We start from the raw sequence: 72089 nt of genomic DNA, 5'->3' as shown, positions 1-72089 counted from the left end.
CAACTACAAGCCCAGCCAGTCATCCAGATGCTAAGGCGTGGGAAATGTGCATGCAAAAAAAAAAAAAACTACCGCTTACCCAGGTCAAACAGGATTACTTTAGAAGCCATCCCAGAGTTATTAGATGATTATCCAACTACTCTAGAACCCATTTTCACATCATCAAGCACTTGAAGTCATCAGCAGACTTTAGATACTTGAGCTTGATGACTTGCGGATGACTTGAAAATGAGCATCTGATGACTTCACAAGGTGTGACTATTCCTGATGACTTCAGGAGGATTTAAGAATGAGTATGTGATTACTTCATGAGATCCAATTGTGCTTGATGATTTGAAAATAAACATTCAAATCTCCACAAGCATCATTTGTTTTTAACATTATGAAATTGCTCCTGATGTTTTGAGAATGATTATACTTCTAGTGCAGGTGGGTAATTGAAGAAAAATGTAACACACAAAAGCCAAAAGTGACTGCAGTGATCAAATATGAGATGGGGCACTGCGAATAAATATGCAGCTGCACAAGCAAAGTTCTTAACTGACCTTAGGTGAAATTTCAGCTAGTCTTTGATTTGTCGCCCAAAACATTGAGCAGGAAAATTATAAAATTGAAACTACAAGTTCCAGATTACCTAGTGGTATTGACTACTTAATCGTGGATCTTATGTAATAAGTCAGGATGGCAACAACGTACCAGGTTTGGGTCTCAGCATGTCCATGTAATCTTTGTTACAAGTATCATAGCTGCCAGTTCCCCAGGTCCCTGCTACACTAGTTACTCCAGTCATGTTATTCTTAGAATTCTGGGACTTGAGTCCTGGTTTTATACTGGGTTAAATAAAACTACAAATTCCAGATTTATATGAAGAAAAAAAGGGAATTGATAAGAGTAAAAAGCTGCCCCCCCCCAAAAAAAAAGGTAAAAGCAAACACTCATAGGGAATGCAAGATTAAGTAAAGCATGTGAAATGTAAGCAGAAACAACATGGTTACCTTAACGATCTCTCACTCACTATTCAGAAATCAGCAAGTGATTTTACCAGAAAAGTGAAGGACATGACTACAGGGCCCTGAAGTGAACTGTTTCAATGTCCATTGCTTATATCCTTACAAAACATATGCAGTATGGTTTAAAGACCACATCCTTAAACACAGAGCCATGGTACACTTTTTGTTTTTCAATCCACCCATGAACAGGGTATTGCAATACATCCAGGAATGGTGAACTTCCCCAACTGGGGACAACAATGCTGTTCAAAGAAAGACGAGAAAACAAAGGTAGCGCTTCACTGCAAAGTCTATAAAGTGAGGCTGATGTGTTTGGATGTGAATGAAACCAATCTGGCCACTTTGCAACCACTCTGTCTTGCTTTATTTAGTTATGTATGTATTTTTCATATTTAAAACCTTTTATTTCTCTCCATCCTGAGGCTGCACTTTGGAATAGAAAAATGTCAGAACAAGCATTGGCATAGCCAATAGGTCTCGCCTTTGGGACCTTATAAGTGTTTAACCACTGTTAGATCTGGGGGTCTCTAGTTGGCAATGGTTATCACCTTTGTCCAAATAGGGATCCTTACTTCTAAGTCAAGATAAGGGGATTACATTCCTTAATAACCCCTCCTCACCCCGTTGGCTTGGCACGAGCAGACAGGCTTATCTCAGGAGCAGTGTGCATTTGTGAATATACACAGTAATACAGTGATAACACTACAGATGGACAAAACACAGGTTTTGTAAAAATAAGTATTCTTTATATAGACTTAACACAAGACCACAAACGACAAAAAGTCCACAATACTACGCTTAAGGTTGCTTAAAAGATGATTAAAGTCTCTTAGTTCAAGTTGTTGGTAAATGCGACAAAGTTCTCAACAAAGTACCTGGATGCGTAATTCAAAGTGAACAAAAGGCTCGCAATAGGGGAGATGCGTCGGTTCCGTTACCCGGGGGGTGTTGAAAAAGGTACAGGCAGAAGACCTTTTCCGAAGTTGCCCGGCGTTAGCCGCCTCTATACCCACTTAAGTTTACCAAACAAAGAGGCAGGCGCTGGAGATTGGAAGGCAGGAAACAGAAGTTTATTCTTTCCGGAGGAGAAACACATCAGTTCGGACAGCAAGTATCGTCACGAGGTGCTCTAACTGCATCTCGGAGGCCTGGCCTCTTATACACAGGTTTATTACTTTATTGCATAAAACACATCTCTGTCAACCCTTTGATGTACGGAAAGACATCCTCGGAATCCCCGCTTCAGGCCCGTTCCCACACACATTTACAGTTGCAGTCCCCACCCCGGTCACAACGGATGATGATTATCGCGCAGCTGGACATTCCGCCGATTCACGGAATGTGTGAGGTTGATCGGATCTCATGGGGTGGGGGCTTTGATTAGCTCAAGGATCCTTTGATGGGGGGGGGGGTGTTTCCTACTGTACAGGAGGAAGGGGGCAATGACAGTACCCGCAGGGCCAGGTGGCGGCTTGGGAACGAGTGAGACAAACGGGCACAAAGGAAAGAGGGGTGTTATCAAGGGATCCGGGACCATGAAAGGGATGGAGGGAAGTGTCGCGCTGGGAACGGGATGGGGTTTCGAGGCAGAGCTGCGTGGAAGAGGGGTTTATGACCCAAGGCATGTGAGAGCGGGGGCTGGCAGCATGCGGGGGGGGTGTGCTTGTGAGGGTGAAGAGCCGTGCTAGGGGTCAGCGGCGTGCAGAGTGTGGTTCTGACCAAGGCACCTAAAATGGCGGGTGTGCACGACAAAAAGTGTGGCATTCGGGGGAAAAGAGCAAGATGACGCAGATAATGTTTACCAAACCGTATTAATTTTCCACAGTCCTCCCTTTAATATTCACAAGACATCTTGCTGGCCTATTTCCTATCCATGTCTACTGTGGCAGTCATAAGTAAAGAAGTAGGAACCCAGGTGCAAGAGCTGTGCATAAACATTACATTTAAAATCTTTCATCTTAGGAGGCGGGCCCATCGTTAAGCTCGTTGCAGGAAAATCATAGTAATGCAATATCGGACAGAAAGGATTCTGCAGTGAGAGCGTTGGGTACATTTCATTAGATGCTTATAGTCATTCGGAATATGAACTGATAGGTTATTACATACGTAAGTTCATTTTGTACTTGGTTGGAGCATAATCAATACAATGGTAGCTGGGAGAGAAATGAGACGCAGTAAAAACGATAATCAGGGGTGTCATTGTTCGAAGAGGAGGGGTGTTGCTTTTCCCAGTGTCTTATTGTCGTGGACCATTATTAGTGAGTTCTCAGCATTCTTTGTCGTCTTCTGTTGGTACTGTTGAGCACCGGCGGTGGAGCTATGCGTCCAGCTCTATTCCACGTCCTGCGTTGCAGGGCATGACCTTTTCTTCGTTTTTCTGGTCAAAAAGGTCCTTTTTTTCGCCCTGTGTCCTAACTATTCTTTCACGGGTACCTTAGACAGGGCACCCAAGTTTCATTTGAGTTCGCAACAAAAACCCTATTCTATCTGATTGCAGTTTTTCTTTCTCGAGTCGATTGTCAAAGAGTTCAGGTGGAAGAAGGGGGTGTGTGAGCGGTCCTTAGGGTAGGTCGGAGGAAGAGGGGATGGAGCAGGGCCAGATCGGGGACAGACCAGGGGGACGAAAAATTTCAGGTAGGTGGGCCCATGATCGGGCTCAGAGGGCGGGGACTTTCGGCATTTGTTGATCATCGAACAGGGGCATCAGGTCAGCCCTTTCCTTTCATTTGGTCGGAAACAATGCCTCGTCCTGCGACTCCTTACTGTTGCGGTCCCGCCTTGGTCAAAGTCGCAGATGTTCCACGATCAGCAGTCAGGCCCCGTGCTCCCACATCCGGTCTCTCTCTCCTCCGACGGTGGTACCCTTAAATGAGTTTGAAAAGACAGTCTTTAGAGAATTGGCATAGGAAGGTAATCACATAAGTCTATTTCAATCCCAACTCCAAGCAACTGGGGAAACATCCGTTACACGGGGGTTTACGACCAACGTATAAATAATTGTTGATAGGTTTGCTGGATTCCCTACAACTTTCCTTCGTATCTTATTTTCCTTGGCGCTTGATGGTATTACATTCATTGTCGTGGTACGAGGTCCGATACCTATTCATTGCATTTGTTTATTACAGTCACATTAGTTCTTCTGGCAGAGACCTACTTTTCTAGTACGAGTCTTACAAAGCTATAACGTTCTTCAGGGTTTTGTATTTTACGAAAAAGTGCAACGTGCTATCACCATGGTCTGATGGGTATCTTTCTGAGGAATGAACATAGGCTAAACAATTTTCCATTATAACAATGCATCTTATCTTTCAGCTAAACATTTTACTTTCTACAGGGCTTACTGCAACAATTTCTTCATTTCGATCTAATCTTAACTTCGCAAACATCATTCTAATTTCTACATAGTCTCTTACAACCTGGCTACTTCAAAAAAAAACGGGGGGCTTGCGATAACTATTCAACTCATCCTTGGGGTGACCGGGGTCTTATGGAAAACAACTAGGAACATAGCAAACTGGGGTGAGGGGCTATCGTCTTGCTTCGAGTCGCAAGGGCGTTATCTAGCAGGAGGCTACAGTTCAGTTGGTAAGCGTTCAGGGACATTTCTCAAATTCTAAACTTTGTAGCTTGTTCATCAACGAATCATTTCTAGGAACAACGGCTGGCCTGGGTCAGCCGTAAGTCGACCCATCTCTTACAACCAGGGGTGAGCCTCATTTTTCAATCTCTCGTTCGGGGCAGCTGATACAAAACTGGGGGCGTTCTGGGAAGACGGGGATGCTTCGGTCACTTTTACTGTTTGGGCATTGAGACAATTCGGGACGGGGAAGGTCGCGTTACCTGAGGCATTTTATCATAGAAGCCACTGACATGTAGTTCCCTGATTACGGGTCAGATTAGGGAACCTCAGTCGTCTTTACCTGTCCTTTCTCTTCTGGCCAATCTAGTTTTTATCAATATTTAGCAGAAAGGAGAGGTAGTAACATGGCATCAATGTGATTTTATTAAGACAAATTTGTGCAAATACTTGCGGTATTTGGAGCCAATTGGGTGGTGCACCGGGGATGGTGGTTCGCCAATTAGGTGCCAGTCGTTAGGAAGAGTGAGAGTGTGGAGGAGAGAGAGAGAGAGAGAGAGAGAGAGATAGAGAGAGAGGGAGAGAGAGAGAGAGAGAGAGAGAGAGAGAGAGAGAGAGAGAGAGAGAGAGAGAGAGAGATGCAACAATAGGCTAAATAGTACACGTGAGACATGGAGAGTGGTCGTGTACTAAGATAGGCTATTCGGCGCATTACACGACATGAGACATTACGGGTCTGGGTTAGGATTTAGAAAGCATGCAGTTTGACAAAGAGACATGCATCGAGTAAAAGGGCACCATTGTGTCGCACTCCTCGCACTCTCAGTCTTCTGCCTAGTTAAGTCAATGCTTCAGTCGCATAGAAAACATTTTCTCAGTTTCAGACATACGTGGTCCGTGCTCATTCACGCAACACGGGTTAGGGGTGATCGCGTCTCATCATATCATACAATGATTGGCTCTTTCGTTACAAGAGCAGTGTGTGTGGGTGTCTTTAGGTGCCACCTTGCCGCGTTCGTCTGCTTCATGTATCAGACACTTCGGATCTTCACTATACCCCAGTCGTGATTCCAATGTAACCTGTAGTGGGAGGAAAAAGAGGGGAAGGGAGGGGGGACAACATTCGAGCATACCAAATGTACGGGCACGAAAAATTCTTTACTTACCACATACTCGTCTTATCCCCCCCCCGGGATATAATCCCTAGGGTCTTGGTTTCTGAAGCCAGGGACGTGGGCAGTGTGGTAAGGGTGGCAAGCGATAGGTTGTTCATGAGGGAGACGGTCCGAGTGTGGCATTTATAGGTCATGTGTAGGGAAACGTTAAAAATCAGAGGCGCTTAGTGCGAGGTATGTAGTTTGTAGATGTATCCAGCTATCGGGATCCTTAAATCATTCCCCATGCGGTGATGTCCTAAGGCATATCGGCTCTTCGGCCAACCCTGTTCCTTAGTACCTGTGAGTACCATGCCTTTATAACATTTTATCATTTACACCGTGTCACTTTACCCGTTCTCAGAAGTCAAGGTCCTTCTTCATGCGTTTGTTCCTGGGTCAGTCGCACATTTGGAGGCAACGTAACGTGCCTTAGATTCGATCATTAATCCGGGGCTGAGCAACCATCTTCTAATAACCTTAAAAAGAGAACAAAACAGGTCGCACAGAGAAACCTTCCCGCTGATCCCACATTTACAGAAGTATGCGATACCTGTTCATAGTTTGAAAAACCTTTATTAACACGATTTGATCAACATGTAAAATATGAGAGTGCAATCGTATTTGGCCGGACACGGCGTTGGTTGAAGCACGTACAGTATGGGGCTATTTTGCAGCATTAATAAAACATTTAAAAAGGGTTTGTTTTGTCATTTTGCAGGAGAATAAAACGTCTATCAATAGTTGAGGGATCAGGGGGCATTCGTTTCATAATTGGAAGCATAGTTAGACTAGTTGCAATCAAATTTCCTAGATGCATACCGTGGGCGTGTGTCATAAGCGACGTTATGTATCAGTTACAATAATATCATAATAAATCGTACATTGAAACCAACATTTTAACGGGATCTTTTTACATGTTCGCCAAGTGAACCCTCCCTCTTTTTCGTCAAGTGTACAAAGGATCATATACATATTTCAGAACATCAAGTCTTATTAGCTAAAAACACCACGAGGTGTTCGTGAGTTCCTGTTGACACCGGCGCCATTTTGGGCGAGGCCGGGTTAGTCCGGAAGCAGCATCAGGGACAAAATGTCTCCAACAACCGGCGGTTGGACCAGAGTTCCTTTCGGTAGTTCAAAAGGACAGACCAGGGGGACGAAAAATTTCAGGTAGGTGGGCCCATGATCGGGCTCAGAGGGCGGGGACTTTCGGCATTTGTTGATCATCGAACAGGGGCATCAGGTCAGCCCTTTCCTTTCATTTGGTCGGAAACAATGCCTCGTCCTGCGACTCCTTACTGTTGCGGTCCCGCCTTGGTCAAAGTCGCAGATGTTCCACGATCAGCAGTCAGGCCGCGTGCTCCCACATCCGGTCTCTCTCTCCTCCGACGGTGGTACCCTTAAATGAGTTTGAAAAGACAGTCTTTAGAGAATTGGCATAGGAAGGTAATCACATAAGTCTATTTCAATCCCAACTCCAAGCAACTGGGGAAACATCCGTTACACGGGGGTTTACGACCAACGTATAAATAATTGTTGATAGGTTTGCTGGATTCCCTACAACTTTCCTTCGTATCTTATTTTCCTTGGCGCTTGATGGTATTACATTCATTGTCGTGGTACGAGGTCCGATACCTATTCATTGCATTTGTTTATTACAGTCACATTAGTTCTTCTGGCAGAGACCTACTTTTCTAGTACGAGTCTTACAAAGCTATAACGTTCTTCAGGGTTTTGTATTTTACGAAAAAGTGCAACGTGCTATCACCATGGTCTGATGGGTATCTTTCTGAGGAATGAACATAGGCTAAACAATTTTCCATTATAACAATGCATCTTATCTTTCAGCTAAACATTTTACTTTCTACAGGGCTTACTGCAACAATTTCTTCATTTCGATCTAATCTTAACTTCGCAAACATCATTCTAATTTCTACATAGTCTCTTACAACCTGGCTACTTCAAAAAAAAACGGGGGGCTTGCGATAACTATTCAACTCATCCTTGGCGTGACCGGGGTCTTATGGAAAACAACTAGGAACATAGCAAACTGGGGTGAGGGGCTATCGTCTTGCTTCGAGTCGCAAGGGCGTTATCTAGCAGGAGGCTACAGTTCAGTTGGTAAGCGTTCAGGGACATTTCTCAAATTCTAAACTTTGTAGCTTGTTTATCAACGAATCATTTCTAGGAACAACGGCTGGCCTGGGTCAGCCGTAAGTCGACCCATCTCTTACAACCAGGGGTGAGCCTCATTTTTCAATCTCTCGTTCGGGGCAGCTGATACAAAACTGGGGGCGTTCTGGGAAGACGGGGATGCTTCGGTCACTTTTACTGTTTGGGCATTGAGACAATTCGGGACGGGGAAGGTCGCGTTACCTGAGGCATTTTATCATAGAAGCCACTGACATGTAGTTCCCTGATTACGGGTCAGATTAGGGAACCTCAGTCGTCTTTACCTGTCCTTTCTCTTCTGGCCAATCTAGTTTTTATCAATATTTAGCAGAAAGGAGAGGTAGTAACATGGCATCAATGTGATTTTATTAAGACAAATTTGTGCAAATACTTGCGGTATTTGGAGCCAATTGGGTGGTGCACCGGGGATGGTGGTTCGCCAATTAGGTGCCAGTCGTTAGGAAGAGTGAGAGTGTGGAGGAGAGAGAGAGAGAGAGAGAGAGAGAGAGAGAGAGAGAGAGAGAGAGAGAGAGGGAGAGATGCAACAATAGGCTAAATAGTACACGTGAGACATGGAGAGTGGTCGTGTACTAAGATAGGCTATTCGGCGCATTACACGACATGAGACATTACGGGTCTGGGTTAGGATTTAGAAAGCATGCAGTTTGACAAAGAGACATGCATCGAGTAAAAGGGCACCATTGTGTCACACTCCTCGCACTCTCAGTCTTCTGCCTAGTTAAGTCAATGCTTCAGTCGCATAGAAAACATTTTCTCAGTTTCAGACATACGTGGTCCGTGCTCATTCACGCAACACGGGTTAGGGGTGATCGCGTCTCATCATATCATACAATGATTGGCTCTTTCGTTACAAGAGCAGTGTGTGTGGGTGTCTTTAGGTGCCACCTTGCCGCGTTCGTCTGCTTCATGTATCAGACACTTCGGATCTTCACTATACCCCAGTCGTGATTCCAATGTAACCTGTAGTGGGAGGAAAAAGAGGGGAAGGGAGGGGGGACAACATTCGAGCATACCAAATGTACGGGCACGAAAAATTCTTTACTTACCACATACTCGTCTTATCCCCCCCCCTGGGATATAATCCCTAGGGTCTTGGTTTCTGAAGCCAGGGACGCGGGCAGTGTGGTAAGGGTGGCAAGCGATAGGTTGTTCATGAGGGAGACGGTCCGAGTGTGGCATTTATAGGTCATGTGTAGGGAAACGTTAAAAATCAGAGGCGCTTAGTGCGAGGTATCTAGTTTGTAGATGTATCCAGCTATCGGGATCCTTAAATCATTCCCCATGCGGTGATGTCCTAAGGCATATCGGCTCTTCGGCCAACCCTGTTCCTTAGTACCTGTGAGTACCATGCCTTTATAACATTTTATCATTTACACCGTGTCACTTTACCCGTTCTCAGAAGTCAAGGTCCTTCTTCATGCGTTTGTTCCTGGGTCAGTCGCACATTTGGAGGCAACGTAACGTGCCTTAGATTCGATCATTAATCCGGGGCTGAGCAACCATCTTCTAATAACCTTAAAAAGAGAACAAAACAGGTCGCACAGAGAAACCTTCCCGCTGATCCCACATTTACAGAAGTATGCGATACCTGTTCATAGTTTGAAAAACCTTTATTAACACGATTTGATCAACATGTAAAATATGAGAGTGCAATCGTATTTGGCCGGACACGGCGTTGGTTGAAGCACGTACAGTATGGGGCTATTTTGCAGCATTAATAAAACATTTAAAAAGGGTTTGTTTTGTCATTTTGCAGGAGAATAAAACGTCTATCAATAGTTGAGGGATCAGGGGGCATTCGTTTCATAATTGGAAGCATAGTTAGACTAGTTGCAATCAAATTTCCTAGATGCATACCGTGGGCGTGTGTCATAAGCGACGTTATGTATCAGTTACAATAATATCATAATAAATCGTACATTGAAACCAACATTTTAACGGGATCTTTTTACATGTTCGCCAAGTGAACCCTCCCTCTTTTTCGTCAAGTGTACAAAGGATCATATACATATTTCAGAACATCAAGTCTTATTAGCTAAAAACACCACGAGGTGTTCGTGAGTTCCTGTTGACACCGGCACCATTTTGGGCGAGGCCGGGTTAGTCCGGAAGCAGCATCAGGGACAAAATGTCTCCAACAACCGGCGGTTGGACCAGAGTTCCTTTCGGTAGTTCAAAAAGACTTGTGCTAACAGAAGGGGCAGGCAATGTGGACCATCAATCAAAAAAGGGGGTGGGGAGGGAAGCAAAATTTCCCCTACCGGGTCACGTTGAGGTTCAGCCGGAACTTGCTCGAATTTGTTAGCCCACAATCTTTCTGGATGGTTCAGACTGAAGCTGGCGCTGACACGAGAGCACCACCATCTTGTGGCTACGTCGTTAGTGATCAAAGCAGTTGTTCCCCACCGGAAGCCTGTAGGAGCCGAGGGCTCCTGGGACTCTTGTAGAATCTTCAAGGTCGTGGAGATGCTGTCGGAGATGGGGACTCGTGCCCAGGGGGGCAAGCGTCCTAGTTACATAGACTTCTTAGGGCGAAAAAAACGGAACTGTGCTGTAGGAGCAGGACATTCGGCTTGGGGCGCTAGGGTGCAGCTGTGGTGCCTCCACCAGTACACTTGAGGGCCATCATATGTCTTGTGCTGCGCAAGTATGGTTGCGGGCCATTCTGTGTCCGGTGCTGCGCAAGTAGGGTGGCCAGCCATTCCATGTTCTGTGCTGCGCAAGTAGGGTGGCCAGCCATTCCATGTTCTGTGCTGCGCAAGTAGGGTCGTCGCCCGGCTGGAGGATTTCTGCGCCGGGCCGGGGCTGGGAAACCTCCACCTGGGGAGGCTAGGGAGGCTCGTTCGCGTCGCCTCCCTCTCCCAGCCCACCCTGCGCCAATTTTCAGCGGAGGTATTCGTGATGGCCGGACCAGAAGATACGAGGGAGGGGGTCATCTGCATCCGCCCCCTCCCTACTCGTGGCCCGGTCCGCGGCGGTGAAAACCAGGAATCCTAACCGCTAGACCATATGGGAGAAGAGGACGGGACATGCCGGGCCCATGGTGCCTTCTGGACATCCCACCGGCGACCTCCGTGATTGCTGGCTGTCGGCAGGACCCCGCCCCACACGTGCTGAGTGTTTCACCTTCCGGATGGGCGTGACCGGTGACCTGTTGCATTTTGGGAACTTCCGGAGTGGGTGTAATATGTATTATATTGCTCCTATTAGTATGGTTTTACTTTACTGGAATTAAATCTTAACTTGTATTGACAGAGACTTGGCTTCCTTGAATCTTTTTACTACGAGAACCTCACTGCAGTGGGGGTAGGTATTTATGCCTGGGTAATGGGGGGGTGGGGTGTCCACAAGAACAGTTTTCCTGAACGGGGGGGGGGGGTTGTCTATGCAGGCCTGTAATTGCTTTTGTCCACAGAGTGGGGGCAGCAGAGAGTAATCAGTCCCATTGCGCTCAAAGTTTGAGTTCATTAATGGAATGTGTACTAATCTGTCCGAAACTACTCTGTGTGTTGTTTCTGCATGTTATCCGAAAGGGTGGCTTTTGTGTTCGGGAATAGTAGCGGTAGTACGGGGTTCGTCACCGGGTAACCTAGAGCTCGACTGGGTTTCCCGTCTTAGCGCTGTTCGATCTATGAGAACTCAAACATGTCGCTGAAATCGGTCTGGCGAAATCTGTGCCATCGGGCGTAATCAAACGTGGTGGTTCTATCCGGCCTGTCTGTGTCAGTCTGATTCATCTTTGTCTCACGCTTTTTCCCTTTCTGCCGGCCTGTTATCTCTGTCGGCTCTCTGCTCTTACCCGTGTTCAGTAGAGTCGGGCATTGGGCTTTCCAGTGCCCGGAATATTTACAAAAAGCACATTGATTTTGTCCTAAGTCTGTTCGTCCTGCACGTAATGTCGGAGGATTACGTTCGGGTCGTCGTGTCTTGGGGTTGTCCTGTCGGTACATCCCTTTACACCGTTCCCTTCCTGTGTTTACTCCTTGGAACCGTGTCGCCGCTATCCCTTCCTTTGGCCTTTCAGATGCTTGGAAGGTTGTCTGTCGCGTTTCTTTACCTACTCTGACTTCGTCTCTTTCTTTTCGTAGCATTGCTTCTTTGCGCCACATACCGAGACTATCGAGCATAATAGGCGTTGTCTTACTACTACAAAGGGCTATTTCTAACGTTTCTATTTTGTCAAGGTCGAAGGATCCTATCAGTGGCCACTGTTTCTCTTGATTTTCTTTGGTATACTTGTGCCATAGCTTACTATAAGCTATGGTAACTAATCCATATTTTGTGAACATGTCTTTATTAGGGGTGCCTTCCAGCGGAGCTAGATGGTCCACCTCTAATAAACGGTCCGGGTTGAACCAGCTACCAATCAGTGAGGAGAAGATAGACATGACGGATCACAATGGGGTCAAAAGTCAGCACTACCTATCTTATCACTGCGTGCAAAGACTAGACAGAATATTTCTATTCTACGTTGTTTGCACGCGGTGAATACCTCAAGAACCAATATCAAACAGTCAATGTTCGGTCAATCAAACAATCAGTGGGGAGAATAAGTAGGCCCGCAAAGGTCTGCATCACCTACCCTTTCACTATCTGCAAAGAGGGAATCTGTTCTTTCCTGTTTGCAGACAGAGAATCTCCAGAAAACAATCCGCGAACAGTAGTTCGGGTTCAATCAATTAATCAGTGTGGGAGAGGGAAATCTCCCGAAAACAATCCACGAACCGTAGTTCGAGTTCAAACAATCAATCAGTGGGGGAGAAAGATAGGCACGATGGCTGCGTTACCTATCCTTCACTGCTTCCAAAGAGAGAGCCGGTTGTTTCTCCGTTTGCCGACAGCGAACCTCCAAACAAATCAACAAAGAGTAATACTAGTATTTTCCAAACAATCAAACAATCATTTCGCAATTTGTCGTGTTTACACGACCTTACCCGGACCGCATGGTCAGTTTCTTGTCTTCCAAATCCAGCGCCCGATCGTCCTCTTTTCTTCGTATTCCTCGCGGCACTCCTGATGGTTCCCAGTCAGGACCGTAGATCACTCGAGAGAGGTCTGTTCGGAACCAGTGAAGTTCGGATGATCGGCTGCCAGACGAGGGTCTATTGGGCAGGAGCTCTCCCGATCGTTGCAGTCGTTCACTCTGTCGTCAGGACCTCTCCCACTGGATCCACGTGTCGCTGATGGGCCCCACGTTTGGGACGCCAATTGTTGAAAAAGGTACAGGCAGAAGACCTTTTCCGAAGTTGCCCGGCGTTAGCCGCCTCTATACCCACTTAAGTTTACCAAACAAAGAGGCAGGCGCTGGAGATTGGAAGGCAGGAAACAGAAGTTTATTCTCTCCGGAGGAGAAACACATCAGTTCGGACAGCAAGTATCGTCACAAGGTGCTCTAACTGCATCTCGGAGGCCTGGCCTCTTATACACAGGTTTATTACTTTATTGTATAAAACACATCTCTGTCAACCCTTTGATGTACGGAAAGACATCCTCGGAATCCCCGCTTCAGGCCCGTTCCCACACACATTTACAGTTGCAGTCCCCACCCCGGTCACAACGGATGATGATTATCGCGCAGCTGGACATTCCGCCGATTCACGGAATGTGTGAGGTTGATCGGATCTCATGGGGTGGGGGCTTTGATTAGCTCAAGGATCCTTTGATGGGGGGGGGGGGTGTTTCCTACTGTACAGGAGGAAGGGGGCAATGACAGTACCCGCAGGGCCAGGTGGCGGCTTGGGAACGAGTGAGACAAACGGGCACAAAGGAAAGAGGGGTGTTATCAAGGGATCCGGGACCATGAAAGGGATGGAGGGAAGTGTCGCGCTGGGAACGGGATGGGGTTTCGAGGCAGAGCTGCGTGGAAGAGGGGTTTATGACCCAAGGCATGTGAGAGCGGGGGCTGGCAGCATGCGGGGGGGGTGTGCTTGTGAGGGTGAAGAGCCGTGCTAGGGGTCAGCGGCGTGCAGAGTGTGGTTCTGACCAAGGCACCTAAAATGGCGGGTGTGCACGACAAAAAGTGTGGCATTCGGGGGAAAAGGGCAAGATGACGCAGATAATGTTTACCAAACCGTATTAATTTTCCACAGGGGGGGCGGTTGCGTCCTTCCACAATGCTTGCGCACAGTAAGGGACTCGTCGTGAGCCTTACCGGTGCGGAGGTGATGCGTAGATTCTCGGCCTGCGGGCCCGTTCCGGTGCGCAAGATTGGGCCTTGATGCGATGCGATGATCCGGTTGCAATGCGAGAAGATGGCGCCCTTGATGTGGCGATGCGACGACACTGCGATGACGTCCTGGCAGCCTTGCGACGACTCTGTACTTTGGAGCCGTGACAGGCCCTACGACACGCTTCTCTGGTGATGCGATGGCAACTCTCACAATGGCATCATACTTCTCCGGTGATGCGACAGCAGAGAGCTTCAATGAACACACGCTTCCAGGGAGATGCGACGAGGCTCGCTTCTCCGGCATTGCGATGATTTCAGCTGCAGCGGTGACACACTCTTCTCGATGCATCGCGCTTCCAGCTCCCAGGGGCACGCAAGTGACTGGAGTCAGAATTCACTGCAAGGAAATTCAGGAGGGAGCTGGAGGTGAAGTCTTTTGTCCCTGAGACTTCAGCAGGCGGGAAGCACAGTTCAAGCCCTTGGAGAATATTCTGTAGATGAAAGTCCTTACTAAGTTCCTTCTCCTTTCCCTTGGCAATGAAGCAACCACTGCAGGCCAACCCAGCAAACAGCAAACTGGCAGAGGGGCAGTTCAAACTCCTGCAGCTTCCTCGGTTCTTCTCCTTGGCAGAAAGGTTTCTTGTTCCAGAAGTGTTCTAATTTCTTGGGATCAGGGTCCCAATATTTATACCCCAAAATCCTTTGTTCTCTAAAGGCAGAGAGACCTCTGCCTAGTCCAGACCAGTTCCTGAGCACTTTGTTTACATGACTCTTCTTCCTTTCACTGTGCAGGGCAGAGACATCAGCCACTCCACAGGAGGTGGAGCCAGCACAGGGGAGGGAAGATACAGCTCTGGAGCACTCTGTTGACACGATTCCTTCTCTCCTTTCATCGTGCAGGGCTGAGACATCAGACAAGCCACAGGGGGTGGAGCCAGCATTGTAGAGGGAAGGCCCAGCCCTATTCAGGTCCCAGGTGCACTCCTCCCTCTCATCTGGATGTAGATCTCTCTATTCACCACCGGGCTGCCCCAACCTGTCTCCTGGAATCTCTCAGCCCGGTCACTCACAAACCCAGACAAGGAACCCAGCAGAGGCAGGCTCAAATGGTTAGGCAAGCAAATAACCTGCTTTCTATAAGTGGTATTTGCAAACACAGAATATTAAAATAAACTTTACTAAAAGATGTATTTTATTATTCTGAGTTCAGGGATACTAAATTCGAATTTCTACCATGTTCCCTGAGTCAGTTAGGATTATAAACATGTAGTAATCTACCAGCTCATTCTGGCCTATGAGAATAGGTAGCCTTCAATAGTGAAAAACTAAAATGTCTGTAATTCACTATTAGAACATGCTACACACATCAGACCATGTCCTACCTTATACTTACAATGCACCCTGCCCTTGGGCCTACCATATGGTTGTCTAATATGAAGCAAAGGGAAGGTTTAGGGACTGGCAAGTGGGTGCACTTGGCCAAGTCGACATGGCAGTGCTAGACTGCACACAGGCCTTGCAATGGCAGGCCTGAGACACACTTTACAAGCTGCTTCTGTGGGTGGCACAACCAGTCCTGCAAGCCCACCAGCAGAATTTGATTTACAAGCCCTGAGGACACATGGTGCACTGTACTAGGGGCTGACAGATAAATCAAATAACCCAATTATGGAATCCAATCTGTATATCAATTTAACATGGGGAGCACTTGCACTGTGGCACAGTGCCCAAAGCATAAATCCAGCAAAAACATATCAAAACAGAGAAGGCAATCCGTCAAAAAATGGAAGGGAGACTCACGCCAATGATGACAGGTCTAACAGCCACGCAGCACATAATTCCCCAATGGAACTAGTGCTTATATAAAGCGCTTTGATAACTTAATTTGCACTATATAAAAATGCAAAAAATATAGAGGAATGAAAAAAGTTCTTGTGGGTTCTTGAGGTGGGAGTGTGAAAAGATGCACTCTAAACAGTGATTAAATTATTCATGATTGGATGTGAGGGCTATGATGCTTGGGTTATAGGGAGAGGAGAAAGAGGCACCAGAGGCATCCATGGCATGATGCTGCATGCCCCCTGAACTACTGTTTACCATTGGCCTAATGCTGGTATACATGCACTGTTCACTTCTGGTTACTGTTGGCCCTGACATAATGGTGGTAACTCTTTACTTATTTTTGCCATCCTTACCATAGGGGTGGCCAGCAAGACAATGTTGGACGTGGCATCAGTCATAGTGTTGGTCCTAGCATCACGGTATCATTTCTTGTCATACTGCACATAATATTCATTCAATCAATTAAGCAGGTGTAGGGGTATCTTGGCGCTGCATTGACAGCTACCGACAAGTCAAGCAGTGGTGGTTCATTTGCAAACGATATGGAATGCAAAATCTATAAACATGTTAAATGTGCATTTAAACTGGCCAAAAACCAATAAAGAAATCCTGCGCATTTTTCGCTTCATTATAGATTTGTTGCATGTGCCACATAATACATCAACTGAGGATAATTTCAAGATTTTTACCCAAAAAGTGTTGTTTCTAGCTGGAACTGATCAAATGTTACTCAAAATGCGAAAACACCTGTTGCTATGCAGAGAATACAGTTTGCAAAGATGGCCTGTACGCCTTTGAGTTGCATATTGCTGGTTTTAGGTTGAAATAAAACTAATAAGGTTAAACCTTTCTGCAGACAGTGTTAAAGTGTAAACATAACATAATAATTAACTGATGTGCCGAATCATGCTGCATAATTTGCATTCATCTCCCCCTTCTCCGTATGTAATATTCTGCCTGTCACCCACTGTCTCAGTATGACAATGATCCCATCCCTCCAAATAGACAAAGCTATATTGAGGCCCAAATTGATAGTGCTGACAGGCTAAGAACACGAGTCTTTAGCTGTCATTGGGTCTTACAGGGGAAGAGAACATATATGTGCAGACACCGTCATTGAAAATATATTTAACATTCCAATGTGATTTTTAACAAAACAAGTACCAGTGTGGCGCTTGGACTCGAACCTGGGTCCATGCAACTGAAATTGCAATGCTCTTGCAGTTCGGCAAAACAGCCTCCGTATGTATTGCATTTGATTTTTGCCAATCTTGCAGTTTTCATATACTGCACTCGTCACAAGCACGATTTGTAATGGTCTAAATGTTTTTTTTAGGTTTCGCCCTGGCCGTAGCACCTGCGAAGCAGTTGCTCCGCCCAGGGCGAAATCTTATGATCTACGAACGGGAATATTTATCTCGTTGCTTACACAATAAACAAAACATACTGTTTCATCATTTGTGAGGGCCCGACACAGAAATACAACTTTACCGACCACTTCCATAATGTAAACATGCCCAGTAATCTATTAGTCACGAGCTTGAAAGTACAGAATATAACGGCCATGCGGAGGGTTTGCCGTGTATGGAGGAACACGTAGGGAGCAGCAGGGCTTTAACTGGGACGAAAAACTGGAGGGTCTCTACAAGGGGCTTGGCCAGTGTAATTAAGGGCGTGGCTTAAAAACATATGCAATAAAAATCTGCCTTAACATAGTGTGCCACCCGACTTGTATGTTGCTGTTTCTGTCATTGCATCCTAGGTGTGTGTGGCTCTGGGTGTGTGTGGCTCTGGGTGTGTGGGTGTGGGTGGCTCTGGGTGTGTGTGGCTCTGGGTGTGTGTGGCTCTGGGTGTGTGGGTGTGTGTGGCTCTGGGTGTGTGTGGCTCTGGGTGTGTGGGTGTGTGTGGCTCTGGGTGTGTTGGTGTGTGTGTGGCTCTGGGTGTGTGGGTGTGTGTGGTTCTGGGTGTGTGGGTGTGTGTGGCTCTGGGTGTGTGGGTGTGTGTGGCTCTGGGTGTGTGGGTGTGTGGCTGGCTCTGGGTGGCTGGCTCTGGGTGTGTGTGTGTGTGTGGCTGGCTCTGGGTGTGTGTGTGTGTGGTAGTAATTGCTGTCTGCTGAGCTCGTCCAGTAGGGTACAATAGGTCTTACATTTGCGAGAGATTACGCTTTTAGCAATGTAAATGACAATGCCATTTATTTATGTTTTCAAATCCATCACATAAATAAAATTTTTGTCATTTACAATGCCAATAGCTCTAACCTTTGCAAAGGCGAAACCGTTGCATTGTAAATGCTTGTTTCCAAATTCACACCCACTCCTTCCCACTCACCTTTATTCAGGTAACTGAATAAATCACAGGTTGATTCGCAAAATCCCTACGCACATCCGGTAGCGCTGGAAGTGAAGTCATTGCACTGAAGCAGCAATGGAATTCCGTGAATGTGTAATGGCGTAACCTTGCTCGATTTTTATTATTTACTGGAGTTTTGCCCACATGCAACCATGAACACTGCATTGATTTCGTCATCGCAGGTAAGCTTGGGCATGTAAGACTGGTTTGGGGTAAACTGGGTGGGGTTCCTTCCCGTGTGCTTACTCACCCGATTTGTGTGTGTTTTATGTAAACTGCATACATCCCCCGAACTTCAGTAAATGTCTATAAGTGAGAGGGAACAGCACCCCCCTTGCTGACGTGAGGAGATGGCTCATCGCAGAGGACGTGAGCGAGCTGCTCGCATCCCTAGTTCAGTGGCTGCTATGGCCTTGTGCACTTCCCTGAGCTTGGGCAGCATGCTGTTCTTTGCAGAGGTAATAGGCCGCAAGCTCCAGACAGTCCTGCTTTACAGAATCTGGAAAATGTCTGTAAATGGATTTCCGATGCTGTGAGGCCCGTAGTGCCATATCAGCATTAATTGCTGTGCTGTAAGCCTGTGTCTTCTTTCCTTGAGGGGCACAAGTGCCCTCTCGCCGCCAGGCCTGTATTGAGGAGCACCTCGTTAATGCCTCATGAAAGCTCCAGAGCCCGTCCTGAAAATGCCGCTTTCCTACCCTGCGGCCGAGTTGGCAGTACCTCACACTTTTTTATCTTAATGAAAAGGTCTCTTCCGTTGACCTTATGACGTGGGGAGAGTCTCCGCAGTAACTGTTGACCTCAGAAAGCAAGCATTTGCAATGCAACAGGTCTAGAATTTATGCGAGTTTGAGCTATTGACATTGCAAATAACAATGCCTTTTATTTTTGTTTTCGTTATTAAAACATAAATACGAAAACAAAACTAAAAGCTATTGTCATTTACAATGCCAATAGCTCAAACTCGTGTAAATGCGAGACCTATTGGCTATGCTTGTTTTATTTCCTTCAAGAAAGATATTTTTTGTAAATTAAGAAAGAATAGACATAGATCAATTGTCAGCATTTTCCAACGTACTCCCGTAATGCAGCGTCCTGTCAAAGCCCTTCTACTTAAAGAAACAGCTCAACAAGTGCTTACCCCTTGGACTCGAGGCACAACACAGACATAGATCCAGATTTGCTTTAGGAATCAGGGTTAATTTACCTTAGATACCGGCACAGACGGGACTAATTTGATATTTTAGGTACAGAATGTTCCTAACTACCAAATGGATGTACATAAGTCATGCACTATTTACCCACCAGTGCTGACAGTAACATAGGAGGGATTTAACCTCTTTGGGGTTGGACTGAAAGAACTGCTTGAGTCCTCTATGCGCTGATGAGCACTGGAAACCACGTGTTCGAGAAATGACAGGCTTAGCAGAACTATAGTGTCATTACATGCTGAAAAACTCTTCAGAAGTAAAGCTAATTACAAAGACAAGGAAATGGGAATCAAAGCATAAGGTGCCAGCACTAGTCTTAGAGTCCCTATCAATTTTAGTGAAGAAAAAAAGGTGCAAACAACGGGCTGGAAGCACAATTCCCTATACTCCCTCAAATTAAAGGCTGATTCAAAGAACCTAACCTTCAACAATTTAATAGCACATAATAGCCCAGCACACTTTAAACACAACTTATAACAATCTTAGAAAATAGTTAAAAAAGGATCTAGTATTCTATTTGGTAAAGAAAATCCTCGGTCGTGTCCGCTTCACAGGGTTCACCACGTATCGTGGTGAACCCTGTGAAGCGGACACGACGAGGATTTTCTTTGCGGGACCCGAACTATTATATCCGGGGCACTGCTTTGTAAAAAAGACTTTCCACCTGCTAAATATTATGTCTAATACATGAAGAAATGCTCTAAAGTGAGATTATATCATCACCAGTTGCGAATAATTAAAAGGTTACCAAATAGAATACTCCTTTCTTTGAGATCCAATAATTACCAGTTGTGAACTAATGAGAAATTGTCAACCTGAATAGCCTATATTTACTTTTCAAGCCCTGAAGAAGTCCCTGGTTGGGACGAAACGCGTTGGCGGTTCCAAAAGTGATGCTTTCAAAAGTTTTTAAAGAATGAAGAATAAACTGAAATTGAACATCGACTCGCTCATGGAACTAGATCCTTTTTTAACTATTTTCTAAGATTGTTATAAGTTGTGTTCGAAGTAAAGCTAATTACCCTGTTCAGTGTTGTACTTTCTTGAACCATCAAAGCTTAGAATGTGTTTTAGATTTTTAAAGTTCCACAACCAAATGAATATGTGGCGAATTACATCAATATAAGAGACTCACTTGAGCCTCAGTAGTAGTAATCATTGCACTTTGACTGTGTCATTTAGAAGGTGTTGACATTTCTAACATTTTATATAAACTTTAGGACAAGCCCGGTTTACAGATATAGCTATACAATGGTGCAGGTAAAAAGGTGAGAAAAGAGCCATGTATCATAAATCAAAGACCTGGGGCAAGAGGGATGCTTTTGTCGTCATGTTGATGGATAGTGTAACTAATGAGGGGTGTAGCATGGTGCCCAATCAGAGGGAGTAAAGAGTTAAAAGAAGGAGATATGTGGATAAACATGGAGGACACCAGCAAGAGAATCCTTGAATGTTGGGCCCAGCAGAAGTGGTAGTACAGTAATATATGAAGTATTGGTAGGCGGGCGGAGGAGGTGGGTGGAGCTGAAGAGTAGGATGTGCAAGTTGAACATAGTAAAGTTATTGATTCTGGAGAAGTTTATCACGAAGAGTAGACATGAATAATGTGGTTGTATGACACAAATATCAAGGTCACACATATTAATTTACAAAAATATTCCATCCACAGCATCACCTACCACCACATCATCAACTTACATATATAATTATTACTATTATCATCACATCTACTGACTTTGACTTACTTTGCAATATACCCAGTAGATGGATGTAGCGGATGTGGCATTTTGGTCATGACTTTATCATATGCACTCAGATCAGAACCGGTTTAAACCCACTAGAAACACTCATATGAACTTATGCTGTGTTTTTCACATTTCAGACCGTTCTAATTGTCTGTCCAAAGTGATATCCTGGCCTCTCCAAATATAGAAAAGGCATTTGACACCCTCTTATGGCCTTACCAATTTGCAGTCCATAGGATGTCGGGTCTAGGGGATGGCTTCTTGCAGTGGGTGCTGATACTTTATTCAGACCCACAGGTTAGGGTCAAGACTGGATGTATAATATTGGAGCAATGGCCAGCTCAAAGAGGAATGAGGCAGGGGTGCTCCCTCTTGCCCTTGATATTGCTCTGGCAATTGAGCCACTGGAATGGTAATTTTCATTGGAAAGGTCCAGACTTTGTGGTGGTTGCACATACTTTGGAATCGCAGATAATCTTATCGCAGATAAGCAGGTCTGGTGGCTTACTGGACCAATGCATCCTCTGTAGGGGCCTGTGTTTGACACAGGTTCAAATTCCGGCGGGTCCACTCAGCCTTCCATCCTTCTGAGGTCGATAAAATCAGTACTATTGATTTGGGTAACAATAAACATCTGTTATTGAGCGCCAAGATGCCCACAGGTAAGTGTGATTTACAAATACACTTTATTGTATGCAGAAGACACATCAATATATCTTTGAGGCCCACACAGGGCATGACTGAACTTCTGCCACTGCAGGCTGACTTCAGGGCGGTTTCTGAACTATGAGCTAATTGGGATAAGTTGTTTCTATTTTCCATCTGCTCTGGGGGCTCTGATGGTCAGGTGTTGGGCTTGGATTTGCCAAAGCTTGTTGACCTGTTGGTGAGGCCAGTGGCGTTAATGCAAGCATCTCTGCCCTTCTTGCAGAAATTTCCATAATTCCCAATCAGCAGAGTGGCCATAACCACCATGTTAATATTGTTAGGGTTATTGTATTTCTTTCAGGCAATTCCCATGATTTGAAACGGGCCTTCTTTGGCGAGATACATAGTTTACTTTGTTGTCTGCTCTGATCTGGGAGGAACAAAGGAAAGACTGGCTGTGACAAAGATGAGACTTCCTTTGTGTGAGGGAGGGATGAGGCTGACAAACGTTGAAACATGTTATCTCGCTGGAATCTACCAAGGGCTGTTGAGTAATGAGGCTCTGCTGGCAAAAATATATGCAGGCCATGAGGGCATCTTGTGCGCATGTCCGTGAGATGCCATTGTGATGCTCACTGTGGTTCCGGTCTCTGACTAGATTTTATGTCAGACAGACATGATGGAAGGAAGTAAGCCTGTACGTTATCACCTTACTGTTCGCCTGCGGGGTCTTGAAACCCTTAGAGGAGATAAGTGTGGAACGTGAGCCTTCGCCGGGACAGTTTATGGCACATGCGGCTTTGCTCTAGCTGCAACTAGGGTGACTTCAGACTGCTGGGCCCATGAACCAGAGGTGCGCCGAGTCCTATCGCATATAATAACGGTCGGTAATTGTCGACACGCGCTTATGCTCCTTCATTCAACACTGCCACCGGGTTTTTCAAACTGGCGCACACACAGGCGCTCTGAAGTATGTACAACGACACATTAAGTGCCGAACTTACAGATGACACATCGGGTAACGCCCTCAGATGTGCACACGGTCTTGAGGAATGCAAGGTTTCACTTCATGCAAGTTAATTGTGTGCATCAGGTATACTTTGAAAAGCAAGGATGTAAGAGGGTGCCCCCAGATGCAACGGACCGCAGGCATACTTTCCACATGGTGTGCAAATGTGCCACCATACAAAGTTTCTGACGAGAGGAGTTGGCAACAATTAAAGAACTGGCCGAACGGAAGCTTGTAATAGTAACCCTTCGGTGCCTACTGGGACAACCCCCTAGGCCTAAGGCAGACAAACATAAAAGCAAGTTCATTTATTTACGTTACCCCATGTGCCATCTGTAAGTTCGGCACTTAATGTGTCGTTCTACATACTTCAGAGCGCCTGTGTGTGTGTGTGCCAGTTTAAAAACCGGTGACAGTGTTGAATGAAGGAACATAAGTGCGTGTCTGCAATTACCGACCGTTATTATATTCGATAGCACTCGGTGTACCTCTGATTCACGGTCCTAGCTGTCCGAAGTCACCCTAGTAGCAGCTAGAGCAAAGCCGCATGTGCCATAAACTGTCCCGGTGAAGGCTCACGTTCCTCACTTATCTCCTCTAAAGGTTTCAAGACCCCGCAGGCGAACAATAAGGTGATGACGTTAAGGCCTACTTCCTTCCATCATGTCTGTCTGACATAAAATCTAGTCAGAGACCGGAACCACGGTGAGCACCACAATGGCATCTCACGGACATGCGCACAAGATGCCCTCATGGCCTGCATATATTTTTGCCAGCAGAGCCTCATTACCTCAACAGCCCTTGGTAGATTCCAGCGAGATAACATGTTTCAAAGTTTGTCAGCATCATCCCTCCCTCACACAAATGAGGCCTCATCTTTGTCACAGCCAGTCTTTCCTTTGTTCCTCCCAGATCAGAGCAGACAACAGAGTAAACTATGTACCTCGCCAAAGAAGGCCCGTTTCAAATCATGGGAATTGCCTGAAAGAAATACAATAACCCTAACAATATTAACATGGTGGTGTGGAGGGAGAGTGGCCAAGCGGTCCAATATGGCGGCTGCGTCTTAGCCATACCACCCCTAATGATACCCCTACAGCCATACCAGACAATGCCACACTTCTTGAGGCGATCACACAAGCAAGAGACAGGCTGGATGTCAAAATTGGCACAGAGTGGATGTCATGCTATTGTGGTAGGATCTCCGCAATGCAATTGAGCGCGTGACACAGGCCGAAAATTGGATATCGGGGGGCAGAGGACACTATTTCGACACTGCAAGGCAAGGTCCGAACCTAGTGGGACTTACCCATGGGCTGACCTCTTGAGTCGAAGCTGTAGAAGGGAGAGCCTACCGTAATAACCTGCGCTTCGCGGAGTTCCCGGAGGGGTGTGAAGGCTTGGATATGTGTACGTTCTTGGACCACTGGCTCCAATCCTGGATATCGGACAACGCCCTGACCTCCTGCTTCATTCTGAAGCATGCCCACCGGGCACTTGCGGCCTGGCCGGTGCCGGGAGCTCGCCCCGCCCGTAATCATGCAGCTCCTCAACTAGCATGACCGCTCCGTGATCCCTGAGACAAGAACAGGGGCAAAAGTCCATAACCTTAGAGTCCCAGCCGATTATGACCAAAATAGTCCAACAACAGAGACAGTCATTTACTGCTGCCAAAGAACGCCTCCATGAATTGCAAATATCCTATATGCTGCTTTTTCCAGCTTGACTCAGTCAGCTATAAAAATAATACATTGTTGTTCAACACACCAGAAGAGGTATTTGAATGGATGGTTGAACGCCTGCTGATCAGGGCCCACACTCCACCACCTCGAGACTCATATTCATCATTCGGAGACCGACACCTACAGAAGAATACAACTCCGAAGGACAAACGGCGATACCAGTCAGCATCCTCCTGGTGTTCTCTCTCCCGTGGAGATAAACAACTTTGTACCCAGAAGGCGGATTCGTAAATGGCGCCAGATCTGCACCTAGACTTGTTAAACTCATGACCCTGAGCTTTCTTCACAAATATGACCACGTATTGACAACAAGGGCTACTACATTGCAACTGCTTTTCTTTACAGGTCCCACGGATAAAATCCTTGGGGAAATTTTGAACTTCATCGGCCCTCACCCCCTGTTGGGGTGGCATCTGTTTAATGTCCGCGACAGATACTTCAGTGTTTTGTGAGTTATTGGTGTGGGGCTGGGTGGGATGGGGGGGTGTTCCTATTTTAATTCTCTATTGTTGTTGAAGTTTCATGCATCTACACTATGCAATTTACTAGCGTTATCTGCGTTACACTTGTATCTAACTCTCACATCATATCTCATGACGTTACCACTGACTGAACAACACAGCTCCACTTGGAGTAATTAAAGTTGCCTCCTGGAATGTTTGGGGCCTGCTGGATAAGATTAAGTGGAGGGAAATTCTTAAACATGCGAAACGCTTGGGGGCGGATGACTTGCTTTTGCAAGAAACCCAAATACTGGGGGCCTGTGCCCCATGCCTTGCCCGCTATGGGTGCACACAAATATTCCATACAGGGTTTACAAGAGGGTCCAGGAAGGTTGATATAGTAATCCATCGCAGAATTCCATATATTCATACATGTACATTGACCTACATGCAGGGCCTCTACTTGCTTATACACTGCATGATCTGGGGAGAACCCATATATGCCACCCCCACCCCTTAGTCAAGGATTTTCAGAGCACCCCATTGACACCTGGGGCTCACTACCGGATGTATTATCACTCTTTAGTGGAGATTGGAACAATGTGCTGGACCCCGCCGGAGATAGATGTCACCCCGATATGCCACACTACACACACAAGGAGTCCTGGCTGGGGCCCCTGGTACAGACACTGAGCTGGGTGGACTCATGGAGAACTTTTCATCTCGCAGACACCAGTTTCACATAGTTTTCAACAGTACACGGGTACTTTTCCAGACTGGATTACATCTTCATTACTAGAGCCCATATTTCCAGAGAAGCTGCAATAGAGATCCTGCCAAGAGGTCTGTCAGACCATTCCCAGGTCCAAATTCAGTTACAAATCGTCCCCAGGCATTCTGCATTTCACTGGCGTATGTCTCCCTGGCATTTACATAACCCCACCTATAAAACAAATCTCCATACTGCCTTGTTAGAGTACTTCTCTTTAAATGCAGAATCTGCCCCCTCTTCCTCAATCCAATGGGAGGCCATGAAACCCACCATTCGTGGGTTTGAGTTAGTCATTGCACGTCACCAGATGTCAGAAGAAATCGACCCCAATATAAATTGAAGCCCAGATTCTCAAATCTGAGAGAGGCGCACTGGAGTCAGGCAGCAATAGCCGCCGTAGATGACTGGCCGTGCTGCAGAAATGAAATCAAAGCCTCCTCACGACGACAATGAACCTGCTTGGTAAACCACGCAAAGTCCGATTTACCAATAGGGACATAAGTCCGGGAAATTATTACACAGACTGTGCCAGTATGCCCTCAAACCGATAGATGTACCCATGATTACGTCCCCCATCGGAGAGATGTTATCTAACCCCACATCCATTGCTAAGACGTTTGCTGAATTCTACTGCTCTCTTTGACCAAACATGAGGTCATATTAGAATCCCACATAGAGGATTTTTTTCTGGACATTTTGCCTAGGGCATTGTCTGACGCCGCACGCGATTCCCTGGACGAACTTATTACGCTCAAGGAACTTACCTCGGCAGCGGTGGGGATCACGTCTGGCAAAGCGCCAAGACCCAACGGGTTCCCCAGTGAGTTTTCAAGGCATTTGCATCCATGCTGGGGCCACATTACCTCGTGACCCTGGACAAAGCCACCCAGAAGAAATCCTGCCAACAGACTGGAGACACGCGGATATCGTTGTTTTTCTTTTAACCAGGACGCCCCCGGACCTTTGCTCAACCTACAGGCCTATATCCCTGCTAAATATCGAGGTAAAGCTCTTAGCCAAAGTACTGGCAAACTGATTGTTCCCACACCTTACAGACTGGATTCATCCTGATAAGGCCGGCTTCATGCCACAAAGATCAACCCGGGACAACATCAGCAGACTCAATAACGCCATGGCTTTTATTGATCATCCAAACAGACCTGCCGCCCGGCTCTTGGTAGATATGGACAAGGCATTTGATTCGGTGAGCTGGACCTATGTTCATCTCATTGAGGTGCTTAAACATGGGCCCCCGCCTCATAGCATTGATTTAATTACTATAGGATTGAAAAAAACAAGGACCCCCTGGACACTGGTGTCAATGAACTCCTAGGGCAGGGATAATAATGTGTGAACAAAAACCCTATGCAGTCAACAATATGGCAAACAAGTAATGTAAAGTGACAGCGAAAAAATCATACATGGAGAATTAAAATAAAATTAATCATAATTTTAATGAAGACCGATAAAAATCACACAAGTAAATGGCATAACCATCACCGTATGATAGTAAAAATATAATTAAAATACATATATTTCATACATTTATTATTTCATCATACAAAATACACCTCTACAGAATAATATCACTGGTATCCATGAGAGAACTCACTTTGGCGAGTGAAACTCGACGCGCGTTTCGGCGCAAACAACGCCTTCTTCAGGAGCCACAAAGTGATACAGTGATATCTGAAACATACATATAGAAGAAACAATCTGTTATAATATATACAAAATACTAATACAGGACATAAAGAGCACATGTTAAAATATATTTTTTTTTAAAGTGAACACACATTTAATGAAAATCGACATTTTCGCTGTCAAATTAATATATTTCTTATCTTGTTACCACGACAAAACTGACAAAGTCATAAGAACCAAGATTGTGCAGTACTCAAAACTAAACCAAGGAGAGAATAAAGATGTTCAAAGCTTAATACAGTGATGATAAACACACAATAGAAAATTGCTGTAGCATAAAGATATTCGAGTTAAATATTTGATAATTCAATCAGTTCATAACAATGATTATTACATAATTTCTTTCTGTGTAACCATTCGTTAACTATATTCATATACATTGTAACAAACGCACTGTTTTAAAAAGATTAACAGAACCTGTATTCAGGAGACAAGCGAACAGTTCTTGGGCGCTCAAAAAATTAATGGCCACAACAGGTGTACTCCTAAAATATATAAAATATCAGATTTCAGTCTGCAAATCCTTTAAAGTGCAACCTGTGAGTTATAAATGCAATGAAAAATACCTAAACAATGGACACAACATGGATAAACAATAAAAGAACTTGTGGAACGTAGAATGGTTGCCAAAACGAAGTGGCACCTATTACGAATATTTCGACAATATTTAACCTATTCCTAATTATCTACCGGTCAGTTTTATAAAATTATTTTTGCGTCTTACAAACAGGCTGAAAAAAGTATCTATGCCGGTCACAAGAGTTATATCTTTGTTCTATCTAGACAAGAGAAAACATGGCTGGAAGATGAAAAAAAAGGGCGGGAAGGTACGACTCAGGATAGACAAAATCCTTCGTTTGTCTTGCAGCACATGATGGTATCAATATGCGGCAAATAAGATTATAAGGTGGAACTGCACCAACTTAGCAGATTTTAACCAACAAGCCAGTGTAATGAGACAGAAATTCCTTAATCGTGGTTACCCACACAGGTTAGTAAGGGACTCATTTAAGAGAGCCATATTTTATGACCGCGACCATCTCTTGAGAACAAAAGCGCCCAAAGAGAATAATCAATTGGTCTGTATCACTAAACACTCAACCCTTGACAATACAGTAAAACAAATCATCAATGCCAATTGGCATTTTCTCAATTCTAACCCCACGGCAAATGAAAAGTTTGCTAAGCCCCTATTCGCCCACAAGAGAAATAAGAATTTGAAAGACTTGATAGTACATTCACGCTTCACCAACAAGAATGTTCAGTCTGAATTTGTTCAAAGATCAATGTCTGGTAATTTTCCTGTCAAAGGCACTGTAAAATGTTCATCCTGCAAATCTTGTAGTACAATCTTGGGAGGTGAGTCCTTTGAACATAATGGATACCGCAGGGTTGCTTACGACATGTGGAACTGCAAAACCACCAATTGTATCTATTTCATTCTGTGCCCATGTAATCTGGGCTATGTTGGCGAAACGTCAAGATCAATCCAAACAAGGTTAACTGAACATTGCTCAGCGATACGTACTAATAAAATTGCGGCCCCATTAGTCAGACATTTTCAAGAAAAACAACATAAGCCTGATGATTTTAAATGGCGTATTATAGAGAAGATCAGGCTCCCAGAAAATAAAGGTGGCTGTAAAGTCCGAAAAAAGAGAGTAGTATTTTGGATTTTCAGCTTGGGCACTTTCAAAAACGGGTTGAATAGTGAGATCCCGTGGGAGAATGCGATTCTTTGAATTGCATCCCTCTGCCCAATGGCAAAGTTTCCCGTACAATTCTGAATCGTTCTTCTTAGCTGAGATGGATCTATTAGCTATAGGTATTAGCCAGTTAGCATATTATATTATATATTTCCTAAGGTAGCTTTATACGCATTTATAATCCTGTTTATCTTATAAGGGGTTAAGAAAAAATATTTTTAAATTTTTCCTCTGATATAATTCCTCCATAATTCCGTTAAGACATTGCATCTTCTTTCCTAAATATCGATCGTCTAATTAGATGGTATTTGGCTTCATATTCTGCTTCTTGCAAATCTGATATTTATAAAATACACTTGAAGTAGCCCCCCTAGGTCCCCCTTTTCGCCTTGAGGGTCACATCAGTTAGTAATATCCCTCCCCCCTTTTGTGTCGATTATTTTGAATGACTACTGAATTTTTCGTCTTCATTCTGAGAAATATATAATATCCACATGTACAGGAATGCTCTTGAATATCGACTAGTTAAATAAATTGTAACTCTATTTTGTAATTCGTTTTTTTACCTCCAAAACAGTAGTTTTCTTCCGTTTTTTTCGGCGATTACATTGGTTTGTCCATCCTCTCTTTTCACTATCACAATCCCTTTGGTCCTTCTTTTATTAAAACTCCCCTTTTTTGACCTCCATAACAGTAGTTTTCTTCCGGTTTTTTCAAGAATTACATTGGTTTGTCCCTTTTCTGTATTTACCATCACAATTCCTTTAGCCCTTCCTTGATTAAAACTACAAGCTCTTGGACGCTAAAGCCAGCAGTCCCGTTTCTATTTCTCCTACGCGATCAGGTGCAAATGTTTATCCAATTGTAGATGAAGTATTTATACTACCGGCCATCTCCGGTTTACTTGATTATTTTCCCGCCCCTCTGGTTCCGCGGCGGACTTGCACGTCGACATGTCGGGACGCTGAAAGCATTATCCTGCTTTCAGTTTGATTCGAAAGGTAAGCGCGCTTCGAGATGTTCTCCTACCCTGAGACCCCTTGACTACGGTCAATATTCAGATACTTATCGATTTACAAGTCCCTTTGCTTAACCTGCTTTCCGTCGATCCAATAAGAAAATATATCTCATGCCTTCTCCTTTATTCCCTCCCTTCAGCTACCTTGTTTTGAGGAGGCTTCTATAAAAGATCGGTGCAGGGCATTTACGAAGCATCGTATCTTCTTTACATGCCGTCTGAAAGAAGACACAGCTCCACGTCTTAAGGTAGACTTTGTAAACGTTAAGGCTCCTTCTCCCCCCCCCTCTTTTTATTGAATTTTATACTGAATCGGTCCCGAACTAGCGGTTCTTTATATATTCCTGTAGGATCCTAAATATAAAACATATCAGTGCCTGTGGACCCTTTTCATCAACTGAACTAATAGAAGCCTTGCCGCTATCCATACAACAGGAATGTGGTTGTCTAACTTTAGAATCGTTTGACAATTGGTCGATGAGAAGTTTACCATTTTCTTCTTCCTCTTCCTTTTGCCACAGAGTCTTCATGAAGAGTTATTTTAAATAATTCCACATGTGTTTTATAATCGAATTTGCCGCATATTGATACCATCATGTGCTGCAAGACAAACAAAGGATTTTGTCTATCCTGAGTCGTAACTCCCCCCCCCTTTTTTTTCATCTTCCAGCCATGTTTTCTCTTGTCTAGATGGAACAAAGATATAACTCTTGTGACCGTCATAGATACTTTTTTCAGCCTGTTTGTAAGACGCCAAAATAATTTTATAAAACTGAACGGTAGATAATTAGGAATAGGTTAAATATGGTGGAATTATTCGTAATAGGTGCCACATCGTTCTGGCAACCATTCTACGTTCCACAAGTTCTTTTATTGTTTATCCATGTTGTGTCCATTGTTTAGGTATTTTTCATTGCATTTATAACTCACAGGTTGCACTTTAAAGGATTTGCAGACTGAAATCTGATATTTTATATATTTGAGGAGTACACCTGTTGTGGCCATTAATTTTCCGAGTGCCCGAGAACTGTTCGCTTGTCTCCTGTATACAGGTTCCGTTAATCTTCTTAAAACAGTGAGTTTGTTACAATGTATATGAATATAGTTAACGAATGGTTACACAGAAAGAAATTATGTAATAATCATTGTTATGAACTGATTGAATTATCAAATATTTAACTAGAATATCTTTATGCTACAGCAATTTTCTGTTGTGTGTTTATCATCACTGTATTAAGCATTGAACATCTTTATTCTCTCCTTGGTTTAGTTTTGAGTACTGCACAATCTTGGTTCTTATGACTTTGTCAGTTTTGTCGTGGCAACAAGATAAGAGATATAATAATTTGACAGCGAAATGTCGATTTTTATTAAATGTGTGTTCACTTTTAAAAAAAATATATTTTAACATGTGCTCTTTATGTCCTGTATTAGTATTTTGAATATATTATAACAGATTGTTTCTTCTATATGTATGTTTCAGATATCACTGTATCACTTTGTGGCTCCTGAAGAAGGCGTTGTTTGCGCCGAAACGCGCGTCGAGTTTCACTCGCCACAGTGTGGTCTCTCATGGATACCAGTGATATTATTCTGTAGAGGTGTATTTTGTATGATGAAATAATAAATGTATGAAATATATGTATTTTAATTATATTTTTACTATCATACGGTGATGGTTATGCCATTTACTTGTATGATTTTTATCTGTCTTCATTAAAATCATGATTAATTTTATTTTAATTCTCCATGTATGATTTTTTCGCTGTCACTTTACATTACTTGTTTGCCATATTGTTGACTGCCTAGGGTTTTTGTTCACACTTTAATTACTATATACAGACCTAGTGCAATCAGTGCAGGTGGCTGGACCTACTTCAAATATTTTCCGTATTAACCGTGGTACACGTCCCGGTTGCCCCCTCTCACCTCTATTATTTGTCCTTGCTATTCAGCTGCTAGCAACCTGGGTAAGATGTGATGCTCTCTATAGTGGGTTAGAGTGGACCATGGACATATCGGATCATTAGCTTTATACGCAGATGACATCCTATTTTTGTTGACCGATCCCCACCGGACAGGGCCCTGAATACTCCAGGTTATGCGCATTTTTGGCGAGACGTCGGACCTGCACATGAACCCTACTAAGTCTCAAATATGGCCACTCAGAGGGTCGTTGGGGAGCGGGAGATGGGTCGACGGTCAGAAGCGTGTAACACAAGGTTTTATTTACCTGGGCATCTTTGTATCAGACTGTCAAACACTCTCCTGGAGGGAAAACCTGGAAATAACTACAACCAAAGTCAAAGCTGAGATGAAAAATTGGGCCCCACTCCCCCACTCACTCTATGGAAGGTCAGCCATCCTCAAAATTGTATCCTTGCCGAAACTACTATTTCAATTACAATCCCATCAATACTCAATTCCTATGACCTGGTTTCGCAAATGAATGCAGCATTGGGCCAATTCATGTTGGGGGGTTGCACGGCTAGGGTCATCCTGCGCATATGTATGCAATCCACTAACTGTGGTGGCACCGCCACTGCAGACATACATTCCTAATATGGAGCATCACAAGTACAGGTCTTGAATGAATGGTGGCATGGGCCTAGGGACGAACCCCCATATAAGATCGAACAGTGGATTATGGGAGAACCATCCCTATACCCGCTCCTGTACAGCAGATTGCCCCCTAAGGGCCTTCCCCCGCTACACAGGTGGTAATGTTGTCCTGGCGACAGATGTTGTGCCGCATGGGCTGGTGGGGAGCGCCTTACACGGGAGACCCCGCTGTGGCAAAACCACCTACTGCCTCAGGTTGTAGACTTACAGGGGTTCAGCGGCTGGGATCGCATTGGAATCTCAACTCTAGGGATGTTATGAGGGGCCACCCCCTGAAGTCCTTTCATGACCTTCAGGGTGAGTTCTCCATGCCACACTCTCAATTCTACAAATATTTACAACTAAGTCATGCCTTGCAACCTTACATGAGGGATCTGACAGCCTTGCCAGAGTTTAGTCCACTAGAGGGAAAGCTCCTGATGGGGGGCTTGGGGGACCATAAAATCTCCAAAAACTACCAGACACTAGTGACGAACAGCCCCACAACCCTTGCCTCCCTACTGGCCTCATGGGACCCAGACATAGAACCCATAGATGACGATGACTGGTCCGAGGCACGTGAATCACCACGTGGAGCTGCAATCTCCACCCGCCTACGTCATATTCAATTGAAATACTTACATAGGGTGTACTACACCTGACAACTATTATGGCTAGCTGGTTTCATCGCCTCTCCCCGGTGTCTCCCTATCACTCGAAAGACGGCACCTTCCTACACACAGTCTGGACATGCCCCACTCTCTATCGTTTTTGGTGGGGGTGCTACAAAGTCTATCTGCAGTATAAGCATGGGAAATTCCTCGATCTCCCAAATTCACGCTCTTGCATTGCACAGATGAAATGGGGGTAATCATTATAAAATACATTTATTATTTTTGGGCCTAACCCTTCAAAAGGGATATTGCCAAACACTGGAAGGCTGACTCTCCCCCTCGTGTATCGACATGGAAGGGAAGCACGGATTATGCTTTGGAGGTAGAACGACCCCTATTCATGGCTCGTGGGTGTCCACAGAAGCACACAAAAATATGGAAATGGTGGCCCACATAAAGGACCATCCCCACTACAGAAGATTATCAATTAATGGATGAAGTTAAAACATTCCAATTAAGATTGAGGGTTTAAACTTTCACCATACACCTGTAACAGTGACGCAAGTAACCAAGAATTGCATGCAAGTGACTAGACGCAGAGTTGGGATTAGTTTGATGAAGTTGTTTTTGTTTATGTGTAATCATATGATACTTGATAAGATGTGTACTGCAATTTTTCTCCTATATACAAATGTGATGACTTATAAGTCCATCATCATATGGAAATCCTGTGTTCACTTTCACAAACTCAATTAAAAAAAAAGTTTTTAAAAAAGGAAATTTGTTCGCTTATCACAGTATGCATCTTACGCAGATGTTGTCTTACCCATGGAGCAGTCCATCTTTGCAGTTCTTCACACACACGTTTTATCATCATTGCATACCAAACAATGTCAAACTAAAGAAGTAGAACAATTGTATGGCTTGGCTATAGTAACTTATGGCTTGGCTATAGTAACTTCCATTAATATGTTATTTCTGTTCATATGTCTCATCCACGTTAGGGGATAAAGACAACATCACCATGTGGGGACTGTTTATCTGTGTGCCACCTCTCTCACTCAGATCCTTTCTATGTGCCCCTTGACCAAAACAAGCAGATAACTCCAAAATGTGTTCGATTTACCCAGTGCCATTTCTTTTACTGTAGTGTCTTGTGAGTTAAAGATGACATGATCCTTTTGATCATGGATGGACTTTGTAGAATAGTGACGTAAGTTATTTAGTGTGATAGAATTCATGGTGTAGAATGTTCAGTTAATGGTTACACCCAGAGGAATAAAGATGTGAAATACCGAGCTCCGTGTGTGATGTGATCATTTGCATGTATCCAGGCTGGGGAGGACACTACAACTGGCAACGAGGGTGGAATTAGGTAAACCCGGTGACCCAAAAACTGAGAATGCTCCCCTGGAGAGTTTGTCCTCGTCCAGCAAACTGCTCTTGTGTGCCACGTGTGCCTCATTTGAAGTGAAAATTGACCATTTATGTTTTGGGGTCAAAGCACCGCTCCTGTCAGTGCAAGGTCGGTGAAGAAAGTAAAGGCCTTACAGAAAGTTTGGTTGTCGGCAGTTAGAAATTTGCAGGTAAAGTTGAGACAAGCGATACTGCACCACAGTCTAACACAGAGCTATCATTCATACAGTACAACAATGCAAGGCATCGACAAACAGGTACAGAGAAGCCGAAAGTTAGTGATAGCTGAGTGCAAGAACATTCTAAAAGAGAAAACATTTCTGAAGCAGAAAACGCTATAGGCAGTATATGATATGTGGGTATCTTCCTAGACCGTTAACAATGGACTAAACAATAAAAGAATGTGTAGATAATAGAAAATTTCAAACTAACAAAACTAAACATTTTCTTGAAAAAAACCATAAGATCTACGATGGAGGATCTTGGAAAAAATTAAAACACCTGATCCAAATAATGGCACCAAAATAAGAAAGAAACGTGAAGTATTCGGATCTTCACACTAGATACCCATAAAAACGGCCTCAACAATTAGCTGCCATGGGAAAATGCTATAATTTAATCCATCCTCAGTATTAGACCCCTATATCACTGAGCCACACTCTGTTGTTGGCTCAATTGATATCCCTGTCTACATTTTTATCTTACATATTGCCACATCAGTAACACTTTTGTTATTTATTTTCACTACCAGAGCTCCTGAGTAAACTAACAATTAAATGTTTCTTAGCACATCCAACATATCCTATAAATCTCACCAATTTGTTTAGCTAATTATTGTAGCCAATAATTATCATAGCCAGTAATTTACCAATTTGTATATTATTTTTAATTAAAATAATATGACTGTATCTTTCGTATTAATCTATTGCCCACTACAATATTTGCATAAATGATATCAAGAGTCAGCACACACATCTACCTATTACTGCTATAGACTTTATTATTCTCCAAATACTTCATTCGTCTTATCAACATGAATATGCCCATCTTCAGTCTTTTTTCTTCCCCATTGAGAGATCACTGGTAATATAGTAGGACAACTCAGTGTCATACATTGCAAAACTGATTGGGCCGAGCGTAGAACATCACTGGCTCTTCTCTTGCACCGATCACGTGATATGGTTACACATAGATATCTATGATATCATTTTTTTATACTCTGCCCCCCACTTCGACTCACTGGAGGTGGCGCCTCTGCTATTTTATTAATAAAAGTATTCATATTGCTGCTACATCATCGGGACATTAATACTTATTCATACATCAAGTCCCGCCTCTGTCACGTGATACGGGCGCCTTCATAACGCCGATCACGTGATGAGGGTGCATGTAGACGTCTCCATTATGATGTCAGACGCCTTGCCTTCCGCCCTTGTTTTCGCGGCAATTTTATCATTTAAATACAGATGCAGGGTCACATCATCCTTATTTCCAAGGGCAGATGAGAGCCCACGTGAGCCGCCACCAGCATCGCTTGCACTGCACTCCGCTATCTTCAGTAAGTACCCGGGGACGATTGAATTCGCAGCTGCAGTATAATCTCATTTTTCATGTTAGCCATGTTATCACCTGCAACGCTATAATCGGATTTGTTTAGCTGGCGTGTTGTTAAGTATACAGCTCTAACAGTTTTAAAGATACGCATATACTGGCTCCCTGCTATCATCTGCATCAATATTATTCGAATTGCAAAGCTGATGTACTGTTAATCATTCAGCTCTTAAAGTTACGAAGACCCGCATATACCAGCTCTTTAAATATATATTTTGCCGATTAAGCTGTGACATAAAATAAAATAAACCATTCCTGACCTTTTCTTCCTGAAAACAACTTCTTGAAAATCAATTATGTATAACATGGTCACTACATCTTAAATTTTAGATGCCTTCATGGCAACACCATTTAGCTCCTCCAGTAATAACCATAATACCATACAAGTGGCTACATGAGCCCTACATGCATTTATGTAGTTTGCTCATATTGTCAGGCCTCTTTTTCAGCTTTGAGTTAGGCTTCAGCTATATGTCATCATTCTTACTACGAGCAACTCTAAGATAACACTTTTCTACACACTGGTCTCCATGATGGAATAGTCATTGTCACACGCTTCCATATGTACTTAGATAGTTCATACCACCTCTCCCCACAAACATTTTTACTAAGATATCTTCGCTTATTATCCCATCCATAGGACAACCATCCTTGTCTTCTAGAAGTATCGCTGCGCCGTTTGAACACGTGATATCCCTTACCACTGGCAGCACCACAATACTATATTGAAGGTAATATACATTAATTTAGACCATCATGTTTATCTTTTGATATGTGTCATTACACCTTCAGTGCCCCTAATAGTGTTAAGGTTTCATCCTGCATATATTTCATAGATCATCATCTTCTACATCCTGGCTATTCATTTACCCATATATATCTATCAAGTGCTGCTCCCGTATTGAAGCCTTTCCATCTACACTGGGCAAGCAGCATATTAACCCATTCAGAGGTGTGGAAATTAGCAAAATTAATGTACCTAAGCGGCGTTCATTTGCCTTTCCCATTCCCCTCCCTGTAAGCACCATGAGTACCGTGAAATATTGACCGCATCATTCCGCCAGTAAAAGCCCGTGCCCATATGTACATGACAGCCATTTTAGGCACCATGGCCTTTTTGCCCGCTCATTGGCATCCTCGGCTTCCCTCCTGCGCGTATTTGAACACCCCCCCCCCTCTCACATGCATAGACCATAAAACCCTCTCCCTCTGCGCGACCCTGCTCTGAAAAGCAACCCTCCTGCTTGACCCACGCAAACCCCCCATTTCCTCTCGAAGAAACATCCTTCGCCTCAGCTGACATAACCCCCCCCAGCTGTACCTGACTGCCCCCGTTCTCTCATGTACGGGTCATAAGACCTCTCTCTCTGTGCGACTCTGTCCCTGGGCATCACACCTCGTGCCTGACCATCACCTCCCTTCTTCCTATGAATACCCCTCCCTTGATGACCCCTCCACTGAGCCCGATTGTCCGCACGGACCACTGGTCATCTCTTTCGCCTGAGGATACAGTTCATTGCCCATCACTGCATGCACTCGTCCCTCTTCAAAAGAGCTACTATTGATCATGACCTCCCCACCCCTCCGAGAATCGATCAGGCGCACACATTCCAAAGAAATCAGCGGAACGCTCAGCTGAGCAATAGCCCCCTCCCATTGTATGGTGTGAGGACCTGTACTGTAGCCACGTGTTGGATTGCGCTAGAACGGGGAGGGGTCGGGGATGTCTTTTCCTTGCCTCACAATGTTATTATTGTAATAAGGAATGTTTGTGATGTATAAAAGGTGATGTCTCAGAGAATTTGTTAGAGCACCTCCCGAAAGACACTGTGTTTCGTGTCCAAAATGACAGGCTCTCCTCATGAGTAATAAAACTCTGTTCTTGTGTTCCTGCTTCCAGCGCCCGTCTCTTTATTTGGTAACTATTCAGAATGGGAACTAAGAGGCGTCTTGCGCCAGCAGCCTGGGCATCGGTAGTAAATTGGGCTGACTTTCCACAATTGGCGCCCCAAACGCGGGGCCCATCAGCGACATAAGGTCCGGTAAGAGAGGTCCAGACGATGGGGTGAACATCTAAACGATCGGAGTATACCTGCCTTGAGAGGACCCTCGTCCGGCTGCTGATTGAATGAACTTCACCGATTCCGAACGGACCTCTCTCGAGTGACCTACTGTCCTGACTGGGATCCCACAGGACTGCTGCGGTAAAATCATGGAGTAAGAGAACGATCGGGCGCTGGAAAGGGGAAGACGAAGAACTGTCCATATGGTCCGGTACGGGTAAGGTTAAGTAGGAGACGCCTGTTACGTCTAATTGGTAGGATGGCTTTATCCATCTGATTGATTGATTGATTGTTTGTATTGGAATCGGTATTTAAATACTGATATTGTTTATTGATTGGTTGCTCTGTTGTTCTTGGAGATTCGCTGTCTGCAAACAGGGAAAGAACACGTTCTCTCTTTGCAGGTAGCGAAAGGGTAGGTAACGCAAACCTTTAACACGTCGTACCTACTTATTCTCCCCATTGATTGATTGTGGCCCGAACTGTTGTTCGCGGATTGTTCTCTGGAGATTCTCTGCCTGCAAACGGGGAAGAACAGGTTCTCTCTTTGCAGGTAGCGAAAGGGTAAGTAACGCAAACCTTTAACACGTCGTACCTACTCATTCTCCCCATTGATTGTTTGATTGACCGAACATTGATTGTTCGATATTGGTTCTTTTTGAGGTATTCACCGCCTGCAAACAACGAAGAATAGAAATATTCTGTCTAGTCTTTGCCCGCAGTGATAAGATAGGTAGTGCAGACTTTTGTCCCCGTTGTAATCCGTCATGCCTATCTTCTCCCCACTGATTGGTAAACTAGTTCCACCCGGACCATTTATTGGAGGTAGATCATCTGGTTCAAACCGGAGGGTATCCCTGATAAAAGGACATATAAAATATGATGTGATCACCGAATCCTGTTAACAGAAACTTTAGCATGAAACAAACTGGAAAGGAAGGAAAAACAAACTAAAAAGAGAAAAAGAGGAATGACATAGGAAAACGAAATCAGTAGGCCACTGATGAACTTTTATTTAAATAACGAACAAAGAAACGATAACGTAATGATAAAACCTATTATTGTCCTAGAAACAAGAAACGTTAGAAATAGGCCCATAATAAGAATCCAGAGAACAGTAAGAGAAACCAAGCGTGACATTGCAACGGCCACGAGGCAACGAGGCTTCATCGCCCCTCACTGCCCCAAGCATGTCTGTCCCACCGCCCGCCACGCCCAAATAACGGTAACATGAAATAGATACAAATCAGCAGATACCTACCCCCATTCCGGAAGCTCCCGAAGTGCAACAGGTCCGCGGTTACGCCCATCCGGAAGGCGAGGCCTCAGCGCGTGTAGAGCAGGGCTCGGCTGGCCGCCATCGGAAGGGGAGGCTGTGGGGCGGACGGCCCGAAGGTTGTTATGGTCTCCCCATTCCCCTCTTTCCTTCTGCCCTGCGGGCCACGGGGGGGGGGATATCTTGCCTCAGCCACCGACCCCCCCCCCCCTCTATCGCCTGCTCCGTCCGTCAGCAAAACCGGAGCCAAAGCAGGTAGCCCCGCCAGCGATAACACTGGAGAGTTGCAGGTAGCCCCTTCAGCGGCAACACTTCAGAGTTGCAGGTAGTCCCGCCTGGTCTGGCCGCTCTTCATTGCCTGGTACGGCCATACCAAAGTGGTGGAGCCAAGAAACGGCGCGGGGTCGCTGGAAGGGGGAGGCGGCGCGAACGAGCCTCCCCCACCCCCCTCCAGGTGGAGGCTTCCAGCGACACCCCAACGCTCCTGCTCAAAGAGGGTCCATATCAAAAAGGTGGGTTTTCTTTTTTGCCCAGGACTGGCGTGCGCCCTGCGCTCCTCGACCTTGAAGATTCTAAAAGAGCCGGGGGGGGGGCCGACCTCTCCACGAGGCGCCCCCCGCCCCCCGTCCTCCGATGGAGCCACGAGACGTCGGCGCACTCCTGCCGGCGCCAGCCTCAGTTTGGAAATGACTAAAAATCCTGCAAAGATACAGATTTGTTCAGTTCCGGTGGAACACCTGAATGACCCGGTAGGAAAGATTGTTGCCTCCCTCCCCACTTTTTGACTGATGGCTCATATCGCTAGTCTGTTACCCTATTACGAAAAACTTTTTGAACTGCCAAAAGAAGGTTCTGGTCCAACCACGAGTCAGTAGAGACAATCTGACTATACTGGGACCTGCCTGACCTCGCCCAAAATGGCGCCGAAACTTTCAGCTCTTTGTTGTACCCTGATTGCTCAAGCTTTGATGTTCTGAGATATGTATGTAGTTTTTGGACAATGAAAGTAGACAAGATGGATATCGATAATATGTTCAGAAAAGGATTTGATATAAGATAGATATTGATTATGTGTTGGGACAATGAACCGGTATAGGGTGGGTACCAATTATGTGTTAAAACAGTGAATTGATATGAAATAGGTACTGATAGAGTACCTATATTGATACCTATACCTGATATTAAGTTTTAACACACTATGGTTATTTGAAAGTTTGACTTTTCGACATTTATGATGCTTACTCCCAATGAATTTCGATACGATGTTATTGCACCTGCCTCACTTTATATTATGAAATGAATGGCCACCGACTTCGTTCCCCTCACGCCCGGCTCCAGTCTGCTCTGTGGCCGGCCCACTGGGTTGTAGGCTCGTGTTTGTGTGCCAACATTTTTTATTAAAGGTTTTTGAAAAAGCAAGTACAACTGTAGCGATTGCATTAATGAGTCTCGAACGTGTTACTACTGTCTCCGATATAAGCGAAAGATAAGCAACTTTATTAAGGTTGAAGGTTAAAAAGCCCGATACTTAAGCCATCGCATTACATGCCACAGGCAACAGGAAAAACGTTTTAGGTGCCCTTAAACAATACTGAAGAAAAACGCCACCTGACCACCACCCTTGCGCATGATCTAAAAAACCACGCTCGAGTGATCCATGCGGATACGCAGAACACCAACGATTATGTTTCTAACACTACAGGTCCCTCTGGGCTTAAACGCCGAGATGGTAGAGAATGCACCGTGTGGAGATAGGTCGAGTATGTGGTAAGTAAAAACATTTTCTGATTTGCGCGCGCTGATGTGTTTTGAGTGTTGCCCCCACCCCCCCTTCTTTCTCCTCCCATCTGCAGGTCATGTCGGAACGTCGGCTGAAGTTTGGAGGAGTGATGACCGAACGACCGACGGAAGGGGAAGAAGGGAATTTGAGCATAGTGCTTATACATGACGAGCTCTGTAAGATGTAGCACCCACCCCCCCCCCCTTACTTAGACATGACTGTTCCTCCCTTAGAACCTAGTGATTGGGAGGATGGACTGACGTAGATACTCGACGGGTTAGTACGATATGACAGACTATGACTCGAACCAGCACACCAGATAGTGCAACTATGACGTTTACTAGATAGGGAAAGGACAAGGAAAGTTCCGGGGTAAGGTTTACCTAGGCACCACCCGTCTGGAAAAGTAGGAATGATGTTGATGTTCAAAAAAAATGTACCACCTCCTTCTCGCACTCTTATAGATATAGCCAAGCTGTCCGACTGTTCTCCCGATTAATGCCCTCTGTTGCCTCAGCCTGGAGAACTTCTTGCCAATTGACAGAAACAAAAAAAAGTGGTTCAAGATCCAACCGTGAGTAATAGCCCGACCAGGTTAATTCCTGACCAACTGACCGAGGTGTAAGTATTAGCGATCGAGAACGCTCGCAAAGATAGCAAACGAAAGAAAAAGGAGGAAAAGGTAAAAAGAGCTCAGCACGTAGACAAATAGAATACTAAAAAGATACGCAGCATGTAGAAAGAGATCTTTTTGGCCAATAACTGTTTTATGTTTTGTCATGAACCTTTTTTTTGTATGTACTACATGTACTGTCTTCCTTTGACTGAGTTTGTGTGTATGTAATGTATGGGTTTATGTCTCCCCTCTGTTCGCGTCTCTGTGTTACCTGACCCCTGCTGTTCTGTGTTGTGAGCGCACTAAATGACCCATTACTGTACACGTCTCTCTCTCTCTCTCTCTCTCCCTCTCTCTCTCTCTCTACATGTCATACGTGTACCGAATGGCTCGTTTAGGTTGCGGACGACCCTCACTCTCTATGAGAGTCTCCCTATTCCCTCTTCCCTTTTGTGGTAAAATTGTGCCCCGTCGGCACCAGCCTAATTGGGTTCCTTTTTTGAACGCAAAGGTGTTCAGCAAAATTGACAGAAACTAAAACGATTGTGACTTGCCATATTACTACCTCTCCTTTCTGCAAAATAAATGAACTTGAATTGGCTAAGAAAGAAAGGGCAGGTAAGACGACTGATATCCCCCAATTTGGCCTTTTATCGGGGGGATTACATGTCAATGGCTTCCTATTCTTCAGTTCGTTAGAAATACGATCCCCAATGCCCAGACTGATCCCCAATGTCCAGGTTGCCCCACCTTTATGTTAGTAAGCGCGAATGTTCAAAGCGTCCCCGCTTCTCCCATTGACCCCTGCTCCATATCAGCTACCCCCGAAGGATAACTGACGACCTTGATTAACTGTCACTCCTCGATAAAAGTCTGTTTACCCCCCCCTCTCGATGATAGCACCCCCGCCCTGTTTGAAAGGGTTAACAAGCTCTGAAGGGAAATGTTAGACTGTTAAGGCTCGGGTTAGAAAGACAAGTCTCCGCTGGAGGTTCCGAAATGTTGAATTTGATGAAATGCGCAGTTGATAGGAGTCTGATTTCTCTCCATTTGTGTCATGAATAGACGATGAATAAAATTGGCATGAACTCAGTAGGAATGTAAATGTGAATGTAAATGTGGCGTATTTGTATAGCGCGAACAGTGACCCGGAGGCATCCCGGCGCTTGTACTCCTACCACAAGGGAACCCCTCCTGGCTTTTCCTTGTGAGGTGTCCATTCCTGGGCATCCCATGGTGAAACCAGGCATCCCTTGTGTATCGGGGGCCTTTATGGAGACTAAGCAAGCTATTGCCCAGAGTTGCAGCGTGGGACCCATGCTTCGAATCGGCACTGAGGCGAGAATATCTGGTCAGAGGAATTTAAGCCCGAAACCCGCCGAGGCGGGAATCGAACCCTGATCCCTGGCCAGCGTTCTGCATCAAGGTCTGCCACTCTAAGCATTGAGACACACTTCTCCATGCCGACATATACACTGCATGGTAATAGACTTCTGACTGTGACCGATGAACGTGTCTCCCAAGTGCGTAGGATTGGAGGGGAATTCACATGCATAAATGTCTTCTCCTGCCAGTTCTCTAAAGCTTGTTTTGTACCTATTCAAAGATATACGATCACCGGAGGAGAAGGGTCGGACGTGACGTACAGCCTGGCTGCAGATCTTGAGACACATGTGACCCCGACCAAAGGTGGAGCTGCAGAGCAACAAGATACGGGACGAGACAGCAATCTCAAACGTGGAAAATGAAAAGTTGACGGGCTGCCCTGAAGCCGTCAGTCTGCTAACCCACGTGTGCCTGACGTCTTCGCCCCCTTTTTGGGCCCGATTGATGGGCCTGCCTGCTCGTTATCCTTTGCTCCCTTGGTCCCTTGGAAGTGTCCGAAAAGATCTGATCCCACTCCGCCCTCTCTTCCCTCGACTATCCAACAACCCCCTCTTTTCCCACATGACTTTTTGACTCAGAAAGAAAAAACAGCATTTAGGTGGAAATGAGGTTTGCAAACGGAAGTAAAAAGAAATATAGGTGCCGAGCATAAGGCACCACCAAAAGGATTGGTTAGGGAACAGGACTGTGGTCTAACAGCAGAGGACTGACCGCACCCTGCAACGCGTAAGGACAGATCCGAGCTGGACCTATAGCTCCACCGCCGGTGCTCAACAGCGCCAACGAAAAGATACGGACGAGAGCCTACCAGTGATGGCTCGCTGCTAAAAAGACACTGTGACGAAGATATATTGGACTGAATTCCTCCCTCGACCACTTGGTATTGTTTTCAAAATGTTTGTCGGTCACCTTTAGAGCTGTACATTGATGAGAAAGTCAGAAGCATTTATACTGTGTAGTATGCTGCACCCTAGGCTTGTAGTAACCCAACAAATGTAAATTTCTATGTATTGCATTCTGCCAATCACATCGACTGCTCATGGTTATATGCAATCTGCTAGTATTGATAAGTTTTCATCAACCATACATATTTATATGTACCCCCGTTAATTAGGAAATGAACTAGCTTATGGTAAAAGCGGCGACTGTGGAAATTAGCAAAATTAATGTACCTAAGCGGCGTTCATTTGCCTTTCCCATTCCCCTCCCTGTAAGCACCATGAGTACCGTGAAATATTGACCGCATCATTCCGCCAGTAAAAGCCCGTGCCCATATGTACATGACAGCCATTTTAGGCACCATGGCCTTTTTGCCCGCTCATTGGCATCCCCGGCTTCCCTCCTGCGCGTATTTGAAAACCCCCCCTCTCACATGCATAGACCATAAAACCCTCTCCCTCTGCGCGACCCTGCTCTGAAAAGCAACCCTCCTGCTTGACCCACGCAAACCCCCCATTTCCTCTCGAAGAAACATCCTTCGCCTCAGCTGACATAACCCCCCCCAGCTGTACCTGACTGCCCCCGTTCTCTCATGTACGGGTCATAAGACCTCTCTCTCTGTGCGACTCTGTCCCTGGGCATCACACCTCGTGCCTGACCATCACCTCCCTTCTTCCTATGAATACCCCTCCCTTGATGACCCCTCCACTGAGCCCGATTGTCCGCACGGACCACTGGTCATCTCTTTCGCCTGAGGATACAGTTCATTGCCCACCACTGCATGCACTCGTCCCTCTTCAAAAGAGCTACTATTGATCATGACCTCCCCACCCCTCCGAGAATCGATCAGGCGCACACATTCCAAAGAAATCAGCGGAACACTCAGCTGAGCAATAGCCCCCTCCCATTGTATGGTGTGAGGACCTGTACTGTAGCCACGTGTTGGATTGCGCTAGAACGGGGAGGGGTCGGGGATGTCTTTTCCTTGCCTCACAATGTTATTATTGTAATAAGGAATGTTTGTGATGTATAAAAGGCGATGTCTCAGAGAATTTGTTAGAGCACCTCCCGAAAGACACTGTGTTTCGTGTCCGAAATGACAGGCTCTCCTCATGAGTAATAAAACTCTGTTCTTGTGTTACTGCTTCCAGCGCCCGTCTCTTTATTTGGTAACTATTCAGAATGGGAACTAAGAGGCGTCTTGCGCCAGCAGCCTGGGCATCGGTAGTAAATTGGGCTGACTTTCCACAGAGTAAGTCATGAGTAACTACCCTTTTGATCAGGCTGCTACTTACACCTTTTGGATTTGAAACCTGCCTTAATACCTTGCTATTCATTTCCCTTTGATATAGCTTTGACCACCACGATCGAACTCTCCAGCATTTCATGCCTTGCTGATTAAGCATATAGGTCCTTGCAGACCCAGGTATTACTACAACTAGATAGTGTTCACCTTATATCAATCACATCTAATCATGGTTACTCTGGGTTAATGTTATGTTATGTTACATGTTTTTTTAACCCCTTCGATGCCGATGATGAGCTCAGCTCGTCATCTGCTACGGCCCTCGTATGCTGATGACGAGCTGAGCTCGTCATGTAACGTGGGTTTTTGAAAAATCCAGCACACAGCGGGAAAACCGCTAGCGCGCAAGGGGTTAAAGCGCACAGCTGCCCCAGCAAAGAGGCATCCCGGCGCTGACAAATCTAACTGGAACAGAAACCCCTGAGAGCTCACCAAACAACATCGAAAGGCTATGTTGAAGGGAAAAGGAGGGTTTTAATTGCTTTCCTGAAGACTAACACATCCTCCATTCTCTGAATATGGGCCGGCAAGGAGTTCCATAACTTGGCCGCCATGTATCTAAATGAACGACCACCGATCCAGCAGAGTTTAATCCGTGGTACCGTCACCAGGTGTTGTCCTAGTGAGTGCAAGTTACGGTGAGGGACATATGGGGTCAGAAGGGTACATAGCAGTTCTGGGCTTCCAAGTTTGACGATCTTAAACACGAGACACAGAGCTTTAAACTGAATCCGGGCAGAAATTGGAAGCCAATGAAGACCCCTGATGGTAGATCTGACCGAACATCGGCGGGGAAGTCCCACCAAGATCCTAGCTGCCAGATTTTGGACTCGTTGGAGTCGTTGAGTCTCCGCTTTATTGGCCCCTAGGAACAGCACACTAGCGTAGTTCAATCGAGACAAGATAGTAGATTGAACAATAAGCTGTCGCACTGCTGGTTCAAAGAACTTCAGAAGAGGATTAAGGCCTCTTAGCAAGCCCAAACATGTGGCAGCCACTTGCTTAGTGTGGATCTGAAAGTTAAGCGAGGAGTCCATCCAGACTCCTAAGTTCTTAACTAAGGACTTAGGTATAGGCATAGTCCCTAAGGAGTCCGGCCACCAATGAGCATCCCAGAGGGCGGTGTTTTTCCCAAACAGCAGGACCTCAGTCTTGGTCGCATTAAGCTGAAGGCAGTTATCTGCCATCCATTGGGCCACAGCTGTCAGCCCGTCTCTGAACCTAGTGGCCGATGTAGATGGCCCCTCGGCTAAAGTGATCACAAGTTGGGTATCGTCGGCATATGATACCATCGTTAGGTCCCAGTTTCTTGCCACCGCCGACAGCGGCTGGACATACAAATTAAACAGAGACGGGCTTAGTGCTGAGCCTTGCGGAACCCCCTGGCCTATAGGATGTATTTGAGAAAGAAATGGCGGAGCCGATACCCGAAAGTATATGTCCCTCAGAAATGACCTAAACCATTCCAATGCAGATCCGGTAATCCCTATTGCCTCTAGGCGATGTAAAAGAATGGCATGTGATACCGTATCAAAGGCAGCGCTGAGATCCAAAAGAATCAGCGCTGCACACTGACCGGCATCCAAAATCAATCGCAGATGTTCAGATGTGGCTAATAGGGCAGATTCGGTACTGTGGCCAGATCTAAAGCCATTTTGAGATGGATCCAGAATATTATGGAGGCTCATGTATTGAGATAACACATTATTTACATGAGCCTCAGCAATCTTCGCCACCCACGGGAGGAGAGAAATAGGTCTGAAATTCTCTGGTTTTGAAGGGTCCAGCGTGGGTTTCTTGATGATAGGAGAAACCCAGGCCTGCTTTCAGGTCTCTGGAACAACGGCCATGAAGAAGGGCAGGTTAATTATCTCGACTAGCGGCTGTTGGAAAAGCACTAGTGATTCGATAAATGGTGCTGGTTTCAAAGGATCTAGCGGGGACCCACATTTAATTTTGCCACATAGCCTAGTGAGGTCTTCACTAGACATCCCTGGTATTCGAGCCAGAGTAGGGCCCTCAGCCTTTTCCCCAGCAGGGGCAGATGAGGAATTATGATACTGCGGGAAAGATTGATAGATTTTTTGAACTTTTTCAATGAAAAAGGTGGCGAGTTCTTCGCATTGCTGAGCAGATGTAATAGTAGAAGAAGTGGCTCTATCACTCTTAAGGTCATTTACAATTTTAAAAATACATTTGGTAGGGTTCGAACTGTTTTTAATCTCTTCCGCATAAAATGCAGCACGTGCAGAGCAAATAGCTTTGTGATACTGTTTTATTTTAATCAAGTATTTTGTTTTGTCTTCACTATTATACTCCCTTTTCCATATCCGCTCTGCCCTTTAACATTCCTTCCTCATAGCTCCCAATGACTCACTATACCATGGGCTAGAATTAGACTTACGCCCCTTTGACCATTTGGCTGGTATGAGCGTGTCCAGTCCTCCTAAAATCCATTTACAAAAGGCACTGTATGCCAAATCCAGGTCAGCCAAATTTCGTAAGGGGAAGGCACCCAAGGCCACTTGAAGATCTTCTGATTTCAATATGTGCCAGGGCCTCTTAAAGACCAGGTTCTCCCTACCTGGCCTGAAAGGCTCAGTAATGTCAAGTTTAAATTCAATTAGATAATGGTCTGTCCATTCCATGGGCTTAGGCGGAGTTATACTTGCAGCCGGTATATATTGGAAAAAAACAGGTCCAGTATATGTCCGGCAATATGAGTAGCCTCTAGTATAAGTTGTTCAAGCTGTAGGGCAGCCAGATCCGCCAGCAGATTCTGAACGGTTAAATCTTGGATTTGATCGAAATGGAGATTCAAATCTCCCAGCATTGTAAAATTTGCGGATCCCACCACCATGGAGCTAACTGTCTCGAATAGTGCCTTGATAAACTTGGCTACTGGCCCTGGAGGACGGTAGACATACAATCCTGAGAAGGAAAAATGTGCACTTATTTCAACCCTGAAACGAGCACATTCACACCCCCAGATATCTTCCTTAATAAAGGAGCAGGGGTACTGAGCTTTGTAAATTATGGCTATGCCACCACCCCTAGAGTCTCTGTTAATGATGTTAATCAGGTATCCGGTGGGAAGGGTAAGATTGAGAATCCCCGCCACATCGTCCCGTAGCCATGTCTCACAGAGGAAAAGAACATCTGGCATCTCTTCGGTAAGGAAAAACTGCACCTCCATATGGTGCTTAACAAGAGACCTAACATTTAATTGACATACCTTGAGAAGCATGGGTTTACCTCCTTTTCCTTTCCCTTTTCCCGGTCACCCCCGACACGGTGTTGGAGTAGCAAACCCACACCTCCTACAGTTCAAGGCAGTCTCTCCCAACCGAGTTAGAGAAACCCCACAACTCTCGTGACTTTGATAAAATGCGATAAGCTTCTGCTTATCGTAACACAAGGGTTCTGTGCGGGCTCGGCCAGGGGGAGTGGCGAGAGGCGATGTCTTGGCGATGACGGGCGCAGACAAGCTTGCCTTAGGCGCGCCTTCGGCGCGCCCGCTGCACCCACCCGCTGCGCCGTCGTCTGATGATTGCCATTTAAAGGAGCAGAAAGAGGGCGGGAGTCTGCAATCGACTATACCGCCACCCCACAATCCTTCTAAGATGGCGCACTATTTCCTGTTATATCACCGCACCTCGTGTTTATCTATATTCTCTTACATCTATTTCAACTGTTCATCACTTATGATAATCATTCCTACGTTCACCACTTCTTTAGCCTTGAAATATATAAGGTCTACACAATATTATTCCCAACTAACACACCATTCCTTTTGACTATCTGAATCCTCAATTCTATCTAACTCTATCCATTCCTAGCCCCTCCCTTTTCCAAGTTCAGTGATCTACTTTTCTCTAGAAGCTTTTCATACTTTATTCTCCTATGATTCTGACAATTCTGTGAATGTAATACATTTGTTAATTAATCTTTGTTAGAATGTGTATGTTATTAAAGATAATAAACATGACAATGATTATGTTTACGGTATATTCTGACTAAAGATGTACTGGAATTCTGAAATAGATTATGTTTTTCATAAATTTTAGGAATATTGTGGCCTACATAAAAATCTCCTGACGAAGGCACTAGCTCAGCCACAACTTTTTATTGGATTGATTGTATCTATGTGTTTTTTAACATATAATTATTTTTATGTATTGTATGATTTGCACACTACTGTGATTAATAATCGTTTTTTATATGTATTTTTTTATAAAGTATCTATCTCAATAACTATAATAAAAATATTTTCCTGATCATGTTTTTGTTAGTTTAAAATTTTCTATTATCGACACTTTCTTTTATTGTTTATCGCATTGTTAACTGTCTAGGAAGATACCCACATATTGTTTTTCCCTGTCCTAGAAGACTCTTATTGTCAGGGGGTCCTTGTTTTCACATATATAAATCAGGTATATGAACAAAGAAGTGAGAAGGGTTAAGAACTCATGCAAGAAACAAAGACGCTACTCACGATCATTCGCAACCAGAAAGCAGGCGCAAATAATCCTAATGTTAGCATGCAGCTAGTGCTTGATGAAGGCACCGGTCTAAGTGATCCAGATAGCAGAAAGCTTCACAGTTTAGGATGCTGCCGCATTCCTAAAACTACCACCTCCCTTCGATACCACCAAAAACAGAATATTGGCAATAGATGGACTGCCTGGATAAAATCCTTTGATGCGCTGGAAGAAGCAAATGGCAAAACCATCATTAAATATCCGAAGAATTTGGTGGATGAAGGAGTAAACTTATTGATAAAGAATATACCACATGGTGGTGAATTGACGTACTGTCAAAGCAAAAAGGTGCTAAATACCAATTTCAATACAATGCCAAATGTCTCCTAAGAAAGGTACGTTTTCAACCAAGAAAGGCAGAAAGCTGATGAAACAATGGATGAGTTTGTAGAAAGACTTAATTTGCTCATCAAGCATTGCAAGTTGAACAAGTTCAAGGATGAAGAGGCCATGTGTCTCTGGGAAATATATGGTTGTCTCTCTGATTACTTCAAACGTTGCATGCTGAAAGAGATGCTCGAGTTGGAGTGAGTTCTCATGACTGCTAGTGCAGCTGACAGACAAGCAGCTAACATGGAAGCTGGAACAGCCCAAAATAAATCATCACTGAGTGTGAAATATAAGTCGAAACACAAGGTAAAAGGCCATATAATAATGTCTCCAAAGATAAAGAAGTTGCGTTTCTGATTTGGTTTTTTCTTTCAACACGGAGGTAAATGTCCCAGCATTGGACAGCTATGCAAAGGCTGTGGGGAAGGGAACCTTTCTGTATTGGTTTGCAAGGGAAGGGAAAGATCAAGTGTGTCATGTCGAGAAAACAAATGGAGGAAAGATCAAGTGTGTTACGACAAGAAAACAAAAGGGTTGACAAAGTTCCAGAGACATTCCACCCATGCACACATGGCTAAGCGGCAACATCAGTAGAGGCAAGTAGAAAATGTAATCACGGTCATTGTCAAGCAACAGTGAGGAAGATGGGTGTGCGATGTCAATGTTGACTGCTGGACTAAGTGCGCATGTAGGATTAGTTCTTGCAAGGACGAATGCCGGTCAATCATAGATCGACAAGTAAAAGTGCAAAATCCATTTGAACGCTGTCCCAAAATCACACTGAAAGTGAATAGGTGCTCCATACCTTTTGTCATAGACAGTGGTGCGACAATAAACATTATGCCAGCAGAAAAGTACAATGAACTGTCTCCAGTACCCACATTTAACCCCATCGAAAATAAAAGTGTATACGTGGGCTGCTTCAATGCCTCTTCAAAGGCAGGGTTCATTCATAGCAACTGTAAAGCATAAAAAAACAAAAGGGCAAGTACCAATTCCTGTCCTGCAAGGCACTTTATCGAGTGCATGTGTATTCAGTTTCAGTAATGCTGCTGACATGGGGCTGATTTCGATAAACAAATGTCAAAGCATATCATGTGTCATATAGTGAATCAGTTTCCATCCTTGTTTTATGCTATAGGAAGACTTAAGGCCATGAAAGGGCAACTTCACATAAATTAGGACATCCATCATGTTTCCCAACGGCATTGTCAAATTGTTTTTCATTTACAAGAGGTGGTTGAGAAAGAAATTGAGACACTATTAAAGCACAAAATCATTGAGCGATCAATTAGTCAGACGCCATGGGTTTCACCCATGGTGGTAGTGCCGAAGCAGGCTAGCGGAGGAGCCATGTGCATCTGAGTTGATATGCAACAAGCAAACAAGGTGATTAAAGGAGAATTACTTCTAGGTCCACACAATGCTGACATGATTAAGCAGTTGAATCGAGCTAAAGTCTTTTCCCGCCTTGTTTTGAACAGAGGGTATCACCAAGTTGAACTGGAAGAAAATTGCAGGTACATAACTACCTTGGTTTATTTAGATATAAAAGGGTACGTTTTAGAGTGTCATCAGCTGCTGAACTCTTTCAGGTTGTCATTCATCACATAATACAGTCAGTCAAAAATACTTTCAATTACAGTGATGGCATACTAGTTTGTGGGGCCACACGAAAGAAACATGATAAAGCTCTTACACAAGTGTGTTGAATACTTGCCAATGCAGGTCTCACTTTAAATGTGGCAAGTTGTGATTTTCATAAAACCAAACTCAAGTTCTTTGGTTATATCTTTTATGATGGTGGAATGACTCTGGATCAAAATAAAGTACAATCCCTGTCATCTACTTCTCCCCCTCAAGAAGTACCTATGCTATGATTCTTCCTTGGTATGGTCAGTTACATGTATATATGTTACTTTGCCACTGTAGGTGCCTCATTGAGAGACGTAGCATAACAAAATGCTCCATTTCGATGGTCCTGTGAATGTGATCAAAGCTTCAAGAAAATCAAGCATGCAATTGAGAACACCACTGAAATGGTAACTTTGATCTGAAATTGCAGACGGAGGTTGTTGTTGATGCAAGCCTAGTGGGTTTGGGTGCCAACCTTGCCCAGCTCACCGGGCATCCCAATTCCCTGATACACATTGTGGCTTATACTAGCCAAACTTTGTCAATATTAGAAAGTACCTATTCACAACCTGAAAAAGAAAGTCTTGCTATATGTGGGCGTGTGAGCATTTTCACTTGTTCCTACATGGAAAGCATTTCACAGTTGTCACCGACCACCAAGCATTGCTCACCATTTTTGGCAATCCTATAGCCAAGATGTCACCTAACATTGAGAAATGGGGGTTACAATCCAGCCAGCTACTACCCTTGTTGTGGTTGTTCTGTATGTGAACTGACAGAGAAAACTAACAGTGTTCAGTTGAAGAGTGGTAGAACATGGTATCTAAATATGTTCTCTAACTGTAACACAGCGAACGTAATATACAGACTCACATGTCATTGCAGGCTGCATTATATTGGTCTAACGACTTGCAAAGTCAAGGTTCGGATCCAAGAGCATCTGAGCACTATTAAAACAGGCAAACGGACTACACGCTTGGTTCAGCATTTCTGCGAACAAAAACAAGATCCTTAAGCACTTAAATGGGTTGTCTTAGAAAGGGTAATAGCAGGCAATGACTGTGTTGAAAAAATATTGGCAGTGAAAGAACCTATTTGGATTTTTTCTGAGAAAGTGGACCAAGCAGGACTAAATGGCCACATAAGGTGGAATAAAGTCAGCAGACAGGAGGCCTCAATGATTGACTTCAGTATTACATTGCATGCAAAGTTGTGGATATGAGCTTGAAATGAAATTAATAATGATATCATTTAGTTAAGCACTCTGAAAGAAACCCTCTATATGATGAGATATGAACTTCTATGGGCAACAATAAGGGCCATATATCCCAGGGTAACATTCATTAGTGGGAAGAATAAGGTTAGAATACACAACATATTATGCAAATAAATATTTATTTTTCTAATAGTTGATTTTCAAGATTGAAAGAATACATGCACAAATAGGTGACTAGCGAAAATAATACAGTGCTGCTAGTTATAAAGCCCAGGAGAAGAACAAACTAATATGGGGAGGAGTAAGGTTAGAATACTCAACATGTAATTCAAATAAATATTTCCTTTTTTAGTTGATTTTCAAGACGGGAAGAATACATGCACGAATAGGTGACTAGTAAAAATAATATAGTGCAGCTAATAATAAAGCCCATGACAAGAAGGAACCAATATGGAGCTTTGAACGTTTCAAAATGGCCGCTGTGTCCTGGTGGGATAACAGTTTGGTTTGCACAACACAAGGCAACCACTTGGGCCACGCGCAGTAAGCGCGCGCACTCAACTCAGGTTGAAATATCTCCTGATGTCGGCGTACTCTGAAGCAGGGAAGAGACGCTGCTCCTAGTCGACGCGATTGCGTTATGAGTGTGGGCGCAGGCTATGGGTGATCAGTTATATCAAACAAACTAGGGTAGTAGTGTTCCCTAAACCAAGAGAAGCGTCTGCACATATAGCTAACAATCTTTGTAAACGTGTAGTGTAAACAATATTTATCACAGGAAAGCAACTGGGTGATCAATTTTCCCCTTCATACACCAACTACCCAGTGGTGTTGACTGTACACAAAGTGTGCACCTAATAAGCACAATAGAAGAAGGGGTTTTAACAGCATACCTCTCGTTATAGTATTAATATCATATTGCACTCAATGTAGTTTCATTTAAACCAGGACACAAAGACATTCACAATATGGTTGTATACAAAGGGATCCAAAACATGCGATGCTCTTGATATTCTTTTATTCAAAAAACTTCCCAGTACACAGCTTGCCAACACGTGTTTCCTCTTGCAAAGACTTTTTCAAGGCTGGAAATGTTAAAAACGTATACCAATCAATTACATGATACATAACACATACAAAATACAAAACATTATATACATATAAATTCCATTTGTCTAAGTACAAGATATTTCCAATCTACCATATGTATACATGCATATGGGACTTAACAACAACTCCTTGTTGCAATAATACAAGTTTATCTTCTCTATCAGTAACAGTGGGAGAACTGTAGTGGAAGAATAAGAGAGATTTGTGTATAGTCTATAAAGGAAGAGCTATGGTGAAATATAGAAGAGATACTCAAGATTCCAAAAGTGAAGAAAGAGGAGACCACGTTAGCAAGAAGACAAAAAAACAGATATAACCCCATACACCAATGTTTGTGAGGGTAAGATATCATTTTGAGGATTAACCTACCCGCAAAACTAAATGTCATACATGTCCAAGTAAGGAAATTCATTCTGCGAAGTCAATCAAATGAGCGTATATTGGCACCACACGGTCTCAGATGTTGAAACAATCTAAGATAGAGGCATATGAGGTCAAGATTATAGAATCATAATCCTACTACCCAGGAAAGTTCAGATATAGAGACAATAATGATAAAAACAGATAAGTGTTCCAGATTAGAATGAACACAAAGTATAAATAACAGGCAATTGGTGTAATGTACAGAAGTCAGCATTCCAAGAGAATACACCTCAAGTATAACAAAGTACCAGGAATAATAACCTTCATTATATTATTATAAAGTGTTGGAACACTCTCCTAATAATTAGAGATGGCCAATACAACTGATATCCACAATGAGACTTAAGGGGCATAAACTAACATCCCAGTCCCATGTCACAGACCAGGTAATACTGTGTATTGTCTGTGTCATAGGTTAAACAAACGCATTGCTGTAGTAAAAATAACTCACCAGTGTGGATTATTTCTGTAGTTTCAAAGTATCAACAACGGAAGTTGCACGATTGGTACCACAATACAGTATACCTATAGGTGCAAATTGAGTAAAGAGATGAATTTCTTATCAAAACAGTATTAGCATTTTGCTCACGGTAGTTCAATGCCTATCCACTCAATAAATAGTTCATAAATTATAGTGGCATACACCATAAGTTTCCCTGATGCGAGTAAACAAATTAAAGATAAATGCCAGATATAAATTGGCACCCGCAAATTATACATCAGTGTTAAAACACCTAGAGCCAGTCGATACATAAAACGGGTAGCTTAACCATATTGTCGCTCACCTTATGATAAAGTATAGAGGTCCGTGAACTAGTGTAACCTCCGTTGTCAACTGGTACGATTAGTAGACCGTAGAGGCCAGTGTGTGTTGTTGAATTCCTATTGGGTGATATAGAGGTATTAGTTTAACCTTATACATGAACACGATATTGGGACCATTCAAAGAATGACTGATAAGAAGTAATAACCTATACTATGCCCTTGGATAGGTCGCCTGATGCACGAAGCCACCCAAGGTAGGTATTATGCCCCACAGCACATGGAGGTCTTATCCATGGTACATCTCGACCTGTTTGTACAATGGCATGAAGACAATACAAAGCTTAATGCAATGTTCAGCATTTATATACATAGAGCTTTAAGTATTAGTGTTAAACATTAGTTAACACAAGCCTAATATATCCAGCCCAATACATTCTAAATTCCAACATGAGTAGTAAGATATATCACATGTCATATACCTTTAAATGGGTCGCCTGACGTGAGGGGCCACACAAGGTGAGTAAAATGCCCCACACCGCAAATGAGGTCTTGACCACAATACGTCTCAACCTGTAAATACAGTGAAACAAAAAATTAAAAAAATTAGTCTAATGCTCAGCGTTGATATACACAAAGCATCAGCGATATTTTCAAACATTAATAACACAAGCACACCACTTCGCACTATATATAGAGAAGCTATGACATTACCTAGCCTGCTCCCAACCACAAAAGACTATTGAGTGTCTCACAATCAATGGCTGCGTTGCATGCGATAGATGAATACTATGCTCCGCCCGATATTTAAAATTTCAACAGGCACAAGTCAAGCTGTCTGCAAATAAAACGATCCCTCAAACAGTTCACTTACCTAGTAAGCTCGCTCGGAGAGGCGTGATAACCCTCCCGAAAGCATTGGAGACCGAAACAGTAGTACTGAACGCCAATTTTAAATACGCCTCTCACTCTTCCCGTCAAGCCGAAACGGCAGTAAACACGAAGAAGGGCGCATTGGAGAGGAGACGCTCTCTACACAGTGGCGGCCATTTTAACCTTTTCTAATAGTATCGCAAAGACTTGCATTGCAGGTAGAGGCTAACTAACCTTGAGAGAATGATGATTGTAGAATTATCTGAGTAGTACCAAAAAGTAAAGTTGTCAAAAAGTACAATCGTACTCAATTGTAGTTGCATATTAAACGCAATCATTATGATAGTTAAGCCGTTGCAACGCTACCATTATGTTACATAAGGTGGCGAGAGACCAACTTATTATGAACTCTGAAACACTAAATTCAAGGAACTATCATTACTGTCCCCTGTATGTATCATACTCAATTGTAGTTGCATATTAAACGCAATCCTTTTGATAGCTAAGCAGTTGCAACGCTACCATTATGTCACATAAGGCGGCAAGAGACCATCTTCTCATAAACTGTGGAACACTAAATACAAGGAACTGTTATTACAGTCCCCTGTATGTGTGTTTGTAAGGTAAGATACAACCAGACCTATACACAATGTCACAAATGGTCTTGTTTGGTGTAGAAACCTAAGGACCCAAATCATATTAGGTGCCTAAACAGCAAACGACGCACCATTGTTTATACTCAGATATGTGCAATTTCCAGATCGATCGTGTCGGAGTGATAATTCAAGAGATAGTAGTCAAGAGTACAAGGTGTAAGTGAGAAAGTGCACAGGGTAGTCACATGGAGATTGTATTTGTTATAGTACAGTAAGCGACATTGAGTTAATTGATCCTGATAACATGTTGAATACTGCCATTCAGTCGAAACTTCCTTTGTCTTGGTACATGACCACTTGTTGCAACAAACTTCAAATCTCAGCTATACACCCATACTTGAAGGGGACACCTAGCCACCATAGTACCTCATAGCTTGGAACGAAGTATTATTGGTTATTATACGTGAGTATTCCTGTTGCATTCAGTCCCTTAGGAATACATGTAACTCCCGATCTGTATTAATATATCGAGCACAAATAAAGTACTATAAGTGATAAAGTAGGACTGCATGGATCGTCTAGTTTCGTTTAATGATAGCAATTACAAGCTGCGCAAATACGGCTTAGTCTGCCTGCTTGCGCTGCCCGTGTGAACTTGATTGGTTTACCAGAAACTAGGAGGGTGCTAAACCAATGTTATATATTTTGACAGATCCTACAGAGCGTCATTATTGACAAACTATATTGTGTGTGGGTGTTGAGAAAATATCCGGTTATAATATTCAGCTGTCTTTCTGTGAAAGATACGGATTATGATAATTTTGTGTTTAGTAAGTGCACATACTTTTTCTTGACTTTCAAATCGGCAAGTACGGTGTATCTTGGGACGGTGGGTTGGAATGGATCATGGAAAAAAAGCATACGATTGATAAAATCTATTGGAAAAGCAGACTAAGTACACTTTGAGAAATAGATACTAGGTGGAGAATTACTAATTAAAAAAAAAAATGACCTGGATTCTAATAAAATCCAATTTTAGAACTGGGATAGAATGCTTGAAATGTGGTCACTCAGATGAATACATTAACGCATGAATGTCACCATCTGTCTTCCCTTACTTATAATATGTGAGGTTGGGGTCAAAGTGAAAATTTGAGTATTGTGATATTCATAAAACCTTAAATTGTAACCAGCAGGAATAATGCAGAAATATTTCTTGTGATTTTAAAATATTTGTCTATAGATAAATGGTCTCATCACTGCAGTTGCTTTTCAAACGTCTAGGGGTAATAGTGACAAACACAAACCCTTGTGGTATGGTGGAGGCTGGTATGAGTGCCCTCAGCCTACACCTAGTAAATATATGCTCCATAAATTCATGATTGAGTGATGTACATTATGTTTGGCTGGTACTGTATCTGGTTGGTCAGTTTTTAATAATATAGAACTGCTGTTCTGCTTGTTTTATCAGCCTATCCACATCGCTAAATTTAATGTCCAGTGAGGCGAATAAATGAACCCTACGCCCTGACGATTTTTGCCACAACACAAGTAAACGGCAATGAAACATGTTGGCCTTCTTTGAAAATGTTAGCAACATGCAGTGCTTTTAACCTGAGTAAGCTCACAACTGCGAATAAAAATGGCAACCCAACAGTGAGTCTTAACTCAATTTTAACTGCATGGAACACACGGTTCTTTGCAAATCATGGGGTCTTTGTTTTGGGACAGTTAACTCTTTCTTTCTGCTCTTTTGTGTCTCTCCTGGACACTATTCTGTTATTTCTGTGAGTGGGCAACTGATGTTGATATACGTGGGCATGCTGCAGAGAACCTGCCGGTAGCCTCCCTGGTGTTGCATACCTGAGGTGCCCTCTTTCTCTTTGACTTATTTATTGTAAGGTGTTCTACACTCACATGTTGTGGAGTAGGATATAAATTTGCGGATTGTTTGATAGCAGTTCTCTTTTTTAAGATATTCTGAATTTGAGGTTCTGGGATTGAAGTAAAGTGGACATGTTGCCAGAGACTGGCTGGAGGTAGATATCCCAACGTCAGTAATCTGTCCTAAGAGTGAAAAATTATTGACTCTTTTTTAGCCAGTCCTTTATTGTATTGATGATTGATGAGTGGAGGGCGGCCTGGTGTTTTTCCCTCTAAAGCTCCTTGTTGTGAAGAGCTCAAATCAATCACCCAGATCTTGTCATGTGAAATACGAAGAATCTCGCATAATGGACTTTCCAGGACGGTGACTAGTCACCATGCGTTCCTTTCGAGTCACAACCCTCAGCATCAAAAGGAACATCAGACTTCTGTTTCTGACTGACAATGAAGTTGTCTCCTCTTTTAAACCCAGTGCTCCGAGCACTGCGGCGTCCATCTGCGTAGGTCTTCATTTTACGTTTTTGAGATGAAATCAGTAGTGCCAAGTTTATCGATGTCAATAGATCTCTCAGTGGCAATTTGGCTCATGTGGCTCCCCCAAAAATTAAGGTGCCAGCACTTTCACCCATTTGAGCTCCAAAATGACTTATTGAAGAGCTGTGATGTATATATGTATTATTTGTACTTTTCATTTAACAAAGGGGGAGATGTGAGGTTTTGTGAGTTAGAGATGACGGGACCCTTTTGGTCCCTGGCGAACTCCATAGAACAATGAGGTAAGAGCTTGAGTGTGGATGCCAAAATTCATGATGAAAAATGTTCAGTTAATGATTCCACGCTGAAAAATAAAGATGTGTAAAACCGAGCTCCATGTGTGGCAGGATCATTTGTATGTATCTGGGCTGCGGGGTATGATACATTTACCTGCCTTGATCAGCTACTTCAATACACTACTTCCACTGTGATTGACACTGTCTTAATATGTGTACCTTTTTCGGTCTAGCATACTCTGTGCTGCAAAACATATTGTTTGGTTACAATTCAGTAGGCTTAAAAACCATCCACAGCATACCATTAGTTGTTTTCATTATCACTCTCATTTGCAATCCTTCAATTGCTTTGCTTCTATAGGCCTCCCTTACTTTCTTGTGTTTGCTCCTTTCTTCTCCGTGTTCTTCCTCATCTTTTTGCAACAGACCGTTTTAAATATTTTATAAGCAACTCTGTAATATTTCTGGACATACAATGTGCTTTCCTACTTTTAACACAGGCATATGGCTTTTTATTTCGGTTGCTTTCACCCTTTCTGCCATCTATATTGAAGCTTTAGTTACATCCATAATTGTAATACTTTACACCACTCTACTCTAAACTACTCCACTCTACACTGCTCTATGCCACTCCAGTATATGCAGAAGAAACAATTTATAGACAAAATGTTGGACAATGCAAACATTCGCAAAAACAACAGTTGATGGACAGAATGCAGAACAATGTCATACAGTCACCCCAGTACAGAGATCTGGGCCTAAATCCATAGTTTTTTTGCTCACCATGCCATTCCAGTTTGAACCCAGCCATATGCAAATCAGTCTTGACCCTATGCCCCCTGGGAACAGTCCAGCCCGAACTGACAAGCCAAGTCCTACTGGACTGGAAACAAGCATCCTAGGACCAGTTTCGGGCTTTCAGCCCTCATCAGCCAGGATAGCTTGATTCCAGTGGCATGGAGAGCACAGTACTCATGTCTGAGCATACCCGTCCCACTCGGGGTGACAAATGCAAAAACAACAGTTGATGGACAGAATGCAGAACAATGTCATACATTCACCCCAATACAGAGATCTAGGCCTAAATCCATCGGTTTTTTTCTCGCCATTCCAGTTTGTACCCAGCCATATGCAAATCAGTCTTGTCCCTGTGCCCAAGGGAACAGTCCAGCCAAGGGGGGACCTGGCCTGGCAGATCAGGCTGGACTGTTCCTATTGGGCGCACGGTCAAGACTGATTTGTATGTGGCTCGGTACAAACTGGAATGGTGAGCAAAAAACAATGGATTTAAGCCCAGATCTCTGTACTGGGGTGAATGTATGCCTGACTGGCCTCTAAATTACTTTATGCCTTCTTTCAGAAGCGATACATATGGTTGCCGAGGGCCAGCATGTAGCTGACCACATCCTGGGGGAGGGGTTCTGGAAGCTTGCTCCCACCCCTCCTTGACAAGGTTCAGAGGTTCTCTAACAGGGTGGCCATAGTTGAGTTCACAGGGACTGAACCCTACTACTTTCTGTGACACCTCCTTGTAGGCAAAAAGAAAGCATGGGCTTAGTTGGGCCCATAATCATGCCCTTTAAGGTCTTGTTGAAACTCTGCACAAGACTATTGGGTTGGAAATGACAGGGTGTGGCAAACTTGTAAGTTACACCACACTCATCCCACATGGACTTCATGTATGTGGACATAAAGTTAGTGCCTCTGTCAGACACTACATCCTCTGGGAACCCAACAGGGTTAAAGATACTCCTTGGAGCTCTAGCACAACAGGTTTAGTCACTGACCTCAGAGGAGTGGCCGCTGAGTAGCAGGTGGCATGGTCCACCAAGACCAGGGCAAACCTGCTGCCTAAGGCTGTCTTGGGGTCCAAAGGTCCAATTATGTTGATGCTCACTCTTTCAAAGGGGGTGCCAACGACTGTTAATGGGATTAGAGGAGCTTTTTGCTTTTTCCTTGATTTCCCACAGTCCTGGCAGGTGAGACAGGACCTGCAGAAAGCACTTGGGCTGTCTTCATTGTGGGCCAATAAAAGTAGGAGGCACACCTGGCAAAGGTCATGGCTTGTCGTAAATGTCATGCCAGGGGGATGTTGTGAGCCAAACCCAGTGGGAAAGTTCTATAACACTGGGAGACAACCACCACAAAGTCTACCTCAGCAACAGGAGCCTTAGGCTTGCTATAAAGGAGATCAATCTCCCAGTAGATTAGGTGATCCCCAGAGGCTTTACCTGGTGCATGGATGAGGCCTGTTGCCTTAAGCACTCAAGAGTTGGATACTATTTCCGAGCTCTGTAGAAATCCTCCCTTGTGGGCACACCCCCAACTAGCCAGTCAGCAAGCTCAGGTAGGTCACCCAGTGTAGCAAGGTCTTCCCCGGTTGGCTAGGACCTCCTCAGGGACCCTATCAACCTCCACAACAGGAACCTCAGAGGCGAATTTTCCACATCCCTTGCCCTCTACTTGGCAGTTGTCTGGGCCATTTTATCCAGGATCCAGACACCCTGGACTCCCTTACCGGCCAGTCATGGATTGTGTGGTCAAATAGACCCAATCGAGGCAATCCCATCATCTCCAAGTGAGATCTGAGCTCTACCGCTCTCTAGTTAGTGTGCTCCAGATCATAGCCTAGCAAACAGTCAACAGGCATGGCAGGGCTCACCGCAACTTTCAGAGAACTGGAGAGCCGACCCACTCAAAGGGAACCAGAGCCACCAGTTGATGGCTTGCTCAATTGTCAGTGACTACGACATGGTGGAATGTGTTCAGTTGGACCTGCTCTGCAGACACCAGTTGACACCTGACAGAGGTCATGCTGGCTTCTGTGTCTTGCAGAACCTCTACCAGTTGCTCATTGATGGTGACCAACTACCTATACTTTGAAATATTTGCACATAAATGTTTTTTTAGCACCATTTCTTTATTTTGCAGGGAAACTAGGGTCACCTCTTTCTGTATCTCAAAATCTAACGGAGTCAACCTTCTCTTCGAGCTCCACACTCCCCAACTTAGGCATCTGCACACAAGTGGGGGGCTGTGCCCTCTTGGGATATTTAGAGATGCCCTTGGAAAGCCCACACTTGTCTCAATCAGTACATTGGAGTACACGCCGCCCTGTCTTGTGTGTGATCCCTTCCTTCTTAGGATTAGACTAGAACTTGTTACCAAGACTCACTTGGAAATTATTTTGGGGGTCTTTTGAGAACTTACATTTAGGCTTTTCTCCCCCTCTTTCTTCTGGTGGGGAACCTGCCACCTGTGTGGGAGTCCTCATAGATATTTTTTGGGACACTCTTGTGGTGGTAACCCAAATGTCTGTCTCTTCAGCAAGCTTCATGGGGTTAGTCAGCTTACTGTCAACTAGGTGCTGGGGCAACTTTGTAAAACAGACACTGAGCGTGTGCTTTCTCATAATTAAATTGTATAACGAAACATAATCATTAACTTTGCTCCCCTACACCCAACCATTCAGTGCCTTGCTCGAGTAGTCCACCAAATCTCTCTATGATTGGTTGGGGAGCTTCTGACAGTTCCTGAATCTTTGGTGATACTTCTTAGGGGTCAGCCCAAATGTGGCAACTAAAATGACTTTCATAGGGGTATACTTGGTTTGGTCACTAACCTCTAGTGTTAGAAGTGTGTCCCTACCCTCAGTGGGCATGAATTTACACAGACCACCCTTCCCAGTGCTCCTCAGGAACCCTGTGAACCTTCAGTACAACTTCATAAGCTGAAAACCACTTATCAATATCACCCCCACCACATAACTGGGCACCAAATCCTGGGTAGGCAACCCCTTTTGTCTCCTTAAAGTACTGCAGATGTGCTGCCACCATCACTGCTGGAATCTGCCTGTCTGGCCTTTTGGTCCAGTTGTTTTAGACTCAGTTCAAAAGCCAGTCAAATTCTTTTTTCTGCTAAGGCTTTCACTGCCTCAGCCTTCTTTGCCTCCAGGCCCCTTATAGCCTTTTTCTCCTCCCTGGCCAGTTTCCTAACCTTTATTTTTAATTTGGCCAGCTGCAATTTGAATGCTCTCTCCCCCTCCTCTCCCTCAGTTCATCTGGGGATAGGCCACAGGAAAAGGCACTGCTCTCTGCTCTGACAGGGGGATCAAATTCAAGGTTTTCACCCTCAACCACTGCAGGTGGTTCCTCAGAAGAACCATTCTCTGGCTCCTCCAAACCATTATCATCAGCTGTGTGGTTCTCCTCATCAGAGAGTGTTTCTGCCCAAGCCCTTAGCGCCTTTTCGTAATTCCACCCTCTTGGTGGCACTATTGGCAGGAAGCCCAATTTCTGCAAATGTCTTTGAGCTGTGCCACTTTACAGGTTTCCAAATTGGCCACCTCAAATTCCATGGTTCCAGTTGTAGAACCAGCAGCTACAGACATGATGTTGGAGAAAAATCAAAAAAGATAATTAGGGAGATGGTGAAATTCGAATGGGTCTTGAATGTAGATGGGTAGTGTACACAAGATTACTGTATGGCACTGCACAAACACAAGTCCTATCCCAACGATGTCACCAATGTTAGATCTTGGGTTGTAGGTTGACTGGCTTATGAATCATAGTTAAGCAACAACCACAATCCTAGTCAGGGCAAGAAGCAGGCAAACCCTAAATTAACCTGTCCTCGCCCTCTGGTAGCTTGGCACAGAGCAGTCAAGCTTAACACAGAGGTAATGTATGAAGTATTTGTGTAACACTTCGAACAGTAAAACAGTGACAACCCCACAAAAAGATTCCACACCAGGTTAGAAAAATAGAACTTAATTTAATAAATAAAACAAGACTAAAATGCAATTCAATAGTTTGAACTTGAGATATGAATGTTTTAAGACTAAACAGTAAGATAGCGCTCAGAAGCAATAAGCACTTAATTGGGATATCTGGTCTGGGACAAAGTTAAAAGTTCAGGGTGACCCCGATGGAGGGCCAGCCGATATAGCGGGGCCCAGTGAGGACCATTGAACAAAAGTACCTTGATCCTGGCTGCATCGATATCGAAGATGCAGTGTGCAGCCGAAGCGATGTGTCAGTATCAATCCACTCAGTAGTGGCAATGCGCCGGTCCTGATCCATGCAGCAGCGATGATGCGTTGCCTCAGATGAGCGCAGAGCTGCAATGCAGCGATTCGGCTGCGTAGATGCCAACAACGGAGATGAAGAGACCCTGTGCAGTGGTGGTTCCGAAGACGATGTATCGGGGCTGATCCACGCAGTAAAAGTGCCGATTCTAGTCATGAAACAGAAGCAGTGTACTGGTTACGATCCACGCAACAGGAGCGATGCGCGCCAGTTTCGATTCACACAACAGGGGTGATGAGCCGGTTTTGATACACACAATGGTGCCGATGTGCCGGTTCAAAAGAGGACGTTTGTCACCGGCTGAAGCAAGCACCTCAGGCCTCACTTCCAAGGGTCCAGGACTGGGGTGACACCACTTGGCGGGGCACTCACAGATGATAGCATCCAAGTACAAAAGCACGCAAGTTCGAAGTCTTTTATATCCCTGAGATGTCCAATCAAGAGGACAGCCAGTTCAAGGGATGCACGTCCAGTCCTTCATACCCAGGCAGGGGAACAGCAGGCAACATGGCAGCACTGTAAGGCAGGAGTCCAACAAAGAAGCAGTCCAGCAGAGTGCTTGCCCTTCAACAGCACATCAGTACGTCTACCTGGTAGAGTGTTTATAGGTCCACAAGTGTACTGAAGTGGGGGTGTCAGAGGTCCAGTACCCATAACCAGTTGTGCATTTGAAGTGAGAAAGATTTCAAAGACAGGCCTTTGAAGTGCACAGAGGTCCTCCCCTCCGGCCCTTGCTCCATACACACTACAGGGGGGGGGGGGGTTTGTAGCCCTTTGTGTGGAGACAGGACATAGCTTATTCAGGTAAAAGTGAGTGTTTGTCCAGCTCCTCCCGCCCATCCTGCTTGGATGGCCCATTGTGTGTGACTGACTAGGGGGATTGCACAAGCCCAGTGGTAACCCTTCCTAGACATGTATCAGAGACAGGCAGTAGGCTACAAATGGCTAAAGTAAGACATCATCCATCTTGATGCATTTTGGGCAGACCAGTGCCCTTCGTCAGGGGAAATATAAAGCAGCTACCTGATCAAGCCTCTGCAATCAAAGAAGTTTGAGTTTGTAGTAACGGTTGGGATTCAGTGGCTCGAACGCTTCTTACAAACTCAAACTTCTTTCATTACAGGGGCTTGATCTCGTAGCTGCTTTATTTTTCCCCTGAAAAAGGGCACTGGTCTGCCCAAAATGCATCAAGATGGATAATTAAACATTTGTTTATGGATTTCTAACAAACTTTTTCAAACCATGTTGGATATGAAGTAATATCTGATTAATCATGTGAATAAAATGACAAATTACCTTAACAAGAGGAAGAACTGAAATCTTTTCAACAATTTATTTGATCAACTTGCTCCACCTGTATCCACAGGCTCTTCACAGTTGTGCTCAGGTGGACATTTCCTAAACAGGAGATGCAACTTGTTTTTGTAAAGTAAGAAAATGGCAACTTTCTAAAAGTGGCATTTTCAGAATTGCAATGTAAAATCCGACTTTACCATGAGTTGTGATTTTAAATTGTGGTTCCAGAGATGCCAAACTTGAAAGAGCCTGTCTCTACACAATTGGGAATTACACTTAAAATAATTTAATAAAATAATCCAAATATCCTGAGGGAGGTACAGTAGTGAAAAATACATTTGAGAGTTTTTCACTACCATGAAATGTAAAACTTAAATTTAAATGACCAGCCTTTTAAACATGTTGCACCCTGCTCTGTGGGTTGCCCATGTCCTACTTTAGGGGTGACCTATGTATAAAAATGGGAGGTTTGGGCCTGGCAAAAGATTAATTGTGAGGTCAAAATGGCAGTGTGGGGGGCGTGGCTTAGCGGGCGATCATGGCGGACGTGGCTTGCTAGAGCTCCCGCCGGCCCGACACTTATCCTGGCATTATCCTGGTCCCTGAACCCGTAGAGTGTTCCACGACGGAGGTGACCTGAACGGACGTCGCTGGGAGCCGTCCGGTGCCCGAGATAACGCGCGGAGACCATCTGGCGCGAGGAGGCGAGTGGGTGCAGCGAGCGGCCTGGTGCCCGTCGGACAAGCCGGGGCCTCAATTTTGGCGTACCTGGGCCGGTGGGCCGGACCCGGGGCAAACGGCGCCGCTCCCGGACAGTGCTCCAGGGCTGCCCATTGCCTGCGGACCATCGAGGAGTGCCCTATCTCTCCCCACATTATCAGCGGTGGGGGCCCGTGCCTCTGTGGGAGCTTTGTTGGAGCTGCGGCCTTCCTGACCTCGGCGGAGCCGGGGCCTCGAGTTTGGCGGCCCCCGCACATCGTTGTCCCTTTGATCCTGGGACCCTCCGCTGTTGGCGCCTACAGCGCCCTACATCCCTGGGCGCATTCTGCTGCCGGCGGGCACGGCATTCTTCACTGCAGCCGACCGCTGTGCCCGGCCGTCGGTGCGCGCTGCACCCTCCGCCCTCGCGGACCGAGGCGAGTCAGACAGGGGCGGCCAGTGCCCGTGACGAGCCAGAGATACCGGTGAGGCCGGTGCGGACCGGGCGCCGGCCCGCTGTGGGAGCCACCGACCTGTGCAGGAGCAGGTGCAGGACGCTGTGCCCTGGGGGGGCTGCTACCGGCCCTGGACGATCTGCATACCTTGGGGCTCGCTGGCTGCTCTGGCACAGAGTGGAGGAGACGGACATCTTGGGAGAGGCGCTCTGGGTGGCGCTTACATACGCTGGGACCTAGCGGGGCTGCACTGCCCGAGTACATCCCTGTGACCGACGGCTCGGCGACGGCGAGATCCTGAGTGGACTGGTGTACATCGGCCGCCCCGGCTGGGGCCTGAGTGGGGGACCTTCAAGCGGTGCGACCCCCTGCAGGTGCGTGCTACTGATAGATCGCCTTTGCCGCCGCCATGACCAGGGGCTCGGCCGCCACGAAGACTGGGCCAATCGACAAATTTACCGGCCCTGGTGGAGGTGCTGGAGCGGCTGGTGGGGGCCAGGGTGCTGGACCGGACAACGCGGCGCTGCTGACGGCCATTACCCAGTCCCGTGATATGTTGGACGCGAAGATTGGAGCGGTGGGAGCCGATGTGATGCTTCTGCGCCAGGACCTCCGCAACGCAGTTGTCCGCATTACGGAAACGGAGACCAGGGTCACGGCGGTGGAGGGTGATGTTGGCGTCCTTAAGAAGAAGATTGCCGACATGGAACAGACTCAACGAGGCTTGGCGCTGCGGGTGGAAGATGCCGAGGGGCGGGCGCGACGGAACAACCTGCGCTTTGTTGGCTTTCCGGAGGACTGTGAGAAAGGGCCTATGGATGTCTTCCTGTCTCGGTGGCTGGAGAGCTGGCTGCCCCCGGACGCCCTGTCGCGCTGCTTTGTGGTGGAGCGCGCACATCGCACCTTGACGCAGAAACCGCCGGCTGGGGAGCGACCTCGCCCGATCATCGCAAGGCTCCTTAACTTTCACGACAGGGATGCTATTCTCCGGGAAGCGCGGCTTAAGGACACGCTGCTTTATGACAATCATAAGATTATGATATTCCCAGATTATACCAAACTAGTTCACCAGCAGAGGCATTCCTTCCTGGCAGCAAAGGCCAAGCTGCGTGGTCTCAAGATCCAGTACTCGCTGCTCTACCCGGCTCGCCTTCGGGTGATCTTCAACTCGAAGACTCTTTTCTTTGATACACCTGAGGCCGTCTTCAATTGGACAGATGAAACTGTCAGGCTTCGCCCGCACGTCCAGCCGGGGTTGCACTCCGGGTCGCCACATGGCTCCTCGCAGGACCGGAGCGACCCGCCTGCCAAGGAGAAACGCCATCGCAAATCCCGCTCCCGACGGAGGTCCCTGTCCCGGGATCCCTTGCTGGGGGACACACAACCTGACACAGATTAGCCTGGCGAGGACTCCAGATTGTCGCCGGCCGGGGCTGCCTACTGGTAGCCTCCCATCGATGTTCATACCCCGTGGCTGCTGAGCTCTGGCCGATGGAGCAGCCATTGACTGGTGCAGTATTGACTCCTTTCCTGGCGGGGGTGTGGACCCTCGCGGTCTGACACCCCTTGATTCGTGGTTCCGTACTACTGATGTTGCTATATTCTTGGAGTGGGTTCGGGGTGCACTTTATGGGCTGCCTCCTCCGGATGGGGTTGGGGGGTGGTTCTGGGAGTGTGCCTGGTTGGTTTTAAGGGGGGTCTAGTTGGGATCCATTGGTATGACTGGCTTTAGACGCTGTGTTTTGGGTCTGAAGTACCGTATACCGCGACAGATGCTTCATTGTTTATTGAGGTATTGGGGTGGGGGAAGGGGGTTCTGGGGTGTTTGGTTGCTGGTGGGTTGGGTTGGGATTAGTGGGGTAGCGGGGATTGGGATTGTGTTCTGTGGGATGCACGTGTTTTGTATGCTGTCGGCGGCTGGAGGGCTGGGAATCTGGGTTGGGTTGCGGGGACTGTGGGCACGGACCCATTGTGACAATGGCTGACGCTCCACGACCTGTGCCATCTGCTGCTCTCATGCGTGTCTTGAGCTGGAATGTCCGGGGGCTCCTGGACAAGATCAAACGGGGGGCTGTGCTTCGCTGGGCAAAAAGGGACCTGGCTGATGTGCTCCTCCTCCAGGAGACACACATGCTGGGCACTAAAGCTCTGAGCCTGCAGAGGTTTGGCTTCCACCAGGTGTTTCATGCTGGGTTTGCTAGGGGCTCGAGGGGGGTGGCCATCCTGGTTCACAAACGATTGGCCTATACCCATGAGCGTCAATGGCTCGATCCGCAGGGCCGGTTTGTGTTTGTACAGGGGAAGATTGGTGTGGAGCCCGTAGTTTTTGGTAGTGTGTATGCCCCCCCCCCCGCTGCAGTGGGCCCTTGCGGAGCGACTGTTTACCCTGTGGGCCGAACTCCCCCGCTCTTTGGCGGTAATTGGTGGCGACTGGAACGATGTGATGGATGTGGCTCTGGACAGGCAGAGGAGGCAGGGGGCCGCGGCTGCGGCCTCTCCTACGAAGCTGAGTGCAATGATTGATGGCCTTGGATGGGGGGATGTGTGGAGACATCTTCATGCTGAGAGACGAGAATACACCTATGTGTCTGCTGTGCATGGCTCCCTTTCACGCTTAGACTGTGTATTTGTACCGGGGGCCTTCCTTGACAGAGTGAAGGGGGCGGCGATCCGGCCTCGCGGGCTGTCCGACCACTCCCCTGTGGCGGTTCAGATTGACCTTTGTAAGGCGCGCCAACCATTCAGGTGGCGGATGTCTACGTGGCACCTGCAGCAACCGGGCTATTCCCGACATCTGCGCAGCGCGATCGCCCACTATTGGCGGGACAATCTAACGGAGGAGGTTGATGCGGTGACAGTATGGGAGGCCATGAAACCCGCCCTGAGGGCTGTCGATATTGCCTGGTGCGCTTCTGCTCGCCGGACCCGACATGAAAGTATAGCTACTGCGGCGGAGCGTGTGGAAGGGCGGGAGGCACGACACAGGGAGGCGGCCGATGATGTGACGCTGCGGCTGCTTTTACAAGCACAACAGTCTTACTCCTCGGTCTTGTTGGATGAGGCCCGACAGGCGTGGCTGGCTACTCGTAGTAGGGTGTACCAATGGGGCGACAAGTCCTGCACCATGCTCCACCGATTGTGTCAGCAGACTTTTCAGCCGGTCACCCTACCGGGGCTGGTCGACGGCGCGGGGGTAGCGATGACAGACCCATCGATCCTTGCAGCGAGCTTCGCGCGCTACTACGAGCATCAGTATGCCCCTCGTGAGAGCCTCTCCCCCGATGGCATTGAGGCTTACCTCGCGGCGGTCCGCCCACAAGCGGTACCTGATGAGGTCCGCGACGCCCTGGATCTTCCCCTGACAGCTGAGGAATTGGGTGACGCGCTGGGTCAACTCAAAGCGGGTAAAGCACCTGGGCCTAGTGGGTTCCCCAGCGAATTTTACCGGCAATTCCACCTGCAACTTGGGCCGCATTACAGGCGGGCACTGGAACTGGCTCGGGAGCGGGGTAGCCTCCCCCCGGACTGGCGCCACGCCGAGATCGTGGTTTTTCAAAAGCCGGGCAGACCCCCCGAGCGCCACGAGTCCTACCGCCCCATCTCCCTTATTAATTCTGAAGCCAAACTCTTGGCCAAGGCGCTTGCGAATTGCCTGCTTCCCCACATTTCGGCCCTTGTTCACCCGGACCAGGCGGGATTCATGCCGCACCGGGCGACGCGACACAACATCCGGCGGGCGCAGGCGGCGATTGACGCGATCGGGAAGACTGGGGACCAGGCGGCGCTATTCTTGGCTGACATAGATAGTGCCTTTGACTCGGTCAGCTGGACCTACCTCCTTGCCCTCCTGCCACTACTGAACCTGGGTCCGGTCTTCGTCTCCTATGTGAAACTGCTCTATACCGATATCACCGCTTCTGTGCGCGTCTCTGGGGCGATTTCCGCGCGATTTCCCGTGGCCAGGGGCACTCGTCAGGGGTGCCCCCTCTCCCCGTACCTCTTCGCGCTGGCCATGGAACCTATGGCCGCCCGAGTGCGCCAGGACGCGCTCTATCGGGGCTTCGTGTGGGGGACGGGCCATTCGGACCGCATCGCCCTATATGCGGACGACGTGCTCTTCTTCATGACCGATTTGCACCGTACAGGGCCTCGTGTTCTTGACATAATGCGGGAGTTCGGTCAGGCGTCGGGGCTCTTTCTTAACCCTCGCAAGTCAACCCTGTGGATTCTGGGGGGAGCCTCGGTGAGTTGCTAGTGGGCTGCGTCCCTTCAGGTGGCGGTCGATGGCATGAAGTACCTGGGCGTTTACCTCTCGGCCTCGCCTGCCGTGGCATGGGGTCGTAACATCCAGCCGGTGTGGGACAGGGTCCAGGTCGACGTTAAGACCTGGACGCGTATGCCCCTTAATATCTATGGCCGGTCGGCTATCTTCAAAATGGTGGCCCTGCCTCGGCTCCTCTACCAACTACAAAATCACCCGTATAAAATAGGCCCGCAGTGGTTCCGGGG

Source organism: Lissotriton vulgaris, chromosome 2_1 (genome assembly GCF_964263255.1).
Source record: "Lissotriton vulgaris chromosome 2_1, aLisVul1.2, whole genome shotgun sequence".
In the NCBI taxonomy this organism is placed as follows: Eukaryota; Metazoa; Chordata; class Amphibia; order Caudata; family Salamandridae; genus Lissotriton; species Lissotriton vulgaris.
Note: the sequence above shows the minus strand (reverse complement) of the source record.